A 61902-nucleotide genomic window follows, 5' to 3' on the forward strand; every position below is an offset into this window, starting at 1 on the left:
GCTGTGCTCCCCCCCACACACACACACTAACATGCGGCCCCCTCAGGCCACAAAAGGTTACTCACCCCTGATCTAGGAGGTTTCTTCACAAATCTTACAGCTGATTTTCAGTTTGGTTTTATATTGTCATTTTAAACTTTGAAAAAAGTTGTATTATGTTTTAATGTGCTGTATTTTATGGTTTTAATTGCCGTGAACTGCCCAGACAGCATCGGCTACTAGGCGGTATAGAAATGTAATAATAATCTTTTTTTAAAAAAAAATCTCTTAGAGGTAAAATGTCCCCTTGTTATGTTTATTAAGTGCGGGCAACTCAGGTCTGAAACAAAGAAAAATACAGAGCTCTACAATTGTTATTTTTTATTTTAAAAATGGGGGCAGGGAGGACACAGTTTTTTAATTCTGACCTGGGTATATCAGATAGCCATCAGTTGTATCCAAACTTGCCCTTTCACAGCTAATGGAAGTAGGTGGGGAGACAACTTTTGCCGATTCCTATTTTTCCCTGCAACCCTCCTGTACTCCCTGAAAGTGCTCCGAAAGTTTCGGAGACTCCTCAGAACAACATGGGAGGTGGTACAGCAAACTGCATGGGGAGGGAGAATGACTGAAAATAGCTTTCTCTCTTCCCACTAAGAAAAGCTCTGCTTGGTTAAAAAAAACCACTCCACAAACTCCTAACATTCATGAAAGGGCAAGATAGGATGCAACCCTGTGACCTAGCTTGCATTATAATGACAATCCAGAGTATGGGTGGAGTATGAATTGATGTTGGATAGGTTGTCGTTTCGTGTGAACCCTACACTATGCGTTCTTAACCATGAACAACCCAGAGTTCGTAATCGAACACCAAACTATGGGTTCTCTTCCTGGTTTTTGTGTGGTTAATAACCCATAGTTAAACCATCATGCAGGGTTTGCAGGTAACAACCGGCCATGATTCAACCTCAATCCATACTCTGGGTGGTCATTATGTGCGAACCAGACCTACGACTCTAAGCTGCTAACCTTTCAATTTGATATGCTTAGGATGTTTGAAGAGGGAAGACACCTGCTCCTTCAGCCTCCCTTTCCCCGCTCTGCCAGCAATCCTGCTCCTGCCTCTTCCTCCCATCCCTGGCTGCTTCCATAGACATTAGAACGTACTAGCTCTTTCCACCTGGGACCTCTCCCCAATAGCTGGAGCATGGGGCAAGAGCCACTGCCTAGACAGGGGTGGGAAATCTCTGTTCTTCCAGATATTGCTAGACTACAGCTCCCATCATCTCTGGCCATTGGCCATGCTGGCTGGAGCTGATGTGAGTTTGGAGTCCAACAATAACTGGAAGGCTGCAGATTCCCCATCCTGGGTAGGATGTCATCCCTCTCTGCAACTTTCAGGGATGCTTCAGTCTAGCCAATGCCTCTTCCTTAAGCTCAAAAGTGCTGCCAATGCCTCTTCCTTAAGCAGTGCTGCCAACGTCTGTCGCCACCATTCTCTCCAAGGAAGACAGGGAGCACTGGAAGCTGCCTTATACCGTGCCAGAGCATTGGTCCATATAGCTCAGCATTGTCTACCCTGCCTGGCAGCTGCTGTCCAGGGTTTTGGACAGGGGAGCTTTCCTAGTCCTTAAGTTGTCATCGATTGAACCCAGGGCCTTCTCAATATGCAAAGCATGTGCTCAGCCACAGAGCGATCTCCCTTGCTGTTCCTCCTGCCCATTCACTGAGTGGTAGCAACAGCATCAGCAACACTCTTTCCAAGGACTCTCTGGGCTGAACTACATGCTATGTTAAATGCATAGCGTGTAGCTGATCCGATGATGATGATGATGATGATGATGATGATGATGATGATGTGTAAGAGTATCATCACACGGGGAAAATCACGTTTCCTTAACGTCGCTTCTCCCCCCCCGCCCGTTTGTCCCTCATGACTTCCTCTTTCAAAAGAGGAAGTAAACAACATGCATGTGGCCCTTTCAGTGGGCCTTTTTGATCCCGCTGCTTCTCCTGCACACAGCAGGGCATAGCAGCAAGTTCTGTCTATAAAATAAGTCGGACTTACTGGGGTGTTTTTTTGTGGCACGAAGAAGGCTACAAGAGGCGGGAGGCGCAAGGGACACAGACGATGTTGTGAGAGGGACCCGGGAAAATATGTGAGTGCCCAGCAACAGAGCATGTAATAAAACACTCTTCTGATGTCACCCTGTGTTCAGGGACCCAATTCATATTGGGACTACCACACATGGGTAGGAGAGGTTAAACTTTCTCACCCAACTGGGTTTCCCCTTAAATACCCCCTTGGTGTTGGGGCTAAAGCAAGCAAGAAAAACTTCCACTGGCCCCAGTGGAGATTTTTCTTTCTTTCTTTAGCCCCTGCATGGGGTTTGTAGGGAGTGAAACACTTTAACCCTCCCCACCTGTGGATGGTGGTTCCAATCCAGACCGAGATCCCATACATTTACAATAAAGAAAAAGAAGGGAAAAAAATAGGCTCAACTACCCACTATGCATTTAACGTAACATGTCGTATATCCCTGAGAAAACATGGACTACAAGAGACCTGCAAACGTTGGATCTTTGATCATTCTTTTTTCTGCCTCCTAACACAGCCTACCCAAGTTAGGTTCAGAAAGCAGGTGTGCGGTTTTTTCCTCTCTCTTTCATTGTGGCCAGCGTGACAGAGAGAGGGGCGGGGGGGGAAGGGAAAATGCCCAGAGCTGCTGCATACTGGCATATCTGTCCCTCCATTTTCGTCACGCTCCAGCTCCAGCATGTCAGAAGCTCCAGAGCATGACTGAACTGGAAAGCAGCTTTTAGATTTACGATAAAAGTCTTTTTTTTTCTTCCTCTCTCATTTTGCTGCTGTTGCAATCCCCAGTGTGAGGAGGAGGAAGGAGACAAAACAGAGCAAAGCAGACAGGCTACCTTAGGCCTGGACAGCAGCATCTATGCCAGAATGCAGGTCAAAGGATGAAAGGAAGGAGCAGCAGGCAGAGCTGCCCATTGACAATAATTTGGAGGGGGTGGAGGATGGAGAGGGTGTAAAGCAGCCTTCCCCAACCTGGTGCTCTCCAGGTGTGTTGGGCATGGGGCATGCTGAGAGCTGCCATCCAACACATCTGGGGGGCAGCAAGATGGAGAAGAGTGCCCCAAAGAATGGGGCTGCAAAGTACAACTCTGAAGCGCAACCAGGAAAACTTGGGAGCGGGTGGAGTGGGGGGGGCAATAATTCCAGATTGATCTTGAGTTAGGAGCGTACTGAGAGGTGGATGGCGACTGCCAGTTTCAAAGCATCTCCAGGGATAATTTCATCATCAGCCATACAGCGCCGCACTGGGCACCGAATGGTAGAAGAGGACGGCACTGCACTACCACATCAGCTGCACGTGAGCACCGGTTGTGTCTACTCCTGTGCTCCTTCTCGTTGTCCTGACCAAAAGCTCCATCCGACGAGCGTTTTATTGCACGCTCGTTACTGAGCATTCACGGAGTTTGCTCAGGTCCCTCACATGATGTCGTCTGCCTCCCGCCCCTTCTGGCCTTCCTTGCGCGACAAAAAAAAACCCTCTTTAAGTCTGATTTTTTTTAAAAAAACTTGGAATTGCTGCTCTCTCCTGCTGTGTGCAGGAGAAGCAGCACCATTAGAGCAGTGGATTCAATGGGCCCCCTGCTCCTTGAGTACTTCATCTTTTGAAAAGAGGAAGTAACTGAGGAACGAAAACACAAAGGTAGGGAGCATGTTAACCCCATAGGATGGAGCTTCAAGACATGGGACTCAGCGAAGGCTATGCAGGTGAAGGGGGCAGGGGGGAGGTTATGACAGTAGGAGCAAGCTTGGTTTTCTGTGGCTCTCGCCGAGTTATAGAGGACAAAGTCAACAACGGTGCAGTTTGGAGGCATTGCTGTAATAGGGGCATACCTCCTCCCACATGGAGAGAACCCTATGAACGTGAAGGGGGAAGGAAGAATCTTCATGTGTCTCTGTGACCTCTCTGTACTGAGCTAAGCTACCTCTTTCCTTTGCCAAGAGGCAGTTACACAACCTTGAGGAACAGAGACCCTCCTGCCCCAGCGTTCGCAGTTGTGAGATAACCGCTGATCTTCCTTCCTTCCTTCCTTCCCATCCCTTCCTTCTCCCCCTCTATGCTTTTTTTGCAGGGCTCTCTTTGGTGGTGGGCTTGGTCCTGTACATTTCCAGCATCAATGACGAAGTGATGAACCGTCCCAGTGGCTCAGAGCAGTACTTCCAGTACCGCTATGGATGGTCCTTTGCGTTTGCGGCTTCTTCCTTCTTGCTCAAAGAGGTACAGGGGAGAAGATGACCCCTCTCCACTTCCCAGCATGCACTGCTGACATACACATGTGCACGCACACACACACACACACACACAGTCTCAATTGGCGGATTAAGGTTTGGGTTGTGGGGCCAGCTGGGAGACACGTTTTCACTTCCTGGGGGGCGGTCTCCACGGCACTGGGTTGGCGGCATCTCCCTCTCAAACCCCAAGCTTTCCCTCTCCTGGGGCAGCATCAGGTAATCCCGACACCGAGGAGGGAGTGTGGTTTTTCTGGGTGGCCATCTGGGGACTGGAGCCGCCCTGGTGGAAGATGACCAATCGCAGTTCTCCTTCCACCAGGCACCGCCCAGCCACACCTCTACTGCAACTCCGGAGCGAGGCTTTGGGGCTGTCTTGACGCCGTCTTGCACGTCCTCGCCTCGCTCCGGAGAAAAAAGTCGAGGTAAGTCCCCGACTTCTTTTCTCCACAGTTTCGGTGGAAAGCCCCGGCTGGATGCACAATTGCAGCGTCGTCGGATAATCGGTGCCACGCCACCAAGCACCCACCCTGGGGCTTTCTAAACATTTAGACAACCTGCTGTCCTTAAAGCCTATTAAGACCAGAGAGGGAAGAAAGAGCCCCTTCGGTAGCCACTGCATTATTGCCAGCTATCTCCACATTAGGGACCTGCATGTATTCTGCTTCCTAAAAAGAGGGCTCCTGGTCTGAGTCCCTAGCAGCCATTCCCACCACGCACACCCGGCTCAATGTTTCTTTTCCAACTTTTGCTATATATTCAGTGACTACCGACAGTTCTTGCTCACTCATTGGGCTTATTTGCTACACTTTTGTTACACCTCAGGTTCCCCTAAGGTGATACCTCCTTCTTATTTCTCAGTGGCTCTTTTCTGAAGACACCTTAAACCATGGCTTTAACCATGGTGAATCAGGCAAAAAGCCTTATTCACCATGGTTAAAGCCATGGTTTAAGGTATATTCTGAATGGGGCTAGTGGTTCCATTTTTGCTACCATCCTGTTAGCACTCACCACCTGAGTGGACTGAAAAAACAAACGTTAGCGTCAAAGACAGGTGTCCCAGCTCTAACATGGGTTTTACTTCATGAGATATATATATATATATATATATATATATATATATATATATATATTTGAGAAATTAAGAGTACAATTTGTCTGCATGCAGGTTAATGGCACAAAAGGCATCTGCATGTAATTGAGGGCTGGCTTTGGCCTGAGTGGAGATCTGAGGGGGGCAGTTTAAGTAGTTTGCTGCCATCGGAGAGGGGTGGGGGATTTCAGACTGGGAATCCAAACAAGCCTCAGCCCCACTTCTGACCTGCTGCAACTTCCTCTCTCTCAGCATAGCCCCCCAATGTATGAGAAGTTCTTTTGTAAATGGTTCTCTCAGTCCAACCTGCAACATGGTGATAAAAGTAACAAATAACACTGCGGGTTTCTTATAAGCTGCTCCTTTAGCGTCAGCCCAATCTCCAGTTGTGGTCTAATACCTATGGAAAATACTATGTGGTTGTTGTAAACTACTTAGAGCCTGACCTGTGGCATTCAGCGTGAACTGCATTGGAGTATGGTAGTAAGGCGTTTTCTCTCAGCCATGGGCCCTTCCGACTAGCAATATGGGGACAATCATCTGTGTTGCTTTGGAATGTGCATTAGCAGGATTTTTAAAAAAAATCTCACCAAATAGGAAGGGCAGGAACTCGTTTTCTACTTCTTTTGGTGTTTTGGAAGGTGGGCACACTGGTGTCCAGTCCTGGCTACATTCAATTTTTTTATTTCTCCACTGATTTCTCTGTGCAGTTCTCACTTCCATCCCTGGAGATGTTTTAAAAAAACCACTTCTCAGTGTGAACAAGGAAATGACCTATCCAGACAATGAGTGGGTTCTCTCTGTACATTTAATCTCTGTGTCTCTCCTCCTCTGCCCTATTTTGTCCATTTCTGTCAGAGAAGGATAGAAATGGAGAAAAGGAAAATGGAGGAAGAGATGCATAGATTTAACTGTCCATCTTCTGCACTTTGCCTTCACTCTCCGGTAGCTGCTTCCAACCAGCCCATTCAACTCCTCCATTTCCATCTCCCAGTTTTCTTTTCCAACTGACTCAGTGTTCTGAGGCTGCTCAGCATGCTCAGTCCTCATTAGGGTCCCCTGCTCCCACAAGTTCCCCTCCCCCCTGAAGATGTTTTTGTACTTATGCATACTTTGGGGTTCCCCCAGGCTTGGTGATATGTTCATTTTGTGTGTGGATGGTGTCATTTTGGCTGCATAAGGATTGGCACTCACCCCTGAACATCATGAATAGAGGAAATAGTGATGTGTAGGCTGGCCCTGACTTTCGTTCATGGTAATCCAGCAGTAGCGCAAGATATAGGGTCAAACTATGGCAAGGGATCCATGAGTATATTCTATATTTCTGCCTGCATGTTGGGGAGAGGGTAGGTGATTAAAGAGAGTAATAACAACACTTCCCCCACCCCACCCCCTAGTCCTATGGTCTCAATCTGATCCCCCCGTTCCCCAGAGATGCTTTGACCCTTTCCACGTGTCTAGTTTGGCCGACAACTACCCATAAAATGTCAGGAAAATAGGAGGAGTTTGTGACACAGCTCACACAATGGGCCTGTTCAGGCAACACGCTAAGCCATGGTTAGGCCGTTAACCCCTTTGCAGCAAATGGTTAGTTAGCATGTTCAAACCATGGTTACGTAGCCACCATGATTAGGAATGGTTCACACAACACGATCAGCCATAATGTTTAGCTCAAAATGCTTAACCACCTTAGCTCAGCGTGTCGTATGAACAGGGTCAATGCATAAATGTATAGAATTTATTACTACAAGATGTGGCAGTGGCCTCTAGCTTAAGATGGCTTTTTAAAAAAGGGTTTAGATATTTATTTATTTTTCTTACTTAATCCACCCAGTAACCAATGTTCTCTGGGCAGATTACAAATCTCCTTCAGCTAGTGAAGGTAACCTCTTCACTAGTTGAAGGAGTAGTCCTGAGGGTGTAAAAAAACACAGAAAACTATCTGTCCAGGAGTAAAGGGAAGAGCCCTGTCTAGGAGTGGTTCCTCAAGACACCTCCGACTCTTAGAGGCTGTCTAAACACTCGGAACGCCCCGGGGTGGTTGTGCAGTGGCGCAGCGTGGATTGCCCGATGCAGCAGCAATCGCACACCCACCCCGGGGCTTTCCACCGAAACTGCAGGGGGGAAAAGTCGGGGACTTAGCGTGACTTTTTTCTTCTTGCTCAGTGAGGGCAACGTCACGACAGTCCCTAAGCCTCACTCCGGAGTCACAGCGGAGGCGTGGCTGGGCAGATGGCAACCCCTGATTAGTCATCGTCTGCCTGACCGGCGCCAGCAACTCGGCGCTTTCCCTGCAGCGAAAGTGCTTGTTTTGGGATCATCGTAGTGGCAACCCACCACCGTAAGGCAGCCCCTTAGACTGTGCTTGCCCCTAGACAAGACACCGTCATGGGGCCCCTCCCTCAGTGAATCAACCTTTTCATCGCCATTGTCATCAGCTGCTATTGCACCTTCTCTTCTTTCTTGTCATTGCTACCACTTGCTTGCTTGTCAGGAAGAGAGCTGGTGAGCAAGTAGGCTATGGCATCTGCTGCTGGTCCTTCTCACCCCCACCATTGTGTAGACCACAGTGAGAGGCAGGTGAACAAGCAGGTTGCATGGGAGAAGAGGAGGCGCAAATCCAGGGGACTCTTGCTAGTGGGGCCCTGTTGGGTTGTGGGCCCCTGGCAGGTGCCCAAACATGGCTACCCTTGATGCCGGCCCTGCTCTTAGTGGGTGAAAGTCTGTTGAGACTGGATGTATATTTCCCAAAGAAACATGTAGCAATCTGGGATGCAGAGTGTTTTAAAAAAGCTTGTTTTTTTAAAAAAAAAAAAACACCTACAAAATACACAAATTCTTGTAATACGTTGTAACAGCAAAAATTAAAAACAAACAATTTAATGGCCTTTTTAAGGGTATAATGGTGTGTTTTTAATTGGTGAGTTTGTTTTGAATTTTTTTGCATATTTTAATTATTATTTTTTTACAACTTTAACTAATTCATAATAATTAATGTTTTATTTATTTTGCAGGTGACACCACTGATAAACTAATGTTGGTGTATTACATTTGGCAAATTGGGCTGAAAAGCCGGGTATTGTCCTTTATACGTTATATGAGAACTGGGATCATTAAGATTTTATTAGACTGATGGAAAAGACCAAAAATAGTCGAAATACGTTTGGTTGTTTGTTACATATGAAGTGATCCATGTCCATTTGCCCATGAGTGGCCATTAGTTGGTGTTCATTTCATATGAAAGGATTCATGTATATTTGTCTGAAAGTGGCCATTGGGCTGTTTGTTTTTAATTTTTGCTGTTTTAAAATGTGTTACATGAATTTGTGTATTTTGTAGTTTTTTGAACTTTTTTTTTTAAAAAAATACTCTATATCCCAACTTGTTGTATGTTTCTTTACAGTTTACCTGTTGGGTGTGGTTTCTTTTGTGTTTTCCTTCTGACTGGATGTGAATTTCCCACAACTGGAATAAAAGGATTATGGGTGAAATCCTAGAATGGGGATGGATGGTTGTCCTGCTTCTGCAGGCAGCAAAGGAAACTAATAGACTACTCACATACATGCATAATGTCAGAGATAAGTGTAAAATAATTCCAACATGAATTTAAAACCATAAATCTGGAATCGCCAATGTGGAACCCGTAGGCTTAGGTACCACTCTAAGTGCCCGCCAGGCTCCTGGCTTCTCCTGATTTTTGTTTTATTTCTTAAGATTTTTTTAATTTAAAAAAAAAACCACTGGGAGGCTGCAAAGTAAAATGTTGCTCTCCAGCACCATCTTTATTTGGGTTCAAAAGAGCAGTTTTGTTTTTTGGCACTCAGTCTCCACCTTTGCCTTGTACTTAGGTTCTTGGGCAAATTACTTTTCCTATAGACTCACCAATTTGCTTTCTGGGAAATGAGTGCTTTGTGACTATCCATGCCCAACATGGCAGCCATTTATGAATGAGCAAGGCCTCCCCCCACAGCAGCCATTTTGTGATAGAACCTACTACACTATAAAAATTCCAAATGTGCCTATTGACCCCTGACATAGACAAATATATTGGACATATACCTAACCAATGTTTTGATTTGACCTATACACAAACACACTAATATACTGATGCACAGCTCCAAAACATGTCCAATGAGTAATAAAAATAGAATCTCAACTCATGTATGAACTGAAACTAGGTTTGCGAGGAGGACGGGACCAAATTTCAAAATTTGCACATGGAAATCCAAATCTCATGTTTGTTCGCTGCGCCATATGCACTAGTGAAATGGAAATCATTATGACAAGATAGCAAATGTGGCCTGTATAATGTACGTAGCCCCAGGGGACTGCGTAGTCCACTTTGCTCATTCTGTGCACAGAAAAACACATTGTGCACCTTCCTCACACACTGTGAAGTCCCTATAACCTCTAAAAGATGCTTTAAATCAGGACTAACCTTCTTGGATTATGTCCATAGCATTTAACATAACAGATCTCTCAACAGAAACCAAGATGCTATAGTTTAAAGTTTACACTGTAAACTGTCCCATCAGGAGTTATTAATACTGGTGATACATCACCCATTACATAACTTGTAAGAAAATATGGTTGCATCTATGGAGCCTGCCGCAATTGTGATCCTTCTCTCTGTCCGTTCTGCAGGGTGCAGGCGTTATGTCTGTCTACCTTTTCACCAAACGCTACGCCGAGGAGGAGATGTACCGCCCCCACCCAGCTTTCTACCGCCCACGCCTGAGCGACTGTTCCGACTACTCAGGCCAGTTCTTGCACCCCGAGGTGTGGCACCGTGGACGCAGCCCCTCGGACATCTCCAGCGACGTTTCCATCCAGATGACTCAGAACTATCCACCAGCCATCAAGTACCCTGAACATATGCACATATCCACCTCACCTTGCTAGATGCACCAGAGAACATGCTGGTCAAGGAAGCCAGCCTTCGCTTGCAGACTATACTGTCCTACTCCTACCTGCCTAGGAGACTCCTCTACCAGTGGGGGTCGTCTTTCCCTCTCTGAAGACTCTTTACCACCTGCTCTGCTAGAAATGTCCTCTCTCTCTCTTTCTCTCTCTCTCTCTCTGTCTCTCCAGCTGGTGGGAACCGTTCAAACAATTTGAGATTGCCGATGTCCCCTCCCTAATTTCCTTGCTTCCCCTGGGGAACTTTGTTACCAAATTGAACATCCTCCCTCAGAAACTCACACACATCTTGCTCATCTTCCACAGAGCAGTGGAAGAAGCAGGGCTAAGGAATATATTTCCCAGTTCAGTTATGCTGCCTCAAAATACCTCTCCTTTCGCTCAGGTGGTTGGAAACCCTAACAGGAAGTGGCTCATCTAGCATGTTCCTCAAAACTTTCTATCTGAAGAACCTTTAACAGGAAGTAAGTTCCCAAAACATCTGCAAATCGTGAGAGGAAGAAGCCCAGCAGCTATTTATTTTTCAATCTAATTCATGACAGGAGATGGTTTCTTGCCGCCATCTTTTTCTATCCACCCCAACTCCCCCACCCATAAAAAAATCAACAAACCTCACAGAAAAAAATAAGTTTACTACTGTCAGCATTGACTCTCTAGTTTACTGACTGTAAATGACATCTTCTTGCCATTTTTACCTCTGCACCTAAAAGGCCATACTTCTTCAGGCATATCCACCTGAAAACAATCATCTTTTCATCCCGCTTCTTAGGTGATGACAGGAAATACATTAGACTGCCATCTTGGTTTGACACAAAATGACCAGGTAAAATGAAGTATCTTTATTCTCCATTTTCCTTTTCATCATTCCAGTTTGTGATATAGCTCTGAGAGCATTACTATGTTCATTTATCTCAAAATATCTAACTCTGAAAGGTTTTCTTCAGTTTATACCTGTCAATATCTCAATCTCAGATAATCAAACTCTAGCATGAAACTGTTCCCTTGCCATTTTTCTGTGTCCTAAAAGTCCTGAAAAGAAATGACTAGGCCGCCATTTTGGTACGCTTACAAAACGACCAATTATGGCACTTATCCTGTATAGTTTTATTATTGCCTCAGACACTTTCCCTTGAAGCTGAAAAGCAAAGTGATGCACCATCTTGGTTCACTAAAATATGGCCTCTTCGTGTCAGGAAATGTCTGTCATGTTTTCTCAGTTTCTGTTCCTACCATAGAAGAAAATGGCCTGACATCTGGAGTTTCTCCCAAAGCCTCACACCATTTGCCTTTTTGCCACCTCTACTTCCTGGCTCTTCCACCATCTTTATTTTCTACAGCATTGTGAAGAAGAACCCACTGTACTGTGGAGAAGAGACATTCTTATTTGTTCCCCCCACAAGTGAGAGACAATTTAAATGCAATTATAGAGGGGTGAGGAAATAACTGTCTTCCAGTCGTCAATGCCTCAAATATTCCCACCCCACCATTCAATTGTCCATCAGCAGGTGCAACCACCATGTCATAGCACCCATGGAAACTCTTAAGAGCTGAAGACTCTTTTTTCAAGCATGCTCCCTTCAGCCACTTGGGGCCATCAAGGATAAGACTAAAGGGGGAAAAAGGGGCGGGGGGGGGGGGAGAGAGAGAAGGAATTTATTATCGGGCTGCCAAGCCAGCTACACTGGGGCATAGATTTTGTCCCCCCACTTTCCTTTCAGACATTTCTCAGTGTGTTCCTTTGTTCTGAATATATTCCAAGGCTTGTTCCTTCTGCTTTTGTTTTGATTGATTGCCCACTTTTTGTTCCCTCTCCTCATTCTTCTTAAATCCACTTGTGTTTTCGTTTGTTTGTTCATTGTTGTTCTTGTTTCTAATTTACCACATTTTCATCTTCCTGTGCTTTCCTAATTATTTTATTGCTAGCTCACTCTTCCATAAGGACTCAGGATGCACGACAATTTTCTGGTTTTCTTTTCTTGTCTCTGCTTCTTCTTCTTCCTCCCCGCCCACCCCCCATCTCATTTAATTCCTCTTAATATTTCTTTGCTTTAAATGTGTGTATTTATTTCCATTTCATCTTTCTTTTTGGAATGCGTTCCTCCCCCCAGTTCCTCCATCCCGACTTTCTCTATATTACTCAACTGCTCCTCTACAATTCCAGCTCCTGGTTCAGAAAAGAATTTTGGGAAGAAATATGCTGACGCAAAGAAGGCAGGGGAAGGGAACTGCTGGTGAGGGAAACTGAACTGAAGGAATATGGGAAAGGGGAAGGGAATAAAAGAAATACAAACATATATATGACATGTGCTGAAGAAATTGGGGGAGACTGGGTTTTTTGGGGGGGTTTAAGAGGAGTTACTCGTGAATATGAAAGTATATCAAAAGAGGGGGCTTGGGAGAAATCTTGTGTTTCTGGCTGTTCAGGGATGGCCATTTCCAGGGAAGCACAAACTATTTTGGTCACCCAAGTGAAAATGAATATTGTGTCCCCCCCTCCCTGCCCCAGTCCCTGCATCTTACTTTAGCTAGGCCAGGGGACAACTGTATTTTCTCCTCGGTTATTTTTTTCCTCACCACCGGCCTCTTTTTCTGTTCCAAACTAGCAAAGGAGAAAGACTTTTGCTCATTTTTCCTTGTAGGGAATGAAGGGAAATTGGCAGCATCATTAGGCTGGGCCAGCCCTACCCACTTTCTGAGAGATTAGATGGTTTAACTGGAAAGGGATACCATCCCACTAGGAATGGAAACGTTTCATTATGTTGGCAATCGAGACTGCCCTACGGCCAAGGGATTTTCCCTGTGACACTGCCCCCTTCGCAGCTGGCTTGGCACCCACTACGTTAGAATCCCTCTGAGCAAAGGGGGGGGGGTTCTCCAGGGATGCTGCAAACACAGCCACAGGGTGGACAGTCTTGCACAGATTCATTAGAAATCGAGGGGAAGAGATGGGAGCAAGGACTTTTGAAGGATAAGGAGCAGATGCCTGCGACTGCTCTCATGCCGTGGCTATGTAAAGGGATGGGAAGAAAAGATACCGCTGAATCAGCTTTCAACACAAAAAAGTTCTGATTATCTTTTTCCGCATGTCTCCTGCTCCTCCCACTGCTGAGTCAGCACCAGCTGCAGCTAAGTTCACCTTCATGCATTGCTTCAGAAAGCAGGATCCAGCACCGGCCCTATTTTGTGTGTGTGCGTGCTTTCCCTTGCCGTCTATCAAGTGGTCTGTCTGCAGCATCGCTGTTTGAATTCCCCCCATTCCACCCCTGTTTCTTCTTTAAAGTATGGAAGGGTTGACGAACATCGCCTATTGCAAAAGTGGGCTCCTGGTTTTGAAGAGTGGTCCTTTCCTTCAGGGAGTCACACAGCCCTGCCAGCCAAAGGAGAATCAGGGTTAAGAGGAGGTTCCAAAATGTCTCAAAACCAGAAGGCCAGGGATGTGATAAAGAGTCACATAACCATCTGCACTCTAGGAGATACTGTGGCTCCCACTCCAGCACTGTGTGTAATCTTAGGAATCAATCCCCCCCCCCAAAAAAACACATGTTTCTAGTCCTCTTGACCTCAGAGCTTAGAATACACTACTGTGACAGGCAACCTTCACTTCTTTCCTGTTGAAAGCTGCCGTTTTGGCGGCAGGACCATGGTGCAGGTAGGGCTTTAATCTCTGGGGCATAAGCCCTCTTTGCCTAGTATTTTTACAGTGTCAGCTCTAGATTCTGGGGGCTGTCAGGCTGGGCCCACCTCCTTGCTACTGTTTCCATTGCTCATTCACTTGCCCTCTCTCTCTGGACCCAATCCATACTACTGGCCAGAAGGACAGGGCAACACAAGTGCAAGATTCTGCTCCATCTCTGCTCATCACTGCTTGCACTCTTGGAGAGGGCAGGTAAGTGGGGCATTAAAAGCAAGGAGCAGGAGGTGGTCCACAGGGATCTGGAAGTCAGCAGTGGGAAGTTTTGAGCTAGGGAATGCGGCCTCTTTTCTTTTTCCTTTGCATCTTCAAATAGTTTCAGCAGATGTCGAAGTAAAAAGGGGCACTCCTTGGTTTCCATGCTGTATTTTCACCTCCCTTGGAAAATTCCTTGATCCAGGACCAGCTATTTCCCTTTTGAAACCGGACATTTGGTGTCAGTGGGTGGTTCTAGGTGAAACATCATCACACTGACCCATTTACGAATTTGATGGTGGGGCTGGGGGTGTTTCCAAACGATTACATCTTCCACAGGCAATCCTCCAATGTTTTCCAACCACTTTCCCCCTGACCACAGAAAATCCATTACAGGAAAAAAAGATGGAATTGCTGTACCATGCCTTCTGAATACTAGCAGTAAGACCCCTCTGTCCGAGGCAGTTCTGCAATGAATGCATGAATAAAAAACTGAATGGGGCCAATTAATAGAGGTCATGGGGGAGCTACAAGCCAGGTTGCCAACTTTCTGAATGGCCACCATAGCTGGGCCTTTAATAGCAGCTTGATGTTAGAAAGTGATCAGGTTATGAGTAGGCCTATCAAGAGATTAAAGTAAATCTTGCCAATCAGTCCTATGCATGCTTACTCCCACGTAATTGCCACTAAGTTCAAACTTCCTGGTAAGTCGATTTAACTGAAACACCGTACGCGCTCACCCATTAAACAAAATGGGACTTACTTCTAAGTAGACAAGTATAGCATTGTACTTACTCTTGGTCAATCAAAACTGCATAAATTTGCATTTAAGAACAAAATTGTTCTAAAGAAATAAACATATTCTTTGTTTTTACATGATATTGATCAGGGGCAACTCTGTCAATCAAAATATTTTGATAGATTTAATCTAATTGATTACTTGATTCAGCAAATGCAGCTGTAGTTATGAGTATGTTATTTAAAGCAAACAGACTTGAACATGTGGGGTGAAAAAATGTTATTCTGTGCACCTCCTTCACAAGAGTGGCTGAAAAAAGATCCAGTTCAGAATGCATGATGATGATGATGATGATGATGATGATGATGATGATGAAGATATAAAAATATCGAGATTTTTATACTGCCAATTGAATGGCTCAAGACAATACACAAAAAGCAGATCAATGCCAAAGTATATGAAACAGAGCCATAAAATCAGAGTTCACCCATAGGCAGTTTGAATGCAGGATCAAGTTGTGCTATGAAAAAAATGCAGCACAACCTGAATCGTGTTTATTCAGAAGTAAGCCCCACTATGTTTGGGGAGGGGGGCATATTCACCAGGTAAGTATCCATAAGATTACAGCCCAATGTGGGGAAGGAAATACACTGTTTAAGTTAGCACAAGACTAAGGAGTACTGATTGTGAATGGGCATTATTTATTTATTTGAAAAAATTATAAACTGTGCTTTCACCCCACCCACCCACCCAAAAGGATTTCAGGGTGGTGTTCGAAAAACAACCTTAAAAAAATACAATACAACAAAACTATCTAAAATCTAAACATAACAAATGGAGAAGCATAAAACTATTTCAACCAGCTAAAAAGATACAAACTTACATCTAAAATACCGGGTTGGATCCAGATTTACATGGGATCAACGGCACTATCAGAAGTGAACTTCTCTGCCCCCTCCTTTCCACGGCAGCTCCCTGAGAATGCTAGACAGTCAGGAGACCCTGTTGAATGGGATGAGCTGTCGGAGGGAGGAGCCTTCCATGAGCAGGAGGCAGATCTTGGATCCAACACATAGGGCCCGTTCAGAAGACACCTTAAACCCTGCTGGTTAAGGCTTTTGGTTAAGCAGCAGGGTTTAAGGTGCCCTTTGCGATGCGTTTTGCTAAACCCTGCTCATTCATGAACCCCAGTCGGGCCGTCTGCAGCAGGGTTAGCGGCTCTAACCATGGGCGACAGCATGGCTTGTGGTCAGTGCTAAACCCAGAGAACCACAGTTTCGCTAACCACTGCGCCTGAACTGTCATCTGAACAGGCCCATAAAGTTTCTGAAAGTTTCTTTTAAAATGCATGGGCAAATAAAAAGATTTTCACCTGGTGCCGAAAAGAGTATAGTATTGGCACCAGATGGATCTGCTGTGGGAGGGCATGCTAGGGTTGGGGCACCCCTACAGAGAAGGCCCTGTCTTTTGTAGATGTTAAATGTACTTCTCTCAGAGAAGGCCTCCTCTGATCACTTTAATGCACAGTCCGGTTGAGATGCATGGGCATCCATTCATGCAAGCAAGTGCTGGGGAATGGAGAATGGATCACACACATCCCGCAATCCCCACCCCCAGTTACCTACCCCACACATGTTCTGTCAAGTTGCTGCCTTTTGTATGGGCAGCCTCTTGTGTCCTTTAACTGCTGCATAAGGCAAAACACCAACTACAGAACCTAATTTCTTAGGTTGGACGTGCAGCAATGGAGGGGGGGGAACCAATGGTGTGTTGCTGACTGTGATGTGGCTCTTAAAGACCCAGAAGCCGGCCCATTAAAAATGCTGGCCACTGTCTTTTTCTCCATTCCATACACCATGCTTACCGACTGCGAAGGTCACCTAAAATAAAGTCAATCACTCACCTTATTGCAAAATCATTCTGTGTTATTCAGGGCACAGATTGTATCATTTTGCACGTGCATCACTTGAGTTCTTATCTTTTGACTCACCCCTGAATTTGTGTACCAGCCAACTCCATTGAAAAAGCAGTGTGTGTATCAGTGGTGTTTGGATGGCTCATTCTCACACAGGGAAGCCACCTCTTGCAGCCACCAAGTGATGAGCACGCATGTGTGAACCAGGAAAGGATTTGCCCTCTCCTCCATTTATCCATGTGTGTATATGTACTCTTCTGTCTCAGCTGAGGTGCTTTTGAAGGAAGGACAAAAACCTATATAGAAAAGAGGGGAAAGGAGCAAATTACCTTGAGTAAGGCTGGCAGCTCGGCCTCTGAGGCTTCTTGTGCTTTTAAGACTTGCATAGAAGGGAAAACTACAAAATGCAGGAAAAGCCACACATCTGGGGAGAATTTCTCTCCCGTGCAACTCTTAAAAACACAGGAGTCATCTCAAGAGTTTAGATCTGACAATCCTGCATTTGAGCCTCTGCAGAATGCATAATTTTACTAGAAGCAGTGAGGGGAAATGTTGCATTTATATTGTGTTCAGTCGTTTGCCAGCATGGCTCCTGGGCCTTCCGCAGGTGCATGGCAAACCAAAATTCAAGAGATGAAGCCTTCACCACCCCTGTATTTCCAGGCCTAGAAAATCTTCTGTATCTGTTCAACTTCCAGCCATCACTGAGCTGTTAAAAGGAGCCCTGCAAGACAGGAGAAAAGGCGGCACTCCTGCATCATCATGAATTTGGGTACTGAAAGCATTAAAACGTTTTTTAAGCCTTGCTTCCCCCATGCACGGACACAGACACCCTTTGGGGTGCAAAAAGTCTTCTAAGGGCTAAAAGCCATCCTGTACATTTACAGAGACTGAAGAGAGAAGGAACATTGTCAGAACTGAAGTTAGAAAGAGTGTTTGGGTATGCAGCATACCCATATAATTCCCAAAGGCAAAATATTATTACTGTTCGTTTATAGCAATGAAATCTTTAAAGAGAGATTGAGATTGAGATTGAGATTGAGATTGAGAGAGAGAGAGAGAGAGAGAGAGAGAGAGAGAGAGAGAGAGAGAGAGAGAGATTCATCACACCAGGAGAGAGGAAGTGGGAATATTCTGGCGGTGCTACAAGAGTTAAATTTGCACGCACACACACACACACACACACACACACACACACACAGAGACATGTCTTGGAAGCAGTAGCAGCTGAGGATTTTATTCTCTTTAAGAAGTTAAATGTAAAAATAAGGGAAGGAGGTATCTGCCCCTGTGAGAAAGGCAGAGCCTGTAGCTGAAGAAGGCAGAGCTCAGGTGCTGGTTTGGCTGGGGGCACTGATTCTATTTTCTTAGTCTGCATCCTAGAATTTTCGGGTGAATGGGGTTAGGGGGCAAGGGGAATTTAAGGGGAGGGGGAGGGGTTTAATTAACCAACAAAGGAACCTGGTTTTTTAAATTAATTACAATAAAATTGTTATTAATTATTATTATTAATGATTATTATGATTAATAAAATGTCCCATCCCCAATCCTCTCCTTGCTACGGAGGAGGGATTGGGCCGAAAGACCCATTATTTACTCTGTATTATAATGTAAATAAGACTTCAATAAACTTTATTTCAAACAAAAATATAGCTTTTCTTCTTGTCCGGGGGGGAGGGGGGAGTTTCCTTACGAAGTGAGATTTAGATGGGATTGGCAGTAGGTACCAGAGCACAAATGAGGCTACCCTAAAACCCCATCCTATTACTTGCAATCCCTTCTTAATCCCACATATTCAAGTGCAGGTCATGTTTATCTAGCTGTAAGGAAGGGGGAGCATTCTGTGTGAACTCAGAGGCACTCTCATCTTTATTATTGCTTCACATGTTCCAGAGCTCAGTTGTCTGAGAAGGAACAATCTAGAGACAGCAGAGTGTTGCGAGGACAGAGTCTCTCAGGTTCCCTGGGAGTAGACCAGCGGAGAGCTCAGAATCCTGTTTTCACAAAGAAGGGACTAGGATTTGTGCGTGGGAGGAAAATGGGAACTAAGGCATCTGGGTGAAGAGGAGAGTTGGGGAGATGGGTGGCAGCTGAGACGCTGGATCTCCCCCCCCCTCCTTGTGCGTGGGCTTCCCTGTCGTTCAATTTCCCCTAATCTCCATCGAGAACCAATTAGGGGAGTGTAAGTCAAGGGAGCACCAATGAGCTACACCATTTCCAGCAAGCAACGAGAACAGCATCCTGGCAAACACGGAAGGGGTTAATGGTCGCCATGGCGATGAAATGGGAATGTGGTACCTTGGATGCACACGTGGCAACAGAGGAACTGGCAGAAACTGTGCCGCATACAGGAGTTGGGGGGGGGGATAGAGGAGGCGAGTTGTGGCATCAGGAAGGATGCAATGGATGTGATGTTGGGGAGGGGGAGACAAGGAGAATGAGGAGTAGCTTCGACGGGGGAAGGGGGAAGAGAGCAGATGATATTGAGACCTAAAGAACAGGAGGGCTACATTAAGGGCTGATGGAGGCTGCCGAATTCAGTGAATGTGTTTGCAGGTGTGCAGGATTTGGGGTGCAGGATCTGGGGGGTGCTCCAGAAGGGAACAGATTTGAAAAGAAAAGGCTATGTGATGGAGGCAGGTTTCCAGAACAATGACTGCAGCTGAGTTAACAGAAGGATGCCGTGAAGAAAGAAAGAAAGAAAGAAAGAAAGAAAGAAAGAAAGAAAGAAAATCTGCGGGTGCGGAAAAGAAAAACGTGGCAGGGAGAATAGGAGGAACACGGGGGAGAGAAAAGTCTGGGCAATGAAAAAGAGCGGGGGAGGGAGCGACGGTGATGGTGGCATGCAACGCACCAAGGGAACTGCAGGAAATATAGGAAAAGGTAACGATGGGTAGGGAAGGAGAGTCCTTGCTGGGATTGGAAGGGGAGATCAATTAATCAAAATGCAATGGAAGAGGAAGGATCTGGGGAGGCAGAATTTCCAGGGGTGGGGGAATGTAGGCAGAATTAACTACACAGAGAGGCCGGGAGCGTGGGAGAGTGGATAGGGTGGAAGAGATCAGGGTGAGAGGATGTGGGGGAGGAAATTAGGGGGAGGAAGGAGGGAAGAGGAGGAGGGCGAGGAGAAGTACAAATTGCCCGTCTGGGAGATAGCAGGAGTGGGTGAGGACACAGTAGGGAGGGCTCAAGGAGAAAGGAAAGCCAAAGAGCCAGGACGGGATGTGAATGGGGTCAGCAGGGGGAGGGTGCTTCCAGACGGAGGGCCCCTAGTGATACCAATCAGAAGGCACTGCGTAGCTATTCCATCTTTTCCTGCTGAACAGGTTTTCTGTGGCAAGAAAAAAGACGGTAGAAACAGTGGGATAACACAGGAGGGTTAAGAGTGGGAGACGTTGCCCATGGTTTGTGTCCAAGGTTCACACGTCACCAAACAATCAAGAAACAGGCTGTTCCCCGGGCCGTTAACTGGAAGCAAAAATGACACGTGCACGAGAGGCAGCGTTCCTCATTTCACTCCTCCCCAGCAATTCTACACAAAAGGTTTGCTCCGGGGCGGCTTCGCGTTAGCGGCACGTCATCTACATGACGCAGACAGCATTGAGAAGCCATCCGGGGGCAAACCTTGGAAATTCCGCTCCAAAAAAGTCGGGCACTTACCCCAATTTTTGGGGCAGCGGAGCCCATGGCGTCCCGATTGGTCGCCATGGGCGGCCCCTGTAAATTGTAACAACAACAACAACAACAACAACAACACAGGGGTAGAGGAGAGGCACGGGCCGTTCCTCCCCCCCACTTTTTATTTTATTATCTGTATCTCCGCAGCTGCACAGATACAGATAATAAAAATAAAAATAAATGTTGGGGGGGAGGAATGGGCAGCCAGACAGAGGAGAGGAGAGGTGGTTTACCCCGAGTCCCTGCCCTCCTCTCCTCGTGTCCTGCTGCTGGCTGCCTGTTCCTCCCCCCCATTTCTTTTTATTATCTGTATTTGCGCAGCTGCTTAGATACAGATAATAAAATTTAAAAAGGGGGGGAGGAACGACCTGTTTCTCTCCTCTACCCCGCCCCCCGTTGTTGTTGTTTTACTTTTAAACACTGGGAAAGTTCGCACTTTCCTTCCCCTGCAGATGTCAGGAAGGAACGCAAGTGCGGGCGCAAGGTGGTGTACAGCAAAACACAAAATTAAAACCAATGCTGTATTTTTTAAAATAAATAAATAGAAAAACACAATAAAAACAGCAACAGCAACAAACAGTCTGAAAGACAACAAACACCAGCATAAAATAAAGCTTACGACACACAAGTGCAGCTACAACCTGCTCTGATCACATAACCAGGGGAAGACCATAAGAAAGTAGTAAGTTTTCAAAGCCTTCTTAAAAGCCTGCAATGACGGGGCCTGATGGACCGCTGATGGCAACTTGTTCCAGAGGTGTGGGGCCACTGCAGAAAAGGCCCTCCCTTGTATGGTCGCCTGCTTAACTGCTCTCACAGGTGGGCAAATGAGAAGGGCCTCTCTTCCCGATCTTAAGGTGTGGGCAGGCTGATATAACAACCCAGGAATTGCAGCGTGATATTATTTATTTATTTATTTATTTACAATATTTCTATTCCGCTCCCCATTCAAAATTTTGGAGCGGTGTACAAGATAAAATAAAATAAAAACAGAATAAAACACTTTAAAACAGATTTTAAAAGAAGCAAAATGTACAGTGAACCGTGTCTGGTTATAAAGGAAAGGCTTCCTGGAATAATGACGTTTTCAGGAGGCGCTGAAAGGAATACAAAGTTATATGCAAACCAGGTCACTGCTTCCCTTCAGGGCCAAATGTTATAGTTTGGTTTTCTAGGCAATGTCGAAACCTTACAAGCTGTGATTACTATGAGATAAAATTATGCCTGTAATCACCCAGCAAGAAATGGATTCACTGGTTACTTCCAGATAGTGAAGCTCTAGCGTTAAGCAACAGAAGATACTGCGCAGTGGTTCCGTCTTTTCTTCTGTAATGGTTTTTTTTTCTGGTAAGGGAAAAGTTGGAAGAAATGGTAAGAAAGCACAAGAGGGCTACAAATGGAGGACTATGTCATCTAGACCCCACTCCATTATATGGGCTCCATCTGATGAGCGTTTTATTGCACGCTCGTTACTTGGCACTCACGGATTTTTCGTAGGTCCCTCACATGACGTTGTCTGCCTCCCAGGTGCCTTCTGGCCTTCCTTGCACCACAAGAAACACCACAGAAAGTTCAAAATATTTTTAAAGCCGGAAGTTGCTTCTCTCTCCTGCTGTGTGTAGGAGAAGCAGCATGATTAGAATCCCCGACTGAATGGGCCCCTCGTGCTTGTTGTTTACTTCCTGTTTTGAAACAGGAAGTAACTGAGCAACGAAACCAGGAGCAGAGAAGTGACGGTAGGGAGCATGTTTTCCCACGTGTGATGGAGCCCGCTGTGAAAGAAACAGGGCGATTGCACAATCTGGAAACACTCATACGAAGGAAGGACACAGAGTTGAGGAACTAGGAAGGAGGTGGTGGCTGCTAAGGAAGTATGTGAAAGGCCTCACACAATAAACTAGGACATGATACGGAGATGAGGGCCTAGCAAGATATCAGTTACAACATGGGAATGGAGAAAAGGGTGGGTTCAATTGATATGGGACAGCCCTGAGCAGGAAGAGATATTGAGGGAACAAGAGGGGAGGGGACCAGAATTATGGAGGCACTACCACGTAAAACTAATTAAAATGGTTCAAGGCTTATATTACGCAGGAAGACACTCATGGCTATTCTTCCTCCATTACAAACTTTCAGTGGTTTTATACCACTGTAGCTGCCATTGCTTCCCCTCAAGGATCCTCGGAATTGTAGTTTGGTGAGAATGCGGAGTCTCTCTCTCTCTCTCTCCACCCACCCACCCACACACATCTTGCACAATCACCGTTCCCATGATTCCATGGGAAGAGGAAATATCATAAACCAGTTCAAGGTTTCAGTCCTATGGAAACAGAGCTAGGAGGAGTAAGCCCTATAGAACACAGTGGGACTTACTTCCAAGTAGATATTGCCTGGTATGCCTGCAGTGTGGGTATACTTTCAGTAAGAGGAACAGGACAAAAATGAGAAAATGTAGAGTTGTATAAGGAGAGGAGAGGAAGGCTGTCCAATACTTAAAACACACACAAGCATGGACACACAGAGGGACACAGTAATAGTTCAAGGAACAGAGTGTTGGGCTATATGGACCCTTCTTATGTTCTTAAGCAAGTTCCTAGTAAAGCAAAGACAGAAGATGAAGCATTTCTAGGTGCATGGGGAAAGGAGAAGAAAAGAAGACCTTGTGGAGAGTTAAGGAGACAAAGGAAAGGAGAGTATAAGAGCTTTATCACACCAGCGTTATGTTGTGCAATCACTGCAAATTGCGTGCAAAGGACTCCGAAGTTTTCCAGTTTACAATCTGCTTTTATTGTGAAGTACTCCCATGCATTCTGCTTTAATTGCATTTCTTAACCAAAAGAAGTGCAATATTTTGCTACTAGTTTTCGAGTGTATCATTTGTTTTTTTTTCGAGCAGCCACTGGGGTGCAGGAGCAGGATTTGAAGAAAAAATAAACAAATGCTTACATCTGCGTAAGCTTTAAAGATAAAGACATCAAAATTGGCACAGTAATAGATATTAAGGAGAGCTTTAAGCATACCAAATTTGAATTGGATTGGGTCATCCATTGATTTTTTATGGGTTTTTTTTAACATTTCCCCCCTTAAACCCATTTCCTGGTATGCAAAGGATCTAGCCGGCTGGTAGCAACAACAATAACAACGGCGATAGCTTAGCGCTGTAGGGGATAATTTCAGGGAAACAGGTACATGGGATGAAGCTCGTAGTCAGAGTTGAAGAATCTTAGCTACAGTGGGCAAGGACAGGGTGAGGGACACCTTTGCCCACGAAAGGTCATTGACCCATGGGAAAAGACAATCAGGAGTAATAACCATTGATGAATGGAGTCAAAGCCAAAAGTGGGGAGTGGTTGCAGCATTGCAGGACTGCATAACACACACTCTCTCTCTGGACCACCCATCTCTGTAGGCCAAGTGGAATTAGGGTAAAGGCCACAGATTCCCTACCCTGAGACTAAGAGCTTGAAGGTCATGTGGAAAGCCAGTGTAGAGATTTAAGGTAAGGGTGAGGAAAGGCAGAATGTGTCAACGAAAATAGGAAGAGTGCTAACTGGACCATCCTCCCCTCCACTGCAGAGGGACATGATGGAACCTTCCCTATTCAGAATTTAGCAGTCCCACCCTCTCACCATGTGGAACACAGGTGACCAGGGCTGGGGTGGCGTGGAGGTCATCAAATCTAGGGTTCATCACTTTTAGGGAGTGTCGCTATTTAACACCGCTGTCCATAGCAAATAGAAAAACGTGTTATGGATCAAGTACTTCCCCCCTTTTTGTTGTCATGAGTTATGTCTCGCAAGGACCGCTATCCCAATGGACAATGCTAAACTTTATGAGAATGACAAGTGACAGAAGATGCATTCAAGGGTCTGATTGAATGAATCGATGTGTCCTCTACTGACATGCATTGTGATCCATGTTGCCATCAGCCTATGTTGCTTTGACACAGCGTTGTTAGAGGAAAATTCGCTGTTCCCAAACTGATGAGCCCTGACATTCAAAACGGGTTGCAGGGCTGAGCAAATTAACTGTGGTGGAGGTGGTGGTGGCGGAGGAGGAGGAAAGGAGACAGGGAGTTCTTCATCATGACAGAATCAGGCCCCTACCCCAGCCTAGACTTATGAGTGGGGAGAGGTGGAGCTGTTATGCGCTGGCATCTGCTGAACAGAGATACAGCATTCTGTGTTGGCATAGCAACTAGAGCATAGGGTGGGGGAAGGGAGGCAGCAGCTCAGATTTGCCGGCTTCCCAGATGCATCTGGAGCCCACACGCAGCAGCATATGCCAAAAGAACAGGGGCAAGCCACAGTGCGCAGGAATGCACAGCGCACCATGTGCAACAATGGGCAGTTCTCATTGCCGCGAGTGATGGGGGTGGTCTGGGTGCTATGCAATGCGGCAGTAAAGCTGTACGCAACTTCACTGCACAATGACACAAACTCAACAGACAGCCGTACACAATGATAATGCAGTCTGCATGTGCACACTAAAGGGCGATACGCAACGAGCACCATGTGCAACGAGAATAAGACATCAAGCTACGCTGCGCAATGGTGCCCGAAGATGCACAGCCAATAATAAAACACAAAAAGAGACTCTGCACACAGTTGTTTACAAGTCACCAATGATTTGTAGTGCTACTACAACAGAGAGCACACGATATGACAAGAGTGCGCCTCGTTGCGATACACTGATGCAGCGTAGTGTGGTAGTTCACAACACATCACAAATGACAACAATGATGACCCTGTTCAGGCGACATGCTAAGCCATGATGGTTAAACACTTTGAGTTAAACATGATGGTGTGTGAACCATAACTTAGTGTGTTGTGTAAACCATTCCTAACCACGATGGCTACATAACCACAGTTTAAACATGCTCACTAGCCATTTGCTGCAAAAATGTTAGCAACCTAAACATGGCTTAGAGTGCCCGATGTGTATTAACCTGCAGGGTGACATTTTTCAGTTATACAACTGTATACTCTTCACAATGTACAACTGCAAAGGACATAACACAAAATACATTATGCAGAAGAATACAGAAGGCACAACAGGACACAATCCTCATTCACAAGACCACGCATGAAGCCACGTGTGATAAGCATACTGTGATGGCTAGTGGTCAGCCAGTCCTTAGCTTTTGTCTCTTTGTCACAATCCAACACCAGCATGAAAAGGAAGCCAAGGTGAGAATATGCTGAGTGTAGCACAGATGGTTCTTTGTGGCTTCCATGGAAGTTCTGTGTAGGGTGGCCATATGGAAAGGAGGACAGGGCTCCTGAATATTTAACAGTTGCATAGAAAAGGAGTTTCAGCAGGTGTCATTTGTATGCATGCAGCACCTGGTGAAATTCCCTCTTCATCACAACAGTTAAAGCTGTAGGAGCTATGCTAGAGTGACCAGATACAAAAGAGGGAAGGGCTCCTGCAGCTTTAACTGTTGTGATGAAGAGCGAATTTCACCCGGTGCTGCATGCATACAAATGACACCTGCTGAAACTCCTTTTCTATGCAACTATTAAAGACACAGGAGCCTTGTCCTCCTTTCCATATTGTCACCCTAGTTCTGTGTGACACAGTAAACACACTGCTGAAGTGTGGGAAACCTGCCCCCTAGTGCCAAGTCTTCTTGCCATATACTGAGCCCACGTTCCATTACCTCGTCATCATTATTGCAGGTGTTTTGCCCGGATACAGTATTGACAGCAACGCACACTGATACCAAGGGTACAATGACGCACAATATTCAGTAGCGAGCAACTCATAGAGACGTGCGACAAAGAATAGGAATGAGTGTCCCCAGGTCCACACACAGAGAAGAGGAACTGATAGAGCCAAGACAGGCCAGCACACGATGCTGAGTCATACATATTCTGGCTTTTGTGAATGGCGGTGTGTAGGTTACATGTTAGCCCAGATGCATTTATTCCCCTTTATTCTGTCCCCTGTCCATAGTCCTTTTCAGACAACCAACCTGGGAAGACTTAAATAGGGGAAGAGAACCAAAATTGCAGAAGCAGGCCACACTCCCAAACTTGCATATTCAGTCAACTGTCAAACCCTGTGTCAGAATACATGTTACATGAATATGTGGAGGAGGAAACGGGATCGTGACGTCCTGACCTCCATGTGTTCATGATAATGTCTCAAAGAGGCCTAGCATGCACAAATGTATGCACAGAGGCCTCTCCACACACAACCAAGACCCCCCCAAAAAACAGCAGAGCTGCTGATCATATGCTAAGAGTCCTCCATGTGTACTAGGGTGATCATATGGAAAGGAGGACAGGCCTCCTGTATCCTTAACTGTTGTACAGAAAAGTGCATTTCAGCAGGTGTCATGTGTGTGCATGCAGCACCTGAGTGACCAGATACAAAAGAGGAGGGCAGGGCTCCTGCAGCTTGAACTGTTGTGATTAAGAGGGAATTGTTAAAGATACAGGAGACCTGTCCTCCTTTCCATATGGTCACCCTATGAGTACTGCTGTATATACAGGGCTCTTTCAGACACTGGGCTGGATCCCAAATGAAGCCCGTGCAACTTCCCCGCTCCCTCCTCCCCACAACAGCCCCTCCAGTCCCCTGAAAAGGCTACACAGAGGGTCCCTTCTAAATGAGGTAGGCTATGATGCAGGAGAATGCCCCCCAAATCCGGTGGAGGGGGGTCTTCTGAGAGTGGAGCTCTTCCATCAACAGAAGGCAGATTCTGGATCCAACCCCCTATCAGGAACCGTGTGGAGCTCGGGTAGGCGTAATCCTACTCCAGGCATTCATATAACATCCAAACATGGCTTTGGAACAAATCCTGCAAGTGGACATTAACTCTCTGAGCATGAATAGGAAATGTTCTCCAGTATGGTAACTACTGAGTCTCCTGTCCTGATCAGCAGGTTAAATTTTATGTACCATTGGCGCGCACACGTGTGTGTGTGGAATGAGCACTTTCTCCATGTATTCCAAATTGTTGGAGTTTTTCAGTGGCCCAGTCCATGGGACCTCTGGGCTGCAGAAACTGTAGGGCACTCTCCTGTTTCTGGGCACAATTCAAGATGCTGTGTTTTTCTTGTCTTAACCTACAAAGGCCCATACCGCCTGGGCATTATGTGTCTAAGGGTGTGCTGGCTGGGGCATGCTGGGAGTTGTAGGCCTTTTTTCTGTCTAAACATCCATAGGATCCTTAGGGTCCTTCTCTCCTCATTTGCGTCTTCCCATCCCCCCAAACCTTCAGCTTTGTAAAGTGTCACAGGGCCTTTGTGGCAGTGATGTCTCCATCGTCCAACATTCTCTCAAACGAGGGCTACCTATTCTTTCTGCCTTCAGAAGGCAGGGCAAAAATGTCCTTTTTCAATCAACCATTTAAGGACAGTTCACATCATCATCATCATCATCTTTGTATCCTGCTTTTTCCCCAATACTGGGACTCAGAGTGGCTTTACAAAATTGAAACATATACAATTACAACAGATTAATAGAAATTTACAAAAGTTAAAAGTAAATCAGATAAAATATTGAAACATTTTTAAAAAAAATTAAAAGGAAAATGACAATACAAAATCCAGCGTATTAATAAAGATCCAGACTATTCCCAAAGGCCCGCCAGAACAAAAAAGTTTTTGCCTACCTACAGAAGCATAACAAGGAGGGAGCCAGCCTAGCCTCCCTGGGAAGGGAGTTCGAGAGCCTTGGAGCAGCCACTGAGAAGGCCCTCTCCCGCATTCCCACCAAATGTGCCTGTAATGATGACGGGACTAAGAGAAGGGCCTCCCCTGAAGATCTCAGGGTACAGGCAGGCTCATAAGGGAGAATACGGTCTTTTAGATAACCTAGGCCTGAGCCGTGTAGGGCTTTATAGGTCACCAGAATTGTGCCTGGAAACAGCCAGTGGAAATGTTGTAACAAGGAAGTTGTATGATCCCTGTATATTATGGTTTCTTTAACTGAATATCGTGGTTGTATTAGTTTTTAAGAGTGTGCACATGTTTTAAAATAATGATGTTGTGAGCTATCTTGGAACATGTTTAGATAAAGGTGGACAAGGAATTTTGGAATCAGTAATATCCAATAAGCAAGATGGGCACACCTTGCCCAGGGGAAAAATCCAAATGCACAAATCACAGCAGGGCTGCTGGCTGCTTATGACCTTTTTCTGTGGAGTAAATAGTGTAATGTTTAATAATGCCCTGGGGAGGGGAACTATCCCCAGGGAGTGGGGGTTAAGTTTGTGTGAAGGGCACGAAATATGCCATATTCAAAGGGGAGCCCATATTTCTCTCACGAAACCAGTGAACAAGTAGACATGCATGTGCGTTCACCCACTCACTCAGCACAACATATTAATGCATTGCTAGGATGCTGAGTGTGGAACTTTGAATGCGAGGGACCTAGGTTCAAATCCTCTCTCCGGATGGCCTCAGTCAAGTCATTCTCTCTTAGCCCAACCTGGTTGAAGTATTGCACAACACGCAATGATACAGATATATACGTCCTGGATATGTTGTAACCAGCACACAAGACCCAGCTATGGCAACTCAGACTTGTGTAAAATCAAATCACACACACACACACACACACACACAAAATTTCTTAATGTGCCATCCCTCCCACACACACACACAATGGCCCTGTTCAGACAACACACTAAACCATGCTGCTTAACCACAAAATGGTTAACGGAATGCAATGCATTCCCTTATCCATTCTGCGGTTAAGCAGCATGGTTTAGCTAAACGGGGCCACTGTAATAGTACAAATGCCATATACCATTATATACAATCATGGGAGAACATACGTAACGGCATATAAACACAAACCATCACGCCTTGTAAACGGTAACTCCAGGTTTACACTGTTTGTGTGACTGTGTGCTGCGGCGGGGGCTAGAGCACAGAAAAGCAAAGGAGAATGCATAGACACAGCAAACACTAACCAGTCCAACAGCACCTTCACAAGAATACTTGAGGGACACTCCCGTCCCCCAGGTCTCATAGTTTGCTCATCACACACACACACACACACACACACACACACACACACACACACAGAGTGGTTTGAAACAATGCTCAAGTGATGCATCCACACTACACACAGCAACCCATTCCGGTGTGATGACCCAAGACAGAAACACACACACACGATGCCTAACAACATGCTGGCATCACCCAGCCCCCTCCCCCCTCTCCTACATACACACATCCCAACCCTATATGCCTCTCCGTTCCTTTAACCAGCCTCTTTCGTTTGCTGCTGCTTCTTTTTTTTTCCTCCGTCCAATGGTTTCTCCCAATGACATAATAACAGCATGCTAGCATCTCTCTCCTATACAGCAAAATACCCCTCGATATAAAACGCCATTTCGCAGAACCTTCTCTGGCTGGTGCCGCCAACAACCCACTGCTGGGTGGGGGGATAAAGAGAGAAGCCGTCTCTCACCTCCCCCAGTGTGTGACACCTTTGGAAAACAGACCTTTTTTGGGGGGGTTGTTGTTGTTGTTGCAAGGTAAGCCTGCTATGTCTCTCTCAATATTCTTTCCCCGTGTTCTGAGAAGGATATATGTGCAAGACATTAGGGGACTGTGTGTATTGGGGAGGGGTGGAATTTGCCTGTGATTTGTAGGAGAAGGATTTTATAACTGTGTCAGAATTCTCTCTTTCATGTGCCAAGGAATACATCCAAAACTACCTGGTTCCTAAAATGAATTTCTAGTTGTAGGCACTGTCTTTTTCCTCTTTGCTTCAGGTGATGACCATCTCTGGACTGCCTTTGCTAAAGCATATATGCAACAGATCTATTGGAATAAATTTCTCTTGGCATATACTTCTGTCCTTTCCTGTGGGTTTTTTCTTTCTTTCTTTCTGAACATCTGTGAATTTCTCTCCACATTTACTGCTTGCACACACATTTGCATGTGCACAGGGGAAAATAAGACATTGAAGGTGGGTTAAATTGTATGCTGGCCAGATTTCTGTATTGCTTTTGTTTGTTTGCTTTTCTTTTCTTTTTTCATCCATCCATCCATCCATTCTTTTCTTTTTTGTGGGTCCCATAGGGCTGTTTCGGAGACAAGGAAAACTGTCTCTCACATTGGGAATGGCAGCATGGTCTGAGGGATACCGGGGGGGTGGGGTGGGGGGCTTAGATGAAATTCTCAACGATGCTGCGGGGTTTTGGCCTTACTGAAGAGAACTGCTGGCTGGGAGCAGCTGTTGAATGAATGGGGAATTCAGCGGAACAGACACAGAGGAAATCAAGCAAAGGAGATACTCTAGTGTTAGACTGAACTGTGCATGGCGCTGCCAGTTGGATGCCTGTTCTCCCGAGCACTTTGCATCAAGGCTAGGAGAGCCCTGCCTTAATAAGAACATAGGGAATCACATCCCTCCATTTCCAAGAGTTTGACAGCCGAAGTTAAGGCCCTGTTCGCCTTGGTTCCATGGTTCAGAACCATCCCCATCTACCCATCGGCCAAGAGATTTTTGCTTAAAGAGCCACAAGAATATTGGGGGTGGGGGGACCTCCTAAAATGCAAAATGCCAAAGTACCTGCAAGGGGAGTGTGGTTTCAAAGGAGACAGGGAGCCATTCCTGGACTCTTGGGTTCTGTAGAAAGGGAGTAGAGTCTACTGCCTTACAACAAGGAGTGCTGGAAGGTAGGACTCCTGGGTTCTCTCGGAAAGACAGCGAAAATACAGATCTAAAAATTAGATACAGCTGAGGGCCAAGTTTCCAAGGCCCTGAAAGAGGAGTCATATCTAGCTAGTAAATAAAACAACCAACCAGGACTTCTGGATTCTGTTTGGATGCTTTATTGTCCAGTCTGAAGGGCCTTGGAGTGAGACACAGCTGCTTAAGACGGGTCTCAGTCTTCAGCATTTCAGAGCTTATATATTCTACATGGCAGTTGGAAGTGGCTTTTGACTAGAGGGGTTATGAGCCTGCTGATATCGACATTGGGCAATGAGAGAAAGAGAGAGAGAGAAAAGGGAAGGAGAATAGGGAACTGTGCCAAACCTTTTGGTTGAGAAAGGTCTTTGCAGGATTACCTTGACTATGGAGAACTGCGTTGTATTTGCTTATTGGGGGTCCAAACGAGGCAACTGAGGAGCTGTTTTTCAATCCTGGTTCAGTTTCTTGATTCCTGTTGTGATGACAGTATTAGTTTTACACTGATGTTATCTTTTATTATGATTTTGTTGTATATAGGAATATATAACAGTTGTAAGCTGCCTGGAATATTCAAAATAAGGCAGATAATTTTTTATTACCATTATAATTAGTATCATTATTATTGATTTTGGTGGTGGTGGTGGTGATGACTGGATAGAGGGTAAAAGATAAATCTCTACCACTTGAAGGGATACAGAAAACTGATAAACATTACTTTGGTGCCTATCAGGGCAAGATAGGATAAAAAGGTCAAGTCTTTCCCTGTGTTGTTCCCTCTTACTTGCAACTGTTGTAAACTGCTTCGGGGTTTTTAAAAAATTGAAAGCAGTATATGAACATTTTAAATAAATAATAAACAAACTATCTCTCATCATAAATATGTCCTGTCAACCCTCTACTAATTTGTCAATTCATCTTTACACAGAACTTTTCATGCATTAAGAACCTTCCTTCTGCCCCTCTTTCTAGTCTCTCCTCACAGAATACATCCATCTGTCTATCCAAAACCTACACTCCATTCATAAACCCTCATCTACATACCAATCTACCTACCCTCCTTTCTTTCCCTCCCTCCTCCATACATGCTAGCTCTTCATTCACCTAACTACCTACACCCAGACATATGCTCATTCATTCATCTCCAAATGCTCCATCTGTCCTTCACATTCTCCTGTCTCAAAGGCTCAAATCCAGATGTAAACTGCTCTTCGTTTTATTTTATTTAGCTTTCTCAAGCAAAGTTCTCAGCAAACAAAATGGCTGAATGAATCGCATGAGACAGCTGAATGAACTGAACAAAGGCAACTCAAATGGAAATTCAGATTGTTTCTTGACCATATTGGTCATGTCATGTAATGTCAGCAGAAGCTATCAGGCAAGTGAGACAAAAGGTGGCAAAGAAGTAAGTTTTGAATGATCTAGTTATAAAGTAAAAACTCATTAAACAGTACAGGTATTGGAATATTGCACACCATCTGAAAAGGTCTATTCATCCATCCATCCAACTTTCACCACTGTGAAATATATAACCATGCCATTCTTGAACATCTTCCATGTTTCAGTCATCCACCATGAAAAGCACATTCCTTATTTTACCAATTTGGCTCCAGGTTGATGGCATCAAACTGAAGAGCCTTGGTTCGTGCCCCTCCCCTATTCATCTGCATCTCCACAAGCTGTTATTCTCTAGGCCTCAAGACTCCTAACCGTGGTGTGTGGATTAAAAGCTGGTACCAACATTTTTATAAATGGTATCCATGGATACCAATAGGATAGATTGCTTCCCACCCACCAGGGGCACTCTAGCAAAAGAACAGACACCGTGGGTTGGGGGTTATGAGCTACCATTCTTGGATTCCCTTGGTGTAGTGTGAAGCAGAAAAATGCAGAATAAAACAGGATGGGCCCAAAGGAGCCAGGAACTCCTTGGTTCTCTGTCAGGGCAGTGGGAGTGTGGTGTAGTTTTAACAATAGGGTGGAGAACAGAACTTTTCCATTTTTCGAAGAGGAACGAGGCCCAGAGAGTGAAAGAAGCTTGGATATAAGACTTACAATCCTATATTTGCTTTCCTGAAACTAAGTTCCATTGAACTCAGGGAGACTTCCAAGTGGAAATGCATAGGAACCATGCTACCTAGTTTCCTGTAAACTGTACTTATTTAATGAGCACCAGTTATTTTCTCAATAGGTGCTCCTGGACAGAGTGCTCCTAGCGGTACCAATGCGAAGGCATTGCACCTTTTGGTTTTTAACAGATTATCTGTGGTAAGAGAAAATATAGAAGCAGTGGAAAAACATTTTTTTCCTCCCTCTCTCATAATACTAGAACCTGGGGTCATCCCATGAAGTTGTATTGTGAAAGATTCAGGATACTGAATCAAAAGTACAAAAGTACTTCTTCACACAATGCACAGTTATGGAATTCGCTACCATACAATGTAGCGATGGCCACGAATTTGGATGGCTTTAAAAGGGGATTGCATAAACTCGCAGAAGATTAAGGCTAGCGGTGGCTACTAGTCACGATGGCTATATGTTATCTCCGGTATCAGAGGCAGTATGCCTACGTGTACCAGTTACTGGGGAATACAGGGAGGAGGGTGCTGCTGCAATCATGCCATGCTTGTGGGTTTTCCACAGGCCGCTGTTTGGCCACTGTCTGAACCAAATGCTGGACTAGTTGGACTTTTGGTCTGATCCAGCGTGACTCCCCTTATGTTCTTATGAAAACATGGGAGGAAGATGATGTCTGGCAACCCATCTCCCCTGATAAAATTCCACAAATGAGGTAGGGTAATGGAACCATAAATGCCTTGTCTGGAAACACCCACCATGTGCGCACCAGTTGCTGTTGCATAGTTAATTGGTAAGGAACACTGAAGATTACCTGCCAAATCCATCTGTTTGTCTGGCACAGGGTGCTTCCAGAAGGGTTTTACAGTGCCACCACCATGCCTCACTCACGGACGTTTATGGGAGGGTCCAGATGCCATTGTGTTCTGGGTGTGACACTCGTGTGTTCTCCCATCACATCTCCCATCTTTTTTCTTAACACAAGAAAATCTATTAAGGAGAAAAAGACGGACCAGCTGCACAATGCCTCCACATTGCTAGTTCTTATAGACCTCCGCCTGGAAGCACCTGTGGTCATTGTTGCTCATCTTTATATGGGGCTGTATCTTGCAGTGTTCTGAATGTCTGAAAAATGAAATATTTTGGGAGTGAGACGCAGCTATGATATTCAGAGATTTAAATCTGGGAAACTTGGAGGTTTCTTTGCAAGGGAAGCAGCATCTATCAATAAGGCTTCCAAATCAGGCACAAGATGACCCCAATATTATGTTCAGTCTCTGCCAGCCAGCCAAAGAGGGTCTTTAGCTCAGTGGTAGAGCACATGGTCTGCATGTAGAAGGTTTTAGGTTCAATCTCCAGCTTCTCCAGGTAAGTCTAGAAAGGAATCCTGCCTGAATCGCTGCAGAGTTGCTGTCAGTCAGTGTCAACAATACTCAGCTAGGTGGAGAAGGGTATGACTCAATATAAGGCAGCTTCCTACATTCCTTAGATTAGTATATATAGATTGGCCAAACTTGTCCACCAAAGACACACCTAGAGGGTAGTTTCACAGGTGTGCTTTTTACACTTTGGGTCTCATTCCTCTTCTTAAAACTCTACATCAGATTAGAAAATGTCTTTCTTCACCTTTCTGTCCTCTAGTAACAACATTCACAAGTGACTCTGGCATCCTAGATTTAAACCTGTTCTTATTGACACTTGTGAAAAGGCCTTCAGAGAAAGAGACCAGGAGACTTCTCTGGAGAGCAATTATAGATGGGAACGGAGGGGAGGGTTAAAGACAGAGAGGTCAGGGGTCAAGTTACTAAAATGGCTAGTAGTCATGATGATGGCTATATGTTACTTCCAATATCAGAGGCAGTATACCTCTGAATACCAGTTGCAGAGGAACGCGAATGAAAGGGTGCTACTGCACTCATGTCATGCTTGTGGTCTTCCCACACTCAGAAAGCACCTGCCAAATTAGATTTTTTTAAAAATTGTCTGATCCAGCATGTCTCTTCTTAGGTGACTACAGTTCTTTCCTTGGCTGAGCCTCAGCGAACTGTTCTTATTTCTCCGTCCACATTTTCCATTTTGAAAAAAACAACCATCCTGACTCAGGAAGCCCTAAGGAATCTTTGCTTCTTGTTGTTTCACAGACTGCTTTATTTTATTTCAGATGTGTATCCCCATCCTGCTTATTTTATCTATTTACCATATATGTTTGTCACCTTTCCACAATGTGCTCAAAGCAACACTCACACATTTAAAACACACAGTAAAAGATACATAAGTTGCATGGCTATATACAGAAATTAGGGATATGCCAAGGTTCCAAACTCAAGGCTGGCTTTGGCCTAGTAAAAATGTACAAAAGATGGAAATTCAAGCTCTTCTCCCCACCATTGCTTGTTCCTATGGCAAAAACAAAGGGCCTCAAAAACCACAGTATATATTTTACCCTATTTCTTCGATTCTAAGACACACTTTTTTCCCCATATAAACATCTCTAAAAATGGGGTGTGTCTTAGAATCGTGGGTGCGTCTTAGCGTTTTTTCCCCCTGTTGGTGGTACTGAAATTAGTGTGCGTCTTACAATCGATGGCGTCTTACAATCGAAGAAATACGTTAATATTTCCATTCATTTACATTCTGTCAGTATACCCAACTACTTAACTAAAACATTCTGGTATCTGAGCAGGGCCTGGGAAAAGATCCCACTGAGTCTGAGGTTAAAGACAGGTGAAAGATCTCAGTCATTTCAAGTGATTCTGGTGGCGAACCTGAATAATACTTGGCCAGTCCATGGATGAACTCTCATAGTTATATATTTGTCAGAGAAAGAACTATATACAGCTAAAAGAAACTGGTATTCAGGATGGGGTGAAACAAAAAGCAATCTTGTTCCTTTCTAAAGCAAAAACAGCGAGATGCCTTATATTCTATGATCCAAGCCTGGCTCATTTTTATTCTTTCCCCCAACATTGTGAACATGGCATCTACAATAAGGTTTGCTTGCAAGATCTTAGATTTAATCTGTTTAGTAGCTCAGTTTCAGAAATGTGCAACTTACTGCATTTGCAAAGTCATTGTGAGCTTCTGTGCCATTAAAGATGAATGCAGATAATTACTACATGGTAACCAAATTTTCTCCCAATAGCTAGTCCCTTGAGATTTTTAGTTAGTCCCTTAAGTTTTTCGAAATAACTACACCATCCAGAGCACTAGGAATGAAGGGTAAAGTGAGGAAAGAAAGCGGAGGAGGGAAGAGGGCTATGGTGTAAAAGAGCTAAGAAAATAAGCAAAGTTTTATTTTAATCCTGTCTTGTGTCCTCCACAACTGATGAGGTTAAGACTTGAACCAGCATATATGCCACCCCAGTATGAATCTGCAACAAGCCCAGTATGTAACCACCAAGGGAATATCACTACAAGCATGTATCCATTTTATACCAGTCATGGCTTCCCCCAAAGAATCTTGGAAATTGTATTTTGGCAAGAATGCTGAGAATTTTCTGTTTGAAATACCCCTTCCCAGAACTCCAATATCCATGGTTCTTTGTGGAGAGGGAATACTTGTTAAACCAACATTCATATCTGTGGTGTAGAATAGGTAGTGGTTGGGTTCACGCAACATTCCAACCCACCCACGCAGTAACCGTGAGCTATCGTGTTATCTGAATGCAATGCATTTTCCACATAGTGGGTCATCATGTTGTCTGAACGCAGCAAGTTTTCCACGGGGATGTTCATTAACTGTGTAGTGTGGCTTGCTAACCACCCTGAACAACCGAACAACAACCCATAGTTTCTCATGGTGGATTGTTTGAGGAAAATAAACCACGCTGCATGGTTAACAAGCCACGCTGCAGAAAATGTGCTGCATTCGGGCAATATAATAACCTATAGTGGGTTAGCAAGTTGTGTGAACCCACTCAGTGTTCTATAATAAGCAGAAGCTTAGGTTTCTGGGGAAACCAAGCACCTCTGCCCCATGGAAATCTAATCACCATAACTTCAGATTCATGGGGGCTTTGCAATGGCAACTTAGTACTGTTAGTTTTACCCTACCCTGTGCCTGTTTGCATTCTCTTCCCCTCCTTATTGTTTTACTAGGATTTTATTAGAATGTAAGCCTATGCGGCAGAGTCTTGCTATTTACTGTTTTACTCTGTACAGCACCATGTACATTGATGGTGCTATATAAATAAATAAATAATAATAATAATAGTTAGGAAATACCATTTAGTGCATGCTCAGAGGAACTCTTGTGTCAGGTCATCCTGCTTGTGAAGAAATAAATGGCCCCACCTGATGCATGATATTACTCAGTTTGACACACTGGTTGGTAGTTTGATTATGCACTGCATAAACACAGTGAGTAAACATCGCTGGAAAAATGTAATCATGTCAAACTGCAGGAGGGGGGCTTATGATATCATTATTATCATCATCAAAAACAAATCCATTCCTATATATAGAAAACTGAGCATGTCTGTCTGGCTTCTAGTTTTCTATGAACAGATATTTCACTTTTACTTTTTGGTAGTGGGGGAGACTACAATCATGTGACACACACCCCCCATGCACTCAGAAGTGGTATAGCCCAGTAGCTGGTTACCTCCTCAACTGCTGTCTGTGGGCCAACTAGACATAGACAATAGGGAATGGGACCGTGAGTTCATCTCCTTTGGTTGGAAATTCTACGTGAAACACAGGAAAATCCCAGCTCAGTGATTCTGGGGGTGACTGTAAAGCTATTTTAATCTTGAGCCTCACTTTAAAACCTTGTGGGATAAAAAGGAGGGGGCAAGTCTGAGAACCTACCACAGGGCAACTTGCAAGTGGTGCTGAGGGACTGCGGGGCAGTGCGTGTTTGTCAAGGGGGACCCAGAGCTAGGAACTTCAGTCTTAATTAACTTTAAGCAGCAGCTCACCAAACTAAACACTTTTTACACTGTTAGTTCAAAAAACAAAAATACCCACTTAATCTGTTAAAGAATATTAGAAAGAAAGAAAAACCTACGCAGGAGAATACTCAACCAAATTTCTGTAAGCAAATTGAAGTTAGGAACATTTGTTTGACAACTTCCGCTCCACCCCACACCCTAATCGTTACAGCTCTAGGTTAGAATAGTAGCCATGTGCGGCCAACAAGCCCAGGCAGAGTACCAAAGCATCTAAAGAACTTCCTTCTTCCATATGAATCTATCTGCCAATGAGATCTCCTTCAAAGGCCCTTTTGGGCTGCCCCTCCCCTTTATTCATGATATGGAATGGAGCTCCTGAAAAGAGGGCCTTTTCAGTGGTGGTGCCCAAACCGTGGAAATCCCTCCCCAAACATGTGCAGCTAGCACCTGTTTTAATATATTTTACATGACAGGCAAAGTCCCTTCCGTTCCCCTATACTTTGAATGCCTTTTAATAACGGCTGAGGGCCTTTTCATTGCCTTTTGCTGCTTTCCAGTGTTTTCATTTTTTAAAAAAAATATATATTGCTGTTTGGTTCTTATCTCCAATCTATTTCTGCTGCTTTTTTATTTTTGACATTTTTAATATTGTTTTAGTTTTGTTACTGTAAGCTATCTTGAAGCCAGGAGTGATAAGTTGGAATAGGAAGCCTATTTATACATACATAAATATTTCATTTAAGGACTGGAATGTCTGCAGTTCACTCAGGGCATCAGGGAATGGGATGAAAATTCTTTCCCTATGTCTTTCATACTTAACTCTTATCTTTTTCTGTCTTTTTCTCCTGTCTTTGCCCAGAACTCATATAGTCACGCAACTAGTTGGCTCCTTGTCAAGTTGAGTCAGAGATATTGAGTGATCCCTGTAAACCAATGTGTGCCTCAAATTGAAGAGCAGCAGCTGAAATTCAAGGTCTCCCAAACTCAGAGGAATCCCCAAACAAAGGAAAAAGAGAACAGGCAAGCCACGAAAGAAACCAAGCGAACGTGACATAAAGAACTGGGAATATTCCCAGGCATTCCTGAAAAGTTCCTGAAGCTGTGTACATTAAGAGGGAATAAAACATTTAGGAAGCATCACAACGTATTTTGATCATTCTATTTTTTTTCCATTGGACCATTACAGGTTCCTCAGTTGTCATCCAGAACTTTCAAAAAAGCAATCTACAGACCCTCCAGGTTTTTCCCCCAAGTGTCTGGTAGCTCTCTAGATATAATTCAGTATCTCTCCAGAAAAGTTCTTCAAGGCTTCCAGAAAAACTTTAGTAAATACCTAGATATTTCATAATAGCCTTCCCATATTCTACCAGTAGACGCATAGATGCTATCCTGTAATAGCCTTCCAAAGTTTTTTTTTTATTAGCGCTTCAGGATTTTCGTATCAGTAATCTAAAAGCCATCCAATGATTCTCTCCTAGCTATTCCTGACATTTCACAGCTTGCTAGCTACCCAAACCTTCATCTTCCAATAGTGTCCTCCACATAAGATGTCTGGAGAGCTCTCAATTTTTTTTTTTATAAATCATCCATATGCTTTCTAAAACTACCCACGTACTCTCCAGAAATTCCGCAGAAGGTTCCTACAGCTTCTCTGGAAACCTGTTTTGAAGTCTGAATATTTGAAGAGAGATATTTCAAGAGAACATAATATTCCAGAAGCAATCCAGAAAGAAAGAAAGAAAAAAACCTCCATCAACGTTCTTCATAAGATTCCCAAAGGATTTGCAAGAACTGTTCAGACAATCTTCCTGGCCCATCCTATATCCAGGCTCTTTCTATTCATCGAATGAGGTAGAAGAAGATATTACCCTGCTGCCATTTTTCAAAAGCTCTTGTGTTCCAGATTCTACGTATTGGAAGAGGAAGTCATCCACAGTAGCCAAGGCTCCCATCGTCACCACTGCTGCTCTTGTTTCTTGCCGCCAAGCTGGAGTCACTTAAGCGCTGGAATGAGGAGAGGATGGTCTGGTGTGAGAAAGGTGTCCAGATTCTACTCACCACCGTGGGGGCCTTTGCAGCCTTTGGCCTCATGATCATTGCCATCGGCACAGATTACTGGCTGTACGCCCGTGCCTTCATCTGCAATACCACCAACATCTCTACTGAAGAAACTCCCCAGAAGGACAAGAAAGATCCTGGAGGACTCACCCATTCAGGGCTTTGGAGGATATGCTGTTTAGAAGGTGAGGAGCCCAGTCCAAAGAAATGCATTCAACAAAGATAAAGGTCTGGAATAGGACATTCTCTGCTGGGAAGTAAGTTTAGGAAGGGGACAGGCTAGAGGCAAAGGACAAGAACCTTGTGTCAAGAAGTCTAAGGAAAAGGCTTAAAACACTGTACAGATTGGTTGGCTCAAAAATCAAGATTGTGCCCACAACTGGGGCACTTCAGTGCTGCCAAGGCATTGCTTTCCCTAAATTAGCAGAAAGGAGATTTCATATGGTGGTTCTACATGGTATTTGACATTGCACTATATTATCCAGCAGTATCTGTCCTCATGGTTAACATCCTTCTATAATGATAAAGATTCACTGCAACTTTAATTAGAAGCTTTCCTCCTGCTTCCTGTGTAGTGCAACATCAGCATTATTGATGAATCCTCTTAAATTAGTTGGGTCCTGTTTCCTGTGGGATTGAAATGCTAATTTTCTCTTTAAAAAATCTTTTCTTTTTTTAAAATTGTGAAATAATGTTATTTCTCAGTAAGAAAACGGGGGAATCAGTAAGGAGAAACCAGTAATCAAAGCTCCTTTCCCTCACAGGGAACAGAAGCTGACTAAGACGCAATTAAATTTCAATTCATCAGCTATACAGAACAGGAAGCAATCAGAGGCAGAAGCCACAAGGAGGAAGCTTTTAATTAAAGGCGCCGTCACTTTGAAAAGATTCAGTAATGCTTTCCCAGTCCTTATTAGACAAGCTGGCAGAGCATTTGCATTTTATTGCAAAATAAAATAATAAAAAGCAAGCCACAAATTAGGGCTGAAAAAAGATGAGAAAATACTGAAAGGCAACAGGATGGCAACAATTTCATCTGGATTTGCAGTAAAACACAGACTAAATCCGAAATTCCATCATAGAAGCATGGCCAAATGACTGTCAATTTAGGGAAGCCATTGGTGAGATCGGCTGAAAGGAAGGCAGTTTGAGCAGCCAAAAAAAAAAAAAAAGCCCAAATCAAACCAAAGCCTACATATATGTTAAAAACCAGTTCCTAACATTCTGTCACACTTTAGCGTGACCAAAGGACATAAAACAAGACGAAGCAATGGAGATTGGATTCTTAATGGTTGGGATTACCAGAGGCCAGATGCAGGATTAGTCCCCATCCCAATGGCATCCTGGAAAGTGCCTCTTTATTTTCTCTTATACATTCAGTCCTGTGAGGGAAATCTAAAGCACTATACGTGGGGATACTGTTGAGGTGAGGACAAAAAATCCCCTCCTTTGGCAGTAGGTGGTTTGGCCCTCACTGACAGGGAACCCTGCAGGAGGTTTCTCCCTCCTTGGGGGGTGGGGGGTTTCCTGGCAATCTGCAAGCCAATCTTCAACATACTCTGCCTGTCATAACAGGCTTAGCACTAACTGTATATGTATATGTTATGAATATGAAACAGTCTCTTGCTCCTGAATTCCTCACCCTACCCACATTACAGTAAACAGGCTGCCACGTTGCCCACACAAGACTCAGTTAAGAGATCCCAAATTCTCACCTGGGAAAAAATGCCTTCAGTTTAAATGCTCTGATGTCTTGAGCAAGGCTGCAGGCACTATGCATCCCCCCTCCTCTTCCTGCCCATTCTTTTACTGGGGGGGGGGGGGGGGGATTCAAGGGCTTCCACAATAACCATTTTCTCCAGAATTGATATTATCCCCTTACTCAGATGTTCTGGAGAATCTACCCGGCGTTGTTCCCAAGTCATTGCATTCCAATTTCTCACTTGTTGTCCCCACATCTTTTTAGGTTCAAACTAAGAGCGCCATCACACCGGGGTTAACACGCTCCCTACCTTCACTTCTCAGCCGGTGTTTTCGTTCCTCAGTTACTTCCTCTTTTCAAAAGAGGAAGTTCAGAACCAGCCCAAGGCCCATTGAGTCCGCTGTTATAATGGCACCGCTTCTCCTGCACACAGCAGGAGAGAGCAGATTCCGAGTTTAAAGAAACATGAGACTTAATGGGGGAGGGGAGTTTTGCACAAGGAAGGCCAGAAAGGGTGGCAGACGATGTCATGTGAGGGACCTGAGCAAACTCCGTGAGTCACCAGTAACGAGCAATTTTTTTCTAAAGGTTTGTATTATTTCTTATTTCTTATTGGAAGTTCTGCAGGGTCCGTGGAGGCATGGAGGTGGTCCAGCGTAGGGTGACCATATGAAAAGGAGGACAGGTCTCCTGTATCTTTAACAGTTGCATAGAAAAGGGAATTTCAGCAGGTGTCATTTGTATATATGGAGAACCTGGTGAAATTCCATCTTCATCACAATGGTTAAAGTGCAGGAGCTATACTAGAGTGACCAGATTTAAAAGAGGGCAGGGCACCTGCACCTTTAACTGTTGTGATGAAGAGGAAATTTCACCAGGTTCCCCATATACACAAATGACACCTGCTGAAATTTCCTTTTCAATACAACTGTTAAAGATACAGGAGCTCGGTCCTCCTTTTCATATGGTCACCCAGCGGCCTTTGGGCTTGTTGGTCCACCCCCTCCTCCTGTCCAGCCATGGTGACCAATTAGGGCTTGCTATTGGCCGGGACACGCCTCCGGCGCAACAGTGGAGCAAGGCAACCATACCCTCATCAGCTGTTGGGGGGGGTATCCTAGACAGCCACTAATTTACTATAGTAATCTAAATTCAATTTTGAAGGAAATGCCAAGGGTAATGGTCTTTGAAATTATCTGAGTAGAAAGAAACATACATAAGTAGTTATATATACAGGCTGCAAAAGGTCTAGGGTTTTGAAATCATATGCAAGAACTCAAATTAACATGCACTGAATTGAGAAACCTTCTGGGCTCACGTGAGATTAAATTAAAATTTGAATACTAATCAAATAGTCAAATATTAGAGTGTGATTTGCAGATTAGAACATACCGTATTTCTTCAATTGTAAGACACCATCGATTGTAAGACGCACACTAATTTCAGTACCACCAACAGAAAAAAAAGCTTTGATTCTAAGAATAATAATCGCACCCACAATTCTAAGACGCACCCTGTTTTTAGAGATGTTTATATGGGGGGTGGGGAGGAAGTGTGTCTTAGAATTGAAGAAATACAGTAATAGATTTCCCCTACCCCAGCCCAGCTATCGTTCATGCATTTGTAGGGTGACCATATGAAAAGGAGGACAGGGTTCCTGTATCTTTAACAGTTGTATTGAAAAGGAAATTTCAGCAGGTGCCATTTGTATATATGGGGAATCTGGGGAAATTTCCTCTTCATCACAGCATTTAATGCTGCAGGTGCCCTGCCCTCTTTTAAATCTGGTCACTCTAGAATAGCTCCTTCATTTTAACTGTAGTGATGAACAGGGAATTTCACCCGGTTCTCCATATATACAAATGACACCTGCTGACATTCCCTTTTCTATGCAACTGTTAAAGATACAGGCGGCCTGTCCTCCTTTTCATAGGGTCACCCTATGCATTTGTGTAGTTCCATAAGCTAGTGGGCCATCGCCACATCTTGTGGGAGCACTTAAAAGTTTCAGCGATATTTCCGGATGAGGAGCTGGCAACTCCAGGCTTCACACTGTAAATGCGAAGTTTCCTTGGGGCATGGCTCAATTTCCTTGGGGCCTATCAGAGAAAGGGCAGTGTTGGTAACTGCCCCTGCTACTCAAGGCCTGAAGAGGCTTTCTGGTGCCTCCGTTGCAATGTGCCCTGGGTGGCTTGTTGGGCTAGCACTTAGTAGTAGTCCCTGGCATAAGACTTGGGACCCCTGTCAGCTTGGCAGACTTGCCTGTCATTTTGGGAAGAGATTGGGCTTTGGTGGAAAATATTCTCCCACAGAAAATCCAGCACAGGGACTAATGACCAAGTGATGCATTAAAACCGTGTTCCAACCTAAAGCTGCGTTCACAGAACTACGCTGAATCCTCTCGTTTCTGTCTTTCTCTATCCCAGGGCTGAAGCGAGGAGTGTGCGTGAAAATTAACCATTTTCCAGAGGACACAGACTATGATCACGACAGTGCGGAATACCTCCTACGTACGTATAAATAGGGGGGGTTATTCATTCCCGTTCCTTGCCTTCAGCGGTCTCCACTGTTCTCCGTAACCAGGGGAAACAGAGTTTGAATACCACTGAGGCTCAGTGTCAGAGGTTTCTACTGAGACTCAAATACAGAATCTAGTCTCAAGGTTTTAGTTGGGGATGGACAGCCAAAGGGATGTATCAACTCTCAGATCTAGTGGTTTCCTTGCTTGGGGCAGGCGTGGGCGAGGTGTTGTCATGTTTCAAAAGGGATACAGTTGTTTCTCAGCACCAGGGAATCCTTGCAGTCCATCAGATTGCCCAGAGGGAGTTGCACTTACATCTGGGTGCTGGTGATTACCCAAAAGTTATAAATAGACAGCAGCAGAGTGGCTGTGGCTGTGTCAGGAATTCTAAGAATTTCAGTTCCGTAGTGCAGTTTCTTGCATCTCTCCCCACCCGACACCTCCAGATGAATACCAAATGCAAAGCCGGACTCATCATTATGCTAACTACTCTCTGAAGTAGGGCTCCAGCCAAATTAGGGCTCTGCAGTAATTTAATTGCCTTGAGTTTGCAAAAAAGAATGCCCATATTGTTCCCTGCCTTGAATATCTTTCAAATTCCTGCAGCACCTCATCCTAAGAAAGCTCTACCTCCTTATCAAAAGTCAAGGGACACTACTGGTCAGTGTTGCAGATATAGGTAAATTGGAATTGCATATGGTTTGGTCCAAAGGAGATGAGAAAGAGGATGCCTCTTTGCTTGCATCTGTTACATTCGCCCCAGGGAGGTCATTCTTAGAAAAGGCTTAGACATTCATGAAGGAACGGTGATTATTCATGACAGATAAATGCAGCCTCCATATTCAGAAGCAAGATAGTTCAGATTACCAGATGCTGGGGGAAAGCGGTAGAAGATGCTGATCTCTATCACTTTATAGACTTCAGGGCTAGATCAAATCGGTTTGCTTTTTAAAGCAATTTTCCAAAGTTGCTTCCATTTAAAGGAACGCATTATGTCAACAATAAAATAAATATTTATGAAATAAAACACCAAAATACAAAACACCATTAAGTACTAGCAGATCACAGAAAAACAGCTGTCAATCGTTTTTAAAAGGCAATTTTTAAAAAAAGCACCGTCAAGCAAAGATTGGATTGGTAAATCACATGGACTAGGCCTTCGCAGTGGCACTGTTATAGAATCACCCAGCAAGTTTCCTCATTTTGTGCTGAGGTCAAATGCTCAGCACAAATTGAGCATGTGTCTATATGGGAGACTATTATTATTAATATGAGTTAGATTCAATTGTAGTCATGCTTAAAGTATTTATTTATTTTTATTTATTTAAGGATTTCTATGCCGCCACTCAGCCAAAAAAGGCTCTCACGGCGGCTTACAAAAGTATTTGTAAATTTACAAATTTTGTAAATCTACTTACAAAAGTAGACCCACTGAAATCAATGGGACAAGTAAGTCATGACTAAATTAACAAACATTAATTTCAATGGGCCTATTCTAAGCCTGACCGAGCCTGGATCCAACTCAATAACTATAACAGCATTTACAGAGCACTTTAAAATAAGATTTATACCAAGAGAAGGCCTTTATATGAAGAGCCTCAGTTCAGTGTTCTACTTTGCAAACAGAAGGTTCCAGGTTCAATCCCCGGTATGTCCAAGTAGGTCTGGGAAGGACTCGTGTCTGAAATCAGAGTGACTAGCAATCTGACTTAATATAACACAGTTTCCTACGTTACTAAGACGTGTGGAGCTTGGGGCCACAAGGAGAGGTGTGGCCAGTCGAGAAGTGCTCTCTCTGTGGTCCTGACCAAACAACCCTTTCAGCTCAGAATTGAGCTCTAAAAAAATAATAATGGCCCTGCACACATATTTGTTCATTTATTTAAAACATTTCTAAATCACTTTTTTTAATGTCTGGGCCAGGTTACAATAGGTATTAAAAGTACAACAAAAACAGTGAAAGGCACTACTAAGAACAATTGCAGCAGGGGGAAACATACATCAGACGTTAGATGCCTGGAAAAGGAGAAGGATATTTCCACGGCATTTGAAGGATTTTGACACAAGACACCTGGCAAGCCTCCCTATGGAGATGGTTCCACATGTGAGGTGCCACAGCCAGAGGCATTTACAGCAGAAGTCGGCTGTGCATGGTGCTGATTGGTTGGCCCACCATGATGTCAACAACAAAAAATCCAAACCTGTTCACAATCCCTGGAGCAGTTTTTCACTTCAAAGGAGTAACGAATTGAGGTGGTGAATGAACAAATAATGAACACAATGAACAGACATTCATGCACACTTTTAAAAATAAAATTAAAAAAGTGGTAAGCTGACCTGAAGCATGGGTGGCGTGGCATGGCTGACAGTTGAGCTCACTAGTATGCATATCTGCCATTTCAGTTGATCACCTCAGTACTGAGGAATTTGCTATTAGTGTATTTTTCTATTATTTCTAGGGTGTTCAAAACTTTATTGTAATCCTTATCAAAATTCTCTAATATTAATATCTTATATTATTAGCTCCATAACACAGATGGAGCAGCTGAGGCTGAGAGAGAACTGAATGGATTTATTGTTTGCATGGCAGAGTCAAGATTTGTCCTGGGGTTACCTGGTTCTGTTTCTATGCCACACCAACTCTCTCACTGGCTTCACTGCCATTCCCTTGGGAGCTGTAGTTCTGTGAGCAGGATGAGGGATCTCAACAAAATTTTCAATGACCTCCTTGTCAACTATAATTCCCAGGTTCTTTGCGATGGGGAGACTTGATACTTACATTGGTATAGAAGAGCCGGCCCAAGACATTTTGTTGAGGCAAAAGACAAGAAGATCCCCCGCTCAATGTATTGAAGCTAACTGGACTGGCATCTCAATCATAATTCAACATAGACAATGAGACAGGGTCCCCCACTGCACTTGAGGGAAACAGATACGCCTTTTTAGCAGATAAAGTGGCATATAAATGTTAAAAATAAATAAATAAATAAGATAAATGTAATAGGCTATCTTAGGAAGTGAGGAAAAGCTTCACAGCATACATAGCTTTTCCCATCAACACCTCACTGCTGCTCCCCGCCTCCCAGAATCCACTGCCAGGGTGGGGCAGTTTCCTTATTCCCCCTAATGGTTGATTGTATAAATAATACACCTTTTGTCTTCTTGGCTCAAGTAGCAAAAAGGCTTAAGAATGTCCCTCAATTTAAGGTCATCTAAATATTTTTAGTTCAACTCACTTCTTTTTAATTAAAAATTGACCAAGCATTTATGAATGAACATCCTTTTTGGAGCTGCTCTTGTGGCTTTCCTTCTTCTTCTCCGAAGTCCTCACCTTTCCCTCAGCCCCATTCCTATAGATAGATGGACAGATAGATATGAAAAGAATTCAGACAAAATGTTCCTGACATTTTTCAAAAGGGAGGGAAGGGAAGCCATTGTATAGTCCCCTTAAAAGAAAAAGAAAAGAAAAAAGAACCCTGCAACAATACCATTTTTGCCTTTTTCTCTGCCCGTGTCTGTGCAGCTGAGAGCTGAGACACTGAAGCTCAAATTTTGGGAATGACATTAACCCTAGAGGCAAGAGAGTTCTCTCTGTTGTCCCCATAAAAATCCATTCTGATGTGCCTGAGTTACGAGCAAGGGAATCACTTGGGCATACATAAATCTATTTTTCTACTCTGGAAATCTGTCTGATATGTTTGAACTGTCCCTATTTAACCAGGTACGATCCCCATCTCATGGTTCGTGCCACTATTAAATCACTTCCCCTGTTTCAGCAGTGCAATTAGGTAACTTTAGAGTCTGGATCTAATGATCGTGTTGGGGGATGGGGGGTCTTTAAATGGTGATCTTTGATGTCTTAGGGCAGCCATTGGTGGTTGGGGATGATGTGAGTTGTAGTCCAAAATACCTGGAGGGCACCAGGTTGGGGAAGGCTTTCCTAGGGATTTATTGCTCTCTATGTAGAAAGAACTGTGGGTGGAAAGGGAGAGAGAGAAGGAGAAAAAGATGGGGGGGGGAGAAGCAATGAATTGATGGAGTATGAATGGGTAGGATGAGTGTATTTGTATGTGTTTGTGTGTAAAAAAAAGAGACAGTGGAGTGGTTCTGCTTTCGCTGACTTTTAGCTTCAGCCCTGCCCACCACTGACATACACCCCCGACTGCCTTTGCCTGGGTTAATGAGGGGAAAGGTTTCCCCACCCATGTCTGAGTCAATTAAAATTTTGCCGATTAAAATGTAAAAAAAAAAAAAAAAAATCCCATGTTTTCAGAGCATTAAGGGGAAACTAATTCTTGTCAACTGACCTAGAAAACATTTTTCAAGCTTTCTACCCTCAGAGAACATTTTCTATGTTCCCTTGGTCTTCTGAAGATCCCTTCCACATCTGCCGTAGAACCCGTCTCGTGGTGCCAGTGGGAACTTTTTTCCCTAAGACTAATTGCAGGGGGGGGGGGCTTTTGTCAGGATCTCAGTTGGGATGGGAAAGTTTAAATCTCCCCCTTCCCATGTGCTGTGATCCCAGTGAAAATCCAGGGTACTTCCAGACAAGTTTTCTGTGGTGCCCTCACCCTGCCTCATTCACAGAATTTTATAGGAGGTATTATTAAAAACAAAACATAAAACAAACAGACCTAATTGATAGCTACGTATTAAGTATTAAGGTCTAGTTTCGCCTCCACACTGCATTGTCAAAAGGCACTGACTCTTCCAGGCAGAGGGCTACTAGCACTATGATCTTCTGGGGCACATCCACACGTCGTACTCAGGACGCTTCCATCCGCCCCCAGTGCACCCCGAAAACGATCGTGTAGCTTGCCTGTAAAAGAGACGAGGAAGAGGCGTCCTTGCCGCCGCCGCCACCCACCTACCTCCTCACCGATCGGCGAGGAGAGCTCAGCGGAAGAAGGCGGGGTGGAGGCTCTGCCTCGTCTCTTTTACAGGCAAGCTACACCATCGTTTTCGGGGTGCACTGGGGGCGGATGGAAGCGCCCTGAGTACGACGTGTGGATGTGCCCCTGCTGTAAACTACCAGAGAGATTGCAATGGACTTTCCAGTCTCTCTCTCTCTCTCTCTCTCTCTCTCTCTCTCTCTCTCTCTGCATTATGCTATGTTCCGTTCACACAAGAAAAAGGAGACAAAGCTCCATCACACCAGCGTTTTATCGCACTTTCGTCCTGCCTTGTTTACCATTATGCCCCGCGACCCTCACATAACGTCGTCCCTGTCCTGCAGTCTTCTCGCCTCTTCCCCTCCATTTTCCATGTTTTTCTGGGGCAGGGAAAGTGCGGTATTTTTTCTCCACATGGGATAAAACCACCCTTCCGTCCCCGTGTATTGCATCCTTGCACTATGATCCTGAACATCCCTTCTTGGGGAGGGGGGATTGAAGGGCAGTCTTGCTGATGAAAGAGGAGGGCAGGGGTGGTTCTCCTCCAGTCCGTAGAACCACTCAACTGGGAAGGGGAAGGGAGGGAGAAACAGTGCACGAAAACCCCACACAGAAGGGAGCATCACCTCACCTCTAAAGGCAGAAATGTCGCCCAGCTGATGAAACGCTAAATCGCTAAAATGCTAGACAACAAAATGAGTGGGGAGGAAGGTGCCCATGCCCATGACAATGTCCATCAACCACAAAAAACAATGAACTGGAGGGGGAAGGAGAAGGGGACAAGGTGGGGCGAGCGCAATAGCGGAAGAGTGAACAAGTGAAAAGAGATTTCGCTGACACAATGGCAATACCAGGAAGGCATGTGAAAGGGACCAGTGCTTGACGCGCTGATGAAATGGAGGTGGAAACCGCGGATCGTAGCTGGGGGGAAACGTAGGTGTAATGGACCCCAAAGACAGAATAGCTGCATAATGCCTTCTAATTGGAACTAGTGGAAGCACCTGAATTAGGTGGCCACTTATATATTGCCAAAAAAGAGAACATGCTCCCCGCCCCCCGCAAAAAGAGGGCCCCAAAAGGATGCTGATGTGCATATAATCTGCATATGCTACTTTATATGTATAGAAGCACATTTAGAAATAATTGCTATAATTTAAATAGAAATACAGGATACCACACCATGGTGTGGAAGACTGTGAGCAGGTGACCCGTGTGCCTATCTTTTAAGTCTGCATTCCAGGTGCTAACTGTTGATGGAAACATTTCTTAGGATCCTTTATCTCTAAATCGGGATTGGACAGGGCAGCTCATCAAATAGAGTACGGTCCTCCGGCACCTTTCAGAGGATTGTCCTTTGTAAAAGAGGGCATGTGGTCACCCTAACCTTAGCGGGTGGGACCTAGCTTTGTGGGTAAGAAAGAGGCAATTTACTTTCCCCCTCTGCTTCCTTCCTCCCTTCCCAAAGAGACTATTTGCTTCCTCACTCACTCACACACACACGCACACTGGAAACACAGTGGTTGAGAAGCTCTGTGAGGGAGAGTTTAAAATCTCCCAGCAAGGAGGAGAAGCAGGGTTGGCTTATTGCACATTCACCTTTCCCCTCTTTCTTCAGCAGAGGAAGCCAACACTTCATGCTGCTGCTGCTGCTGCTGCTAGTCAACCAGGCTCCCTCTGATCCTCCTCTTCTCCCTCCGCTCCCTGCCCTTCAGCCTGCTGACTGACTGGCGGGCTGAAAAAGCAGCTCTTTCCTCCCCAAACGATATGGGGGCTCTAGAAATGTTAGTTGTTTGCTCCACAACTTAAGTAATAAAAAGAGCTATCGAAAGGGGACCCCCCATAGGATCATTAACTCCAGGGTCTAAACTTTAGACTCGGAAGTTATCTAGATGCACCACTGGAGTTAGCACTACTCTTCCATTCTTTTCAAACAAAAGTTAGACAAAAGTCTGATAAAGGGCAAAAGAACAACGAAGAAAACGCAGGAGGCCTTTGATTCCATAATGATGTTGTGCCCCTCGCCCTAAAAGTGAATAAACAAAATGTGGCAATTGCATACTGAGCCCTCCATCTTGAAGCATCCCAAGGCTGTGTCCAACCATACCCTAAATCAGGAGCAGGTGGGGTTCCCCCCCCCCGGTGAGCTCTGTTCTCCACCCTTAACACACTCTCTCCATTGTTCCTGTAATGGCATATGCACAGCTTCTGGATCCAACCAGGCCCCTGTCTGTACGACAGAGGGATTGCTTCTCATTTAATTTTAACCCGAATTTTCATTGATTCGAATCTAGGTAAAGAGCGTCACACTGTAGCAGCAACAGCAATTTATGTCCTGATTTTTTTATATATAGTGCAGTTATTAATGCGCATATGCACACATATGGATTATAGACGAAGCAAGCGATAAATTTTATCTGCAGAGCCCCGCAGATTCATAGAAGAGGAAAAACGAGTGGGGAAAGGAACGAGGCAGCAGACAAGAATGCAAGTGGGGGACTGAACAGGTCTCCTCTCTCTCGCTGCCCGTTCACCCCTCTTTGTTTTCATTTTAAAAGCTGTATATGCCCATTTCCCATATAGGAGGAAAACCGAGTGGGGAAAGGAACGAGGCAGCAGACAAGGATGCAAGTGGGGGACTGAACAGGTCTCCTCTCTCTCGCTGCCCGTTCACCCCTCTTTGTTTTCATTTTAAAAGCTGTATATGCCCATTTCCCATATAGGAGGAAAACCGAGTGGGGAAAGGAACGAGGCAGCAGACAAGGATGCAAGTGGGGGACTGAACAGGTCTCCTCTCTCTCGCTGCCCGTTCACCCCTCTTTGTTTTCATTTTAAAAGCTGTATATGCCCATTTCCCATATAGGAGGAAAACCGAGTGGGGAAAGGAACGAGGCAGCAGACAAGGATGCAAGTGGGGGACTGAACAGGTCTCCTCTCTCTCGCTGCCCGTTCACCCCTCTTTGTTTTCATTTTAAAAGCTGTATATGCCCATTTCCCATATAGGAGGAAAACCGAGTGGGGAAAGGAACGAGGCAGCAGAGGAGGATGTGAGCGAGGGACTGAACACGTCTCCTGTCTCTCGCTGCCAGTTCCCCCCCTCTTTGTTTTCATTTTAAAAGCTCCATCTTAATTCAACATGAAAACGATGGGAAGGAAAGAGGCAGCCAGAGGATGCGATAGGTGGGAAGGCGGGGAATCACCCAATCACTTTGTCCTACCCTCAAAGCTCCGCCCACATGTCAAAATGCAATTTAACTCCCCCAACGACACATAACCATAACGCGGTGCAAACTCGGACGTGATCCAAAAGTCGCGGTAAATCGCAAATGCGAATATGCGCATTATCATGTTAAAAACCCAGCGCTACGGCAAATGAACGGCTGCGTCATGTGTCCTGAAATGCGAATATGCGCATTTAGGTCAGAGTAAACAAGCCGTATAGACAAGCCCCAGGACCCATTCTCACCCACTCCCCACTTCACATCTACTTTGTTGATATTTTCCCCAGGTGCCCTGTATGTTTATTCTAAAAGGGGTTTGTTTTACATTCCCCCACCCATGCGCACACACAAAACTGCACCTAAGTGGGTGGGGGAGGCAGTTTCCTGATGGACAGAGGCCAGCCATTCAGTATTGTGCACAGCCATGCTCTCAGGAAGAAGAGATGCGGCTTCACGACTGACAGAAGGGCCAGCCAATCTGCTAGGGAAAGTGTGTGTGTGTGTGTGTGTGTGTGTGTGTGTGTTTGTGTGTTTGTGTTTGTGTTCGTGTTCGTTCCATGGAATTTTGACACCACAAGTCGCCACCATGTCTCCAATATACTTCAGCTGCCCCTAGAGACTCTCAAATTCTCTGAACGATTTAGGCATTCCTTGAACGGTCATGACATGACAGGGGTTATTTCCAGGGGAAGAGAGTGCACACTGGAGACTTAATGGTATTTTTGGTGATATCTCTTTGCAAATGGGCTTGTTGAACAAGGGAGAACAGATAAGCACCAGGCAGATGATGTTAGTAGTTTGTAAAGCAGCATTAATTCCACCCCCAAGAAACCAGCATCAACCCTTCCTTTCTTCCCCCACTCTCCACCTCCAGATTTAATCTTCCAGCCAGCGACAAAACTCAAACCTCTGAGCATCATCACGGGGAAGGGGGGGTGGGGTGGAGAAATTGTGTTTCCTTACCGTCGCTTCTCCGCCCCTGCTTTTGTCCCTCATCACTTCCAGGGCCGGCACTATCATTAGGCCAACTAGGCAGCCGCCTAGGGCGCAGACCTCAGAGGGGCACAGTACTGACCTTTAAGGGTCACAGTTTTATACAAATTAGCTGTTTTAAGGAAAAAAAACATAACAAGCAGTTTTGTGCTTTTTATTTTTTCTACAAAACATCTGTTCTTAAAAATCGAAGCTGGCAATTTTGGGGGTGTGTGCAAGTAGCTCGCCTTGCCTAGGGTGCAAAATCGTCTGGCACCAGCCCTGATTACTTCCTCTTTCTGCCTGGAGGGGAAGTGGAGTGCACACTGGAGTGATTGCCATCAATTTGGATGGCTTCAAAAGGGGTTTGGATAAATTCCTGGAGGCAAAGGCTATCAATGGCTACTAGCCCTGGTGATTGCGTGCTGTCTCCAGTATTCGAGGCAGTAAGCCCATGTACACCAGTTGCTGGGGAACATGGGTGGGAGGGTGCTGTTGTGCCATGTCCTGCTTGTTCATCCCTGGTTGGCCGCTGGGTGAACAGAGTGCTGGATTAGATGGACCGTTGGTCTGATCCAGCAGGGCTCTTCTTATGTTCTTATGTTTAAACAAAGACCACATGGCCCATTCAGGGGGCATTCCTATCACGCCACTTTTCCTGCACACAGCAGGAGATCTGTGTTTTTAGAAAAAGTTGGGTTAAAAGTGGTCTATTTTGTGGCGGAAAAACGATCGGGAAAAATGCCTCTGCTGCGCTGGAGGCGGACAACGGATGGGCGCCCATCCATATGTGGGCAGTAGCGGCGTGCGATAAAACACTCGTCTGATGAACCTGCATGTCTCTGCACTGCAACATAGCCCAGTAGCTATCAGTCATTAATACTAATTGAAGAAACATCTTCTACCCATCCAAAAACATTAAGTAAGCATCTTCAGCTAGCTCTGGGATGATAACCTAACCGTGAGTACCCATTAGCAACCAAACAAGGAAAACAAAATGTGGTCACCTTCCAATCTGATATAAAATAATAGCATTTCTGTTGCACAAAGTTCAACCTGAAGATGTATAATTATTCCCTAGCAAAATATGCCATTCAAGGAAAGTCAAAACTTCCATACTATTCACCCGTCTGCCTCTCTACCTATAACTATACATTTCCAACATCTAATTTTGTACATCCAATAAATGAAGAAACATTTCAGGGAATATTCTGAGCACCAGTGAGCTGATTCAGCTCAGGTATAAAAACTGGAGGACCCTGGAACTGTGACATTGTTTCACGAACCCCTATCATGCCCTGCCTGTAGCTCTCACGGGTTACAACTAACAGAACCTGGCATGCAAATGAAATTAGCTCTAGGGAAGCCATGATTGGTTCAGGCACTTCTGATGCAAAACATACCAACAGCAGGATCTTATTGCGGTATAACTCTTGTTGGACTGCACCAATTCAGAGTGCAGGTTCAGACTGTGCATTTTAATACTTCTACATATGTGATATATATATGTGTGTGTGTGTGTTGTTTTGTTTGTATTTTATGCTTTTTATGGTTTTAAATTTTGTATATTTGTTTTTAATGTTCACTGTTTATAAACCTTGTAAACCATCCAGGGAGCTTTGGCTATGAGGCAGTATATAAATGTTCATCATCATCATCATATACCTCCACGTAGAAAATGACCATATTAGGAGGACATCTAGTTCAGAATCCTCCATGGCATGCCAGCTTTCTATGTGCACAGAGTTCTGCTCTGAGACATTTGTCATTTCCTGCATGATAATCTCCCAATGCCTCTTCCCCCCTCCCCCCCCAGGTGTGGTACGAGCCTCAAGCATCTTCCCCATTCTAAGTGCTATCTTGCTGTTGCTGGGAGGATTCTGCGTGGCCGCCAGCCGGGTCTACAAGTCCAAGCGCAACATTATCCTCGGTGCTGGCATTCTATTCGTTGCTGCGGGTGAGTGATGCAATGGAGCCATAAAAATAAAATTAAAAAATCCCTCTCTGGCTCTCTAGTGTGGTTAAGTATATGCCATGGTCAATTTTCTGGTCAATTCATTGGTAAGGAGAGTGCTACCCACCAAACCCTTTTATCTATTTCTCAGGCCTCATCTACATCAAGCAGGATATTCCACTGTGAAAGCGGTATGAAAGCAGTATATAAAAGGCAGGAGCCACACTACTGCTTTCTAGTGGTATTGAAGTGCACTGCAGGATCTACACTACTGCTTACAACTGTTGAGGCCCAGGACACATCGACACCAAGCAGGATATAACACTATGAAAGTGGTATGAAAGCAGTATATGGCATGTGTCAACGGGCCCCAACAGTTGTCAGTGCACATCCATACCGCTGTAAAGCATTAGTGAGGCTCCTGCCTTTTATATACCGCTTTCATAGTGGAATATCCTGCTTGGTGTAGATGAGCCCTCACCCTCCCGTTACTGTTTCAGGTTCACAACCATTTACCTCCACCTTCTTATCCATTCTTTGCCTATTTGTTATACAGTCATTTTGCGCTCTGATGGAGTTTCTAGGAGGGGCTAAAGCTCAGTGTGGGAGCACATGCTTGGCATACAGAAGGTCCAGGCCAAGTCCTTATCATCTACAGTTAAAGAAGCTTAGGTAGCATGGCTGGGAAAGACATCTGCCACAGATCCCAGAGAACCTCTGCCAGTCAGGTGGACTAAAAGGACCAATGACCTGACTCAGTATGAAGGAGGTTCATTCATATATACCATAGTTAATATTTATAATAGTTCATATGTGCCATGCTTTCACCTAGCTTCCTCAATTCTTCCTTGATATATCAAAGCTCTATCACATCGAGGGTAAACACGCTCCCTACCTTCGCTTCTCAGCCGGTGTTTACGTTCCTTAGTACGTTCCTCTTTTCAAAAGAGGAAGTTCCCAACGAGCACGAGGCCCATTGAGTCCGCTGTTCTAATGGCGGTGCTTCTCCTGCACGCAGCAGGAGAGAGCAGCAATTCTGTGTTTAAAAATACATTGGACTTTGTGGAGAGAGTTTTTGTTGCGCAAGGAAGGCAAGAAAGGCGCGCGCGAGGCAGACAACGTAATGTGAGGGACCTGAGCAAACTCCATGAGTGCCCAGTAAGGAGCGTGCAATAAAACGCTCATCGGATGGAGCTCTCAATCATCCATCCACACTAGATTTGCTCATGTAAAACCCAAGTCTGAACAGAAAATGGTTATCGCCCTTCCTGTTGAGCAGAGTGTTGGAATAAAGATGACTGTGATCACAGCAAAAAGTGCAAGCTAAGGTTTAATTTATTCCTAGAAGTTTTAATACAATTAGGTGCAATACCAAGGGTCACTCAGCGTACAGAGCTAATAAACAGCTCTGGATGCATGGGAAAGCCTTGGGTGCTAACAGGGGTCACGTGGGTGGGGGAAGGTAAATGTCACCCAGAAGCCAGGTGGAGCCAAATACATTTTCTTTTAATCTGGGTTTCTTGTGTATAAAGATTTGCATGTTCACTATGTTCTGTAGTAGTAGTGGTTTTATTCTGTTAGAAGCCTGATCTGATCTGATCTGCTGTTTTTGTAGTTCTGGCTGCTTAGCCAGGGGACTAACTGTTTATGACTCAGTAAAGTTTGTGAAGCCCTTCATATTCCAGACTTTTAGTGCACTTTATTCAGCCATTTCTGCTAACGCAGAGCCAGTGGCCAGCCTAAGTGGGTAGAGTCATTCCAGTACATGGAAAACTCTTTGATGACTAGGGAGATGCTTTAACTGGTATGTTATCTTTAGTGGCTCACTATACATGCATGTAGCCTGGGGCTCCCAGTTCCAGCACCAAGGTCTGTTTTTCTCTTTATCTCTGTTCTCCTTCTTTATCTGTCTATGCCATAGCCCCCCTTGTTTCACTGTCCTTTATTTCCACACCTCAGGCCTTAGTAACATCATTGGTGTCATCGTCTACATCTCGGCCAATGCCGGAGACCCTGGCACAAAACGCGATGATGAGAAGAAGAGCCACTACTCTTACGGATGGTCCTTTTACTTTGGTGGCCTTTCCTTCATTCTGGCTGAGATGATCGGGGTTCTAGCTGTCAATATATACATCGAGAAGAACCGTGAAGCCCACTGTAAGAGCCGCACAGAGCTACTGAAGAACCCTTCTTCATCGTCAGCCATCTTGCGCCTGCCCAGCTACCGTTTCCGATACCGCCGCCGGTCGCGCTCCAGCTCCCGCTCTACTGAACCATCACAATCTCGAGAAACCTCACCTGTTGGCCTCAAGGGCTTCCCTTCCACCGACATCTCCATGTACACACTGTCAAGGGACCCCTCCAAAGCCAATGTTAGTTCACTCTATGGTGGTGCCAGCGAAACAGCATCTACGGGTGCAGCAGCCCCAGGTGCAACTGGTACTGGTGGTGGGTTCTTGCAGTTGCACAACACCTTCCCCAAGGACCCTGGCGTTACTGTCACAGTGACCGGGCCTGGTGTAGCAGGTGCAACTGGCACCCTGGGTAAAGATGCCTCCTCCAACACCAACACGCTCAACAGGAAGACAACACCAGTGTAGGGATGGAGGTAAGAGAGGAGAGGGCATAGGAAAGAAGAAAAGTGAAGAGAATACACAGCTCAAAATATATTGGGAGAGTCAGAGTGTTTTGAAGCGAGAAAACAATCCACATGCATCCTATCTTTTTCCATTCCTTCCTTCCCTCTTCCCTTCCTTCCTTCCCTCCCTCTCTCCTTTTCTTCCTTCCATTTTCCCTTCCTTCCTTCTCTCCCTCATTTCCTCACTTTCTCTTTCCTTCTTTCCCTCCATCCTTCTCTTTCTTCCTTCCCTCCCTCCCTCCTCTTCCTTCTTTCCTTTCCTCCTTCTTTTCCTTCACTCCCTCCACCCTTCTCTTCCTTCCTTCCCTCCCTTATTCTCCTTCTCTTCTCTTCCCATCCCTTTTTCTTCCTTCCTTTTTTCTCTATCAATCCATCCATCCATTCATGGACTCACATTGCCTGTTTTTACCCACCAGTGGGACCTGAGATCACATCTCACATCTTGTGGGAGAGAGGTGGAGGAGTACGTCCATCAACGGGACTTCCATGAAAGAACTGGCAGGGATCAGCCATTCTTCCTACTCAGTTTAAGAGAAACAAATCAAACATCACTGTCCTTTAAGCAGGCACCTTGAGGACACCCAGGATGGATGTTTTTCCAGACTGGGCTACAAGGGACAGCATGCTGTTGTTGTAACTCAGTGGTGCTTGGGGAAGGAGGGTAGTTCTTCTTGCCGACTTGGTTGAGATCGCTAATGGACAGCAAGGACTCCTGCAAAAGAGGAAGAGGACCTGAAAGGGATGTGTGTGGACGGAAGCCCAGCCTCCTCCATTCATAAGCCTCCTGCAAGATGGCTTCCACAGTGTACTGTGCCAAATTTGGGGCTGCAGTGTGGATCAAGAGAGCATTTTGTTCCTCTGTGGGTATAAGGGAACCCTCTCTTTTCCTCCACTGCAGCTTAATTAAGGGCTGACAAAAGTTTGTGCCAAAACACAGTGCCGGGGGGGGGGGGGGGGGGAGAGAGAATCAAAAGATGTGGGGGGGGGGGGAGTGTTTGAAAATCTAGAAGGACCGATTGCCCCCTAGTGGTTGTCAGAGGTATTTTTAATCCACTAGGCTTTGCTGCATCTCCTTCCTTCTAATTTTCGACTGAAGTCTTTTCGGTTTGGGGCCCATCTCTAAGTCATGACTGAGCCATAGCTCTTCCTGAAGTGAAGCTGTCTCTGGGGAGGAGGGGGTCCCCACAGGTATCCCTTGCCCAATTTGAAATAATTTTCAACCATGGCTTAATTTGTTTGTCTCATTCATCCAGTAGATAGGTAGATCATTAGATTTCCCCCCCCACACACACACCCCTTTTAACGTTTTTCAATATCTGGGAGAAGAACTTGAAAATGAAACAAGGAGTAACAGAGATGAATTACACTTCTGCTCATCCCTACCTACCCCTGAATCAGCTTCCTAGGGAGAACTTTTACATGTATTATATATATAATTATATATAGAGATATAGATATATTCACACACATACACGTTCACACAGACACACACACATAGACATTTTATGCGGAGACTAACAAAATGATTGTGATGTTTCTTAGGACTTGGTTGATTTACTTTTTGTCAACAGTGGAATTACTGTTTCCCCAGAGGAACTCATTCTGGTTGGAGGCAGTTTTATGAAACAGGATATTTCGGATCCAGGTATTTCCTCCCCTGAACCATGCTCTGCTTGCCCTTACCATGTGCATGTAGTCAGGGATCTGCAGATCCTCACTGCCAATCCAGATGGATTTCCTTTATGTGCAGCAGAGATCCCATGTGGACCAATGCAGTTTATTCTGAATTTATTCACACATGCCCCTTTCCCATTAGAAACATTTCCTCCAACAAAGTGGTTTATTTACTGCTTTCCTGGGGTCATATCTTGCATCCGGCACAAGAGCAGAAGTGGAGCTAGTTAGTACCAGGATAATGAAAACTTATCCTATGTCTACAGTCTGGCAGTGGGGTGTCAGATCGGTTCTATTTTATTTTTTATAGTTACCCTAAAACATGGACTCAGGGAGGGTTAAAATAAATAGACATTATCGAAATTGAGAAATGAACAATCTAATTAATGGGGAAGGGGGGACGGAGAAGGAGGAGAACGCAACGTTCAAAAAATAAATGCGACAGTTACAAGATGATCCATCAGAGTCAGCGGTGCTGTTAAGGGCAGGACAGGACTTTGGGGCAGAGAACCAGGCTCCCACTCAGCAGAATGAGCAGGAGGGCCCCCAAATGCCAGCATAAGACCATTACATCCAGTGTCTAATAACCTAACTGTACCAGTGATCAGAGTCCCGCTTCTCTTCCGTGAATGAAAAAAACCTATGGAACAGAATGTTTCTGCACAATTATGTTCAAATCAATTCAAACAAAACTAATGTAATTGACATAGGCTGTTGCAATCTTAATCATGCCTCATAAAGAAGTAGCTGCTATTAGGTGCTGTAGGACTTAATTTTGAGTAAGTGTGCTCCTAGTCTTGCTGTTAAACTAATTGACATAATTCTGATCACAGAATTTTAGTTTGGAATTCTCCAGTTGCAGAATTAACAGAGCAAGCCTATGTCTGTTTACTCAGAAGTAAGTCCCACTGTATTCAATGGGGCTTACATTCTAGTAAGTGTGCTTAAGATGGCAGCTGTAGGCTCAATTTATGCAGAATTGCAGACCTCCTGAATAGAATATGATTTGACCTAGCTGTCTGATCATAGAGAATATCTAAAACTTTTTTTTTTAAACGTTGGGTAATGGAAATACTGCTTGCCAAGATGTTCTTTAGAGATATGCTCTCTTCTTTCAGTAGTTAATCTTAAGGGAAAGCCATGTCCGAAAAACAGTTAGAAACTGTGATTGTCTCTTTACTGTTTCCTCTAGCCTTTTAAGAAGTAGTATTTTTTCTATTTGTTTCAATGAAAGTGTATAATTTTTTGGAGGGAGGGCTTAGAATTATGCAGGGAAGGGTGGGAATTTCTTCATTTTTTGTGGCAATGAGAGGCTCTTTTTTTTTTTAACTTAAGTCTTTGGACAGAAAAAGTGGACATTTAAAAATGTGCAGAGAGAAAGAGAAAACACAGCTCAATGGAAAAGCATACCTGTTCCAAGTTTTTTCCTGTATAAAGTGGGTTTCATATTTTAAAAAAAGAGAATTAAAAATACAAGAACAAAAAAAAAAAAAGAAAAAAGAAAAAGCCAGCAATTATGCTACTTACCGATGAATATAAGAAGAGAAACTCATAGGGGAAACAAGTTAACAACAACAGCCTGTCTGTCTGTCATAATAGCAACAAAAAATGCATGGATTTTTACTGGAATCTACCTTTCAAATAAAGTCCTATGAAAATAATTTCAGGGAAGGTTGTTATTGGAGGAAAAAAGAAAGCACAGACAATGTTGTGGACGTTGGAAAGGATGGCACCACTTCATTAACCAGAGAAATCTGTTCATCCGGGCTGCTTACGAGAGGAAACCATTTATGCACATACATACACACAGAGTATATCAAGTGTGCATTCCGGGAATTTTTTAAAAAGCTGACCTGTCTTTGTGCTCAGATGAATGTGAGTGGCTGGGTAGATGGCTAATCTATACAGAGATTTCTCCCACTCCTTTACACCTTTGAGTCCCATATCTTCCTTACCTTTGGCAAACTCACTCCTGGAGGCTGTTTTCACTGCTAATCCTCCCAAAACTGCACTGAATCCACACTGATGGGAAAATCCATCACAAAATGAATTTGAAACAAAAAATTAGGTTAAGAAATGCTGTGCTAGCTTCAGAGAGGGCTGTATGTCATC

At 44.6% G+C, this 61902-nt stretch overlaps 2 protein-coding genes across 3 annotated transcripts in view; both read left to right on the plus strand.

Moving 5' to 3' along the window:
- Window positions 1–10439, plus strand: part of CACNG7 (calcium voltage-gated channel auxiliary subunit gamma 7) — a 39010-nt gene extending 28571 nt beyond the window's left edge. For both annotated transcript variants that reach the window (XM_063137445.1, XM_063137444.1), the window contains exons 5-6: window positions 4144–4289; window positions 10038–10439. In XM_063137445.1, coding sequence (XP_062993515.1) covers window positions 4144–4289; window positions 10038–10295 — 404 coding nt within the window. In that variant the 3' untranslated portion in view covers window positions 10296–10439. The remainder of the gene's footprint in view (window positions 1–4143; window positions 4290–10037) is intronic.
- Window positions 10440–40152: 29713 nt separating this feature from the next.
- On the plus strand, window positions 40153–58207 carry CACNG8 (calcium voltage-gated channel auxiliary subunit gamma 8). Its single transcript, XM_063137522.1, has 4 exons — window positions 40153–40404; window positions 44348–44431; window positions 55341–55481; window positions 57438–58207. Exons 1-4 carry the CDS (start codon window positions 40182–40184, stop codon window positions 58076–58078), a joined length of 1089 nt encoding a protein of 362 aa, XP_062993592.1. The 5' UTR covers window positions 40153–40181; the 3' UTR covers window positions 58079–58207.
- The last annotated feature ends 3695 nt before the right edge of the window (window positions 58208–61902 follow it).

The sequence above is a fragment of the Elgaria multicarinata genome, chromosome 11 (assembly GCF_023053635.1).
Source record: "Elgaria multicarinata webbii isolate HBS135686 ecotype San Diego chromosome 11, rElgMul1.1.pri, whole genome shotgun sequence".
NCBI classification, from domain to species: domain Eukaryota; kingdom Metazoa; phylum Chordata; class Lepidosauria; order Squamata; family Anguidae; genus Elgaria; species Elgaria multicarinata.

Excerpts from the sequence above, each read along its gene's own strand:
- CACNG8 (XM_063137522.1), top strand. The coding sequence starts at position 40,182 with ATGGTCTGGTGTGAGAAAGGTGTCCAGATTCTACTCACCACCGTGGGG. Across the intron at positions 44,432-55,340 it reads CAGTGCGGAATACCTCCTAC|GTGTGGTACGAGCCTCAAGC; the intron begins GTACGTATAAAT and ends CTCCCCCCCCAG. Across the intron at positions 55,482-57,437 it reads CATTCTATTCGTTGCTGCGG|GCCTTAGTAACATCATTGGT; the intron begins GTGAGTGATGCA and ends TCCACACCTCAG.